General features: G+C 35.3%; 2 protein-coding genes and 2 long non-coding RNA genes across 8 annotated transcripts; 1 reads left to right on the top strand and 3 right to left on the bottom strand.

Annotated features, from left to right (window-relative positions):
• Nucleotides 1-3,509: 3,509 nt before the first annotated feature.
• On the bottom strand, nt 3,510-8,412 carry LOC125682283 (uncharacterized). The gene is made up of 2 exons (XR_007372509.2): nt 7,075-8,412; nt 3,510-4,321 (listed from the first exon to the last, which is right to left on the bottom strand). It is a non-coding gene; the product is annotated as an uncharacterized LOC125682283 (long non-coding RNA).
• Nucleotides 8,413-8,445: 33 nt separating this feature from the next.
• LOC130053271 (uncharacterized) lies at nt 8,446-19,250 on the bottom strand. Its single transcript, XR_008801799.1, has 3 exons — nt 17,199-19,250; nt 14,779-14,936; nt 8,446-9,690 (listed from the first exon to the last, which is right to left on the bottom strand). It is a non-coding gene; the product is annotated as an uncharacterized LOC130053271 (long non-coding RNA).
• Nucleotides 19,251-23,818: 4,568 nt separating this feature from the next.
• Nucleotides 23,819-40,669, bottom strand: LOC125682169 (uncharacterized). 2 transcript variants are annotated; one of them, XM_048922577.2, is made up of 11 exons: nt 40,035-40,669; nt 38,768-39,280; nt 37,979-38,077; nt 35,177-35,397; nt 32,127-32,319; nt 30,835-30,908; nt 29,142-29,559; nt 27,557-27,655; nt 27,165-27,394; nt 26,836-27,058; nt 23,819-24,478 (listed from the first exon to the last, which is right to left on the bottom strand). In XM_048922577.2, the coding sequence occupies exons 2-11, from the start codon at nt 39,234-39,236 to the stop codon at nt 24,384-24,386; spliced, it is 2,121 nt and encodes a 706-aa protein (XP_048778534.2). In that variant the 5' UTR covers nt 39,237-39,280; nt 40,035-40,669; the 3' UTR covers nt 23,819-24,383. The 2 variants fall into 2 exon arrangements, with proteins under 2 accessions (XP_048778534.2, XP_048778523.2); XM_048922566.2 differs by having other exon boundaries at nt 40,443-40,668.
• Nucleotides 40,670-41,664: 995 nt separating this feature from the next.
• On the top strand, nt 41,665-58,600 carry LOC125682122 (uncharacterized). 4 transcript variants are annotated; one of them, XM_048922544.2, is made up of 11 exons: nt 41,689-41,970; nt 43,979-43,995; nt 49,122-49,229; nt 49,784-49,820; nt 52,176-52,226; nt 52,314-52,477; nt 52,680-52,739; nt 53,041-53,085; nt 53,917-53,958; nt 54,941-55,432; nt 56,183-58,600. In XM_048922544.2, exons 1-11 carry the CDS (start codon nt 41,825-41,827, stop codon nt 57,376-57,378), a joined length of 2,358 nt encoding a protein of 785 aa, XP_048778501.2. In that variant the 5' UTR covers nt 41,689-41,824; the 3' UTR covers nt 57,379-58,600. The 4 variants fall into 4 exon arrangements, with proteins under 4 accessions (XP_048778499.2, XP_048778500.2, XP_048778501.2 ...); XM_048922542.2 differs by lacking the exon at nt 43,979-43,995 and having other exon boundaries at nt 41,665-41,970; XM_056160184.1 differs by lacking the exons at nt 41,689-41,970; nt 43,979-43,995 and adding an exon at nt 44,058-44,236.
• Nucleotides 58,601-72,089: the final 13,489 nt, after the last annotated feature.

Here is a 72,089-nt window from a genome sequence, read left to right as displayed (position 1 = left end):
ATCAATATATGGACAGTTTAAATGATAAACTTTCTAGAGATGTGTTAAAGGGGCATGGCCACGAAAAAATTACGTCGATCTTTGATCCTTATTATAATGGTATTTGATACATAAAATATTTGGCTATATTTAGCTCTAAAACTTCATAGTTATTTCGGATTTCAAACATTTCGGTTGAGCATCACTGAAGAGACATTATTTGTCGAAATGCGCATCTGGTGCATCAAAATTGGTACTGTATAAGTTTTACATATAAACATAGCAGCAAACCTAGGTTTTAAAACTGATGTAAAATCTTAACTTTTCATATTCAAACAATGCACGACCCATGCCTATGTTTACATGTTACGGGACTCTGCTATGAACATGGCACCAAAGTTGACTGCCTCAGTGAAAAAAAGCATTTACAACGAAACTTTCTAGTTCTTTCTCTTTTTTGCTTGTTCCCTATATGAATTTATTATTAACCTAAGCTGAAATATTGAATGTTTTGACAATATTCTTCGACATTTTGGTGTTTTCACCTCCACACCTGGGATCCCGGTGACGGAGATCTACTGACACTGGGGTTTATAGAGTCTGTTGACCAACATTCCTCTTTGAGCACGACTTCTGTTAGACGCGTGGTCAAGTTTGGCCTGACTTGAACAATCGGCTGGTCATGCTGAGCTGATGATATCTTCATGTCATAGTATTGATGTAATGCTCTTATGTAAAACTTATAAGGTACCAATAAGTATATACCCTGTTTTTGCAATTTTTTAATACACAAACATTTCCATGTCGATATGTATACATCAGGCGGTGGCTTTGGATCAATCAAATAGATTTCGTCTGAGCATATATATTCTGTACCCTCTTGATGTCAGTCCTACCGGAAGTCCGTTTGACATGACATCGCCCACGTTGGCACTATGAGGCGAGCGGAGAGGAAGGAAATTCATCTCACTACGACTAAATAAAAAATCCCCGGTGTCTCTCAACAGCTTTGGAGAACTCTCTAAATGATGAACATATTGTTAGTGAGCACTGGCCCGGTTTCTTGAAGGAGAACATTCAGACACGCAAACAAAGCTTTTAGCAAAAAATCTCGCCTTTGTCATACAAATAGAACGAGAAGAAAAATCGGAAACCCGAAATCTGTTAAAAAGTATAATCTAGAGTTCTCCTTATTAGAGTCTTCCTCCCCCAAAAAACCCCACAACAACAACATTCTATTTCCTTGATTACTTTGAAAGACCTAGTTGGTATACCTGTAATTGGTAAAACCCACTCCTATTCTCGTTTTTATTGCTCATAAAGAGGTTAATGAAAATCTCTAGGGGCGTAGAGTCCAGGAAATACTCATTTTCTAGGTCACCTCCATAACCCGGGTGACCTATTGTGATTGGTCTGCATCCGTCATGGTGTGATGAGCTTTAACAATGGAATATCCTTAACTTCTTTATAACCACCAGTTCAGTTCTTTTCAAATTTAGGACAAGGAGGTCATAAATTGTAAATTTCAGGACTCCTACACCTCCAAGGTCATTATTAAAAAAAAAATAAAGGCAAAAAATTGACCAATCTTCAAAACATCTTCTCTATAACCGCACATTAAGAAAATTGAAATGCATATTCATGTATAGGTCTCTATCAAAATGAAAATTCCGTGATTCCAGGGGTAGAGACCAAACTTGATATATAATGTGTATGCATCAAACATTTAAATAGCATCATCTGTAATGCTATTGGTACTAATATGAAACTAAATACATATTTAGAAAAAGCTGATAGCCTTTGGCCAAAATTGTAAATTTCATGACCCCAGGAGTGGGGGTTTTATTTTCAGGTTGGGTCCAAAATTATCATAGTCTTAAAATTATTGTCTTTATTACTAGCATTTGAAGTATTTCTTTCATTTTGCTGATATTGAATAAAAATGAATGCATATTCAAGAAAGGTAAAACGGGATGTACCAAAACTGTTGATTTTGTAATCCAAGGGTTCCGACTCTAGACCCGGTCCAGAAAAGTCATAGTGTTAGTATAACATATGATTATTATGTAACGTCTTTCATCGTCATGGACAATTTCGGGGGCATTTTTACTTTAAGAACATAACTTGTTTTTAATTAGAATATAGCTTATGCAGATCAGGTGAATTATTGTATATTTCACAGCTAGTGATATTTCTAACTAAAACACAGGTGATCGATAAGTCTATGGGTCCCTTGTAACTAGAATAAAGTGAGTGTATGTACGGACATCAATGCTATGTAATCATTCACATAGTTTGCCAAATCATTTCTACCTCCAAGATGAATTGGCACATGCATAAATTATTTTGAGACAATTGTCATTTCTTTTATCTTGCTTCTGCCTTATATCTAGGATTTGTAAATGAGTCAAAAGGACTTATGTATTTACTCCCCATACACGTGACAGTAAAACTAAATGCTAATCCAGACTGTCATACTATTTTGATGACTGTGTGGATTTTCAAACTTAGATTTTGATCTGCATCTCTGTGACATTTTGTATCGTTCGTCATCTGGTTTCAGTACTTTCAGTACGTTGATTGTCTGTTTATTCGGAGGGAGAAGTCAGCTCACTTGTTTGCTGGGAATTAAGTTTTGTTTTTATATGACTCCGAGCATGTTTTCTCAATATCGGTGAAAAAGCATTATCAGACATAGCAGTGACAAACTCACTCACAATATTGTGGCAAACTATTTACAATGCACATGATGGATTGGGTATCAGAAAAGTAATCGTGAGTCAGCGATTTCGTTGCCAGCATTCAGTCACACCACCGGGTTTTAATGACAAAGTGGTTAAAATTAACAACCTCTCTAAATTGAGGAGTCGAGAATATGGACGGGATTTATTTCTTGCGACTTGTGAGAATATTTGAAGACTTCTGATTTCCTCAGCGCTGATAATGTGTATCTGCAATCCCATCATAACTGTATTGCTGTGAAATCTGCGATGCACAAGTATTGACTGATCATTACATGTGCAATATACTGCATCACTGTACATATTTCAGGCCAGTATAATTTTCATTAGCCAAGCTTGATCTATCACTACGAATTCATTTAATCTCACTGGACGTATTTTCTTTCCCAAAACATTTGAAAATTTGGCCTTTAATTTTTCTAACAATGTCTTTGCATTTGAATATAAACTTTGTTGACTGATTTATGTCGGGGAAACTAAGGGGTCACTAATTAAAAGAATAGAGATTACTATCGATGATGGGGATAATCAACTTATGTATAAAAAAATTCAGTTCCATCAATCATTCCATCTTGTACGTCCAACAGGATCAGAATTCTAGATTTTTTTTACCATCATTCAAACAACCCAACTTTAAGTACGTCTTTTCGTAGAAAACGAGAGGACCACTGTATCAAACCTCTGGACACTGCAAATCCATATAAGTACAACGACAACGTGTACACTGAAGGAAAGAACGTGAATATAACGAGACTTTTTCCAAGTACAGAAAGACGTAAACAACCATTATAGACATCGTTTATGTAAAAGACTCAATATACAAGGCGCCACTCTTGATACTAGTACACTTACGTCAACAGACAGTTATGTCCACATCATATAGGTACACAGCTACGTCATATAGGTACACAGCTGTTCCAGTGAAAATTTTGAATACGCTATTTGAAGAAGCCAAAGCTAGTCCATACTTGGATTTTTCAACATTAGAATACAGACTGAGTTTTATAATTATGGATGTTGCCCTTCACATACTCTTTAAACTACCGTGGGTTATGGATAATAATCCTTCCGAATCATGCCGCCAGTTACTAAACTTATTTTTACTAACAAGGGAAAAAATCCTGTCAACATAAGCTCAAAGTTCAGTATTGTATTTCAGCAAATTTCAAGTTCAAGTCTACACCCTGTATATCCTGCAAATGCACTTTTACTATTGCATCCAAACCTTTGAATTACAACCTCTACAATGCCTATATATAGGTCATCTTAAACATAGTCCCCATACATGTTCTTGTTCTTCTTTCAACTATATTCCACATGGACATGCCTTTATTAGTGATGTTGATATAGGTGAAAATGAGGACCTTAAATAACTTTTTAAAAAAGTTCCTAAATTCAAAGAACCTCGGTCTTTCCATTAGGGACATAACTTTGTCTCCATTATCCATTCTGTAGACGGTTATGTACTTTGTCTCCATTATCCATTCTGTAGACGGTTATTATTAATTCTGTAGACGGTTATTATCCATTCTGTAGACGGTTATTATCCATTCTGTAGACGGTTATGCCAGAACGTAGGCTAAATATGAAGAACTTTACACCTGATTGAAATGGATAAAAAGAATAAAAGGAATATTAAAATCCTGTATTAGACACAAGAAAACAAAAGTGCGTACCATGTATCCTTCTGTGTTTACTAAACCGGACGTGGTAAAAGAATTACCTAGGTTACACGAGGATTATGTTTTAGTTGCAGCTGACAGAGCTTGCACTTACACGACCATTCCCTACGAATAATAAAGACAGGGCTTTTTGACATCATAGACAGCTGCTTCTTCGATAAAAATGGGAAAAGGAAATACTCATATGTTGTGATCAGTCATCTAAAACTTCGTTAGACACCAATTTGATTTATGCACAAACACTAGTACTATGGAGTTAATATAAAACGATGCTGTTGTTAACATCATCATTGTCTTTGATGATCTTCCAACAGTCTGTTGGGCACCAATTCTACTTCTTTATTACCTGATCTGTTTTTATTTTCTTACGAGGCGAAATTTATTTGAAAGCTTCTACATGGGAAGAAAAATAGCTTGCTGTGGACTTCAACTCAACATTTAGATATATCGACGATTTATTTCTTGAAAATATTATTTTCATTCATATGTCGATTCGATATTTCCCAGCGAATTCGAAATATAGGACACCACAGTCTTCCACAACTGCTTCGTATTTGAATATATTATTGAACGTAGATGTTGACGACAAACTAACAACATTATTTATGAAAAACTTGATCTTCTCAATCGTTAACGTTTGATTTTTTTTGTCGGACAGTGCTGTGACGTCATTTATTATGCGTCATACAATGCAATGACTACGATCTCCAAGTCCCGTTTCAAAAACGATAGAAAACATTATAGTATCTGTCAATTATGCTAAAACATAACTTCAAGCATAACCAGTTGATGTCGTATTTCAGAAAAGAAAACTCATCAAGATAAAACGCAAATATCGAACAAAATGCATAAATTGCATTAGAATGGGCTTAAGAAATGAAACTTATGATTCACTTTAAACGTTATTAAATGATATAGCTATCTTTTCATAATTTAGTTTGGACTGTTAATTCTGATTTAGCGGTCACAAATGTCTGTTTTATCGACTGCATTAACATGTCGCTGGTAAGATCCAGCTTGCAATCATTACATCAGCATTAACGGTCGCAATTAATAAATGAGAAGACAGGAATTCCCTAATTGTATAAGGTTTGTGCTACCCAGTTTAACGGATTGTCTCGACCTCCACTCAGTGAAGATAATATATAGAAACTGTGTATTTTATGTTTAGGGAAAATAATATGAATAGAAACATCGGGATATGAAGGCCGACAGCACTGCAGAAAAAATTGAATAATGCGGATTAAACATTCTTTCTGCAAGGTTTTGCGACTTTCATCTTTCGTTTCACAAACCAAAGAAAACTTTTCACTATGTAAATGACGCAAAAACATTTCATGTCGTATTTCATAAGACAAAACTAAACAAGATAAAAGGTAAACATCATGCAAATTGCATTAGTTATTTTCTCCTGATGCCTTTTGGAATTAAAAATCAATTCATTCTTACAGACATTTTCGTTAACCATTTAGCTGGCCGATATATATCCGTAGAACAGATCATTACTAACCTTAAAAGAAAGCGGATTCGACTAAAATCCTGGTTTTTTTTTAATTTGAACAATATTTCATTCATGTATGTTTAAAAATACATTCATAACAAGAGGCCCAAATGGCCACATCGCTCATCTGAGTCACCTTGGCCCATATCTGAAGACTTTCCATATATATTTGCATGTAAAACCTTAGTCCCTATTATGGACCCAACCTATCCCTAGAGGCCATGATTTTTACAAATTTGAATCTACACTATGTCAGAAAGCTTTCATGTAAATGTCAACTTCTTTGGCCCAATAGTTCTTGAGAAGAAGATTTTTCAAGATTTTCCCTATATTTGTATGTAAAACTTTGATCCCCTATTGTGGCCCCATCCTACCCCCGTGGGCCATGATTTGAACAAACTTGAATCTGCATTATGTTTGGAAGCTTTCATGTAAATATCAGCTTTTCTGGCTCAGTGGTTCTTGAGAAGATTTTTAAAGATGTATCCTATATATTATTATGTAAAATTTTGATTCCCTATTGTGGCCCCACCCGACCCGACCCCCGGGTTCCATGATTTGAACAAACTTGAATCTGCACTATGTCAGGAAGCTTTCATGCAAATTGCAGCTTTTCTGGCCCAGTGGTTTTTGAGAAGATTTTTAAATGATCCCACCCTATTTTTGCATTTTTGTGATTATATCCCCTTTGAAAGGGACATGACCCTTCATTTGAACAAACTTGAAAGCCCTTTTCTCAAGGTTGCTTTGTGGCAAGTTTGGTTGAAATTGGCCAATCGGTTCTTGAGAAGTCGAAAATGTGAAAAGTTTACGACACCGACGAGAACAGACAACGGACAAGTTTTGATCAGAAAACCTCACTTGAGCCTTTGGCTCAGGTGAGCTAAAAAGGAATAAGCAGCAGGCAGAATGCCTATATAAACCCTGTGTTGACATAAACCGTACATGATCCTAGCCATTTTATCAAGTTTACAATGGATTGAACATTCAGGATTTTTTTAATGAAATACTAGCCTTAAATGTGAATTCAAAAATTAGAATATGGCAATTATGGTTACATGAAACCCGCTCCGACCGAATATACACATATATGAATTCCTGACAGTTGAACTATGTCAAACATCCAAACGGTCTTGGCACACTGATTTTGACTACGAATAACTCCGTTTACCTGATCAGGATATAGGGCTCACGGCGGGTGTGACCGGTCGACAGGGGATGCTTACTCCTCCTAGGCACCTGATCCCACCTCTGGTGTGTCCAGGGGTCCATGTTTGCCCAACTATCTATTTTGTGTTGCTTATAGGAGTTATGAGATTGATCTTCACCTTTCATTCAAGGAAGAAAAAAACAAGAGGTACTGTGAGCAATGCTCACTAAGAATACCCCCCGCTTACCCCAATCTCCCAAAGGGTGTTGGTAATAGGTATAAACTACCTCTTTTCTGAGTGTAAAAAACAAATGGCATGACAAACCGAACCATATTGCTACTTCGATGTCCAGTGCGCGTGACCTTTGACCTTTTGACCCCAAAATCAACAGGGAATATCTTCATCCCATGGGTAGTCCATATGTATGATATGGTGACTGTAGGTGGAAAGGATAACGCTTTAGAGCCCGGAAACCATATTGCTACTTCGAGATGTCCAGTGCGCTTGACCTTTGACCCCAAAATCGATAGGGAACATCTTCATTCCATGGGTAGTCCATTAGCTGCAATAATGTAGCCCAATCCAATTTTTTTTTATTCTGACGTTTTCGGGATAGGGCTACAATTCCATAGGATCTCCGTAATGGTGCAAAATAATTTTATGAATAACCGATAATAAACTCTGTGTATTAGTCCCAAATGTTGTTTACACCAAAAGGAGTACCAACTTTGTGCTCGGGCATGTCTAATAAAGGTGTTTTTCATTAAATATAATGTACAGCATGCAAAACTCTCGTCTGCTCCGCCATGCTTGTTATCGCGAGATCTCGTAGGTGGATCTAATGAAAAGCCTAAACATTGACAATCAGCGCGAAAATGTAGTTATTCGAGCCACTTCGACAAAGGAAGGAAAATCATATTGTTGCAGAAAGAATTTACACTCTGCTGTTCGGTTTTTAACTTGATATTAAATTCAAACCTTCTCAATACCGACGAAATAGCTTTCGCCTCCATACTTGTCCATTGATGTAAATACCACCTTATATGGCATATGCAAATGACTTGACAACCGGAAGTTGAAACTTCAGTACATCAAACATGGCGCACAAATATGAATCGAGAAACTGGGATTTATCGAAATTGTTGAAAACGGTAGAATAGAGCCTCACAAATCTAAAGTTGTAGGTTGTAAATTTATATATTGACTAAGAAACATAGAATATCATTTTATTTACGTAAAGAAAGTCAGGAAATGTTTAGAATGAGCGCAAATGTTGCGGGAGTGAATCACTCCCGCATTTGCACCATTACGGAGATCCTAAGGAGTTGTAGCCCTCTCCCTAAAAAAAAAAAAAAAAAAAAAAAAAAAAAAAAAAAAAAAAAAAAAACAAAAAAAAAAAACAGAGAGGGCTACATTATTGCAGCTAGTAGTCCATATGTATGATATGGTGACTGTAGGTGGAAAGGATAACGCTTTAGAGCCCGGAAACCATATTGCTACTTCGAGATGTCCAGTGCGCTTGACCTTTGACCTTTTGACCCCAAAATCGATAGGGAACATCTTCATCCCATGGGTAGTCCATATGTATGATATGGTGACTGTAGGTGGAAAGGATAACGCTTTAGAGGCCGGAAACCATATTGCTACTTCGAGATGTCCAGTGCGCTTGACCTTTGACCTTTTGACCCCAAAATCGATAGGGAACATCTTCATCCCATGGGTAGTCCATATATATGATATGGTGACGGTAGGTGGAAAGGATAATGCTTTAGAGTCCGGAAACCATTGCGTCTACAGACGGACGGACGGACAGACAGACGGACAACCCGATTCCAGTATACCCCCCCCCCACAACTTGTTGCGGGGGGTATAATAATACCCTTATATGACAAAGATTTTGGTTCAATATCACTATTTTTATTATATATACAAATTGGCAATGAGCCCAATTGTATGGCAGTGCCACACCCAATTAAACCCGTCTCACCGGAACGAAGAGGTATTCAATATTAAAAATGTGTTACCCCGAACTCTATTCGAACACCCAGTGAACTGTGTGAAGGGCGGCGTCAGAATGAAGAGCGGGCACATATAGTGAGTGAGTTATAAATAAGCCGACAAACCGGTTTTAATATTCCAAGTAATCAAACATAATTTATAAATTTCTTAATTACCTGGACTATAGTTAAAATTATAAAATACTAATATTAAATTGTATCTGAAACTTAAATACATTATTTTACATATTTTTCAATCTCAAAGAAAATGATTCGCAAGGACAGAACTCTATAAATAACTCTCAATCAATTATGGCGCGCAGTTCGCGATAAAATTCCGCATTACGATTTATGCGTCACATTTATATACCTCAGTAATCCCGCTGGTTTTCTATTAATTTAATATTGATCTACCTTTCTAAGTCCATGATGAATCAGTGAAATAAATAAGGACAGAAAGTTGAAAAGTTTAGCATACTAGTATAACGATTGATAACAATACTGATAAAATGTTGTTTGAAATGAAAGTGGCAATTCAACAATTCTAATGCTCTCTTGCCATTTTTTTTGCAATGTTTGTTGAATCTCTCACATCTCGAAATTCTCTCATTAGAACGTCAATGAGAATTTCCTCTTTGTCTGCAATATAAATTGAATACTATAGTATATTATGTTAAAACATTCCCATCATAAAAGTAGATTGTAAAGAAAATATTTACATTCACCGTGTGCATTCTGCATAATTGTTTATTGCTCGTCATTTGCAATAGTAAAGGCACACTTTGTTTCACGTTTGTCCGCGTGTGGATATACATGTACACATTCCAAAATTCCGCGACTTATTTCATGGCATCAATTCAGAGTTTGTCCTTCTTGAACTATTTCCCTTTACCATGGTTCGGATAAGAAAATCATTACCAAATATGGAGACGAGTCAACGTTAGTTGATTTTCAGCTGTTACAACATACACGTGAATAATATCTATATTTTTGGTACTGGAGAAAAGATAAAGAACACGAACTGTGATCAATCTTTAACTCCTATAAGGAATACAATTTTAAGAATTGGGCAAACACGGACCCCTAGACACATCAGAGGGGGGATCAGGTGCTTAAAAGGTGAAAGCATTCCCTGCCGATCGGTCATACCCGCCGAGAGTTCTATATCTTGATCATGTAAACGGAGTAATCAATGTGTAAAACACTTTAACAAGTAGTATGAAACAGTATTTGACCCAATGACAGCTTGTATTGGTAAACTACAGACCCTGAATAGTACTACTACACAATTTGAACCGTCCAAACTGTGACCTCCAAGTAGCTAGATCACAGGAGCACACCACCACTCCAATATAGAACCGCTCCGTTCCCACATCAAACCGTTCAGCGTTCCACTTTCCGCCCAAAGCGTTCCGTTATCGGACTAAAGCGTGCCGTTCTCATCTAAAACAGTCCATTCCCTCAAACATCTTGTTCCCGCAGTCATTCGGAACTCACGCGTCAGTAAGTCATTGTAGGTCAACACGGCGCTTGGTTGAGGTGGAATAAGACTAGCGATTGTTCTTGATTTGATACACTGTTTTGAAGTTTCACAATGCTTGACCGTCCATAGTTCAAATCCGTAAAAGTTTACAGACTTACCAACTCGCAGCGAGACAGCAGAGCATGGCTTTATTTTTGGGAAAGGGGAAAATAGCTTTCATCAAAGATTGTGAACTGATATCAGCTCACTGAAGAAGAAAATATCTAAAAATATGTAAAAAAAAAAAAAAAAAAAAGCATGCTGAAATAAAAAATATAAACAGATAAATGAATAATGATAACTTTATCTGTTGATGAAAAGAATTCCGTACAGTGTGTGTGTGTGTGTGTGTGTGTGTTTTAAAAGTTTGGATAGGGGATTGTGAAACAAACAAAATGTCAAACTACCGTATAAGAACTATTTTAAGTACTTTTTCTTGACGAGGAAAACAGAAACACACTGAAAAAAATCTTTGCATGACATGAATTTGCTGAAATTATTTCTTGACGAAATTCAAAATGAAAAGCGGCCAATCAAATGTATTCCTCCCCCTGAACTAAGCAATATGCTGTGTTTTCTCTCCGATTTCGCAAATCAGATGGCTCGAATCACAAACCAAATACGCTTAAAGCAATCATTAGTGGCATTCACAGGCATTTACGAAGAATAAAGTATGGTTTTCAAGAAATTTCAACCTTGGACTTTGCAAAAGAGGTGCAGAAAGCGAGGGGAAATGGAAGTCAAACAGAAAGACTGACGCATTTACAGATGAGGAAATAAATAAATTATGCGAGAATGAACTGTTGGGTGAAAGGTGAAGATAATGAGCAGTGATAAATCTCATAACTCCAATAAGCAATACAGTAAAGAATCCTAAATGTATTATCAACTCTTTACGACGTTTCACTACTTTCTATTTTGGTCTCAGGGGGTCCGATAAGCACAGATCAATGCCATAGATGATGTCTGTTTACAGACGGACAGTACCGACTCTGAATTACAAGTATTTTGTATTCCTTGTGGGATTTATGAGATTGATCATTGTTTGTTATCTTCGCTTTTCATTCAAAGAAAGGTAATCAAAGATCCGACAAGGAGTTAATCATCGGGATGTTCGTGTTGTGAAACCTATAATGTGGGTAAATTTGGAATGTCTAGATCGGTGTTCCGTAAAGATGTATAAGTTCTATGCCGAAAAAAACTCTCCGACTTCTGCAACGCTGATGGGACCTTTATTTGACAACCCATATAAAACAATGCGCAATGGCGCACGAAGACCAGTGGTTAAAAAGACATAAGATTGCAAAAATCACAGTGCTCGCAAACACTTAGTTAAAAAAATATGGGAAAATAACAAATATGCCTCCCAAATTATGCAGATAATTGGCCACAAAATTATTCAATCAATCAATAACTACAGCAGTTTGGATGAAATCCAATATAGAAGTATTTCGACAATTCTTTTTAATTCAACAGCTTTACAACAATCCGGATCCACCACTCAGTCTCAATTTAATCAAAATAATGCTGGCTTTCGAAACACATTACGTAACAGTGGAGCCACAAACTCACCAAAAAATGTCACAAGAGGAGTACGAAACCTTGTGAATGGTAACATTTCTGGTGGAAAATAATTGTAAACATCCAAAAGGATTCAAATTTGTTATCCAAAAAAGACCACGTTTGATCCAGGACACACTTGATACAGAGCTGTGATAAGATAGTACAATTGAAGAGTTTATGTTAATATTGTGAAAATCGTATTCTGATTCTAACTTCATTCAACAATTGAAAAGAAATCTTTTCAAACATGATTTGTTACTGTGCTGTTATAGGCACTTTTTCTGTATGCGTAATATTGACGTGGCTAGAGAATGCTATGCGGCTTTGAAGGCCGAACAGTAAAATTGTAAATGAATAACTGGGAGGGGGTAATATGTGATAAACACAGTTTCTAATGGTTTGTGGCACGGGGATTGAATACTGGAAACACGTATCTCGTTGGATATAATCATATCAAACTGATCTTGTGAGGATCCGGAATCGAATAGGTCCTTAGCACGCTTTGCTTGTTGTAAGAGGCGACTTCATGGGGCGGTCCTTTGGATGGGACCGCAAAAACGGAGGCCCCGTGTCACAGCAGGTGTGGCACGAGAAAAATCCCTCTCTGCTCAAAGGCCGTAGGCGCCGAGCATAGGCCTTAATTTTGCAGCCATTGACGACGTCTCCATATCAGTGAAAAATTCTCGAGAGAGGTGTTAAACATTATACAATTAATCATCAACATATCAAACCACAAATCATGGGATATCCCAGATATAAACCATCATGTAATATAAGTAAGCATTATTTATTAATCTACATCGAAATAAAATGTAAAACAAACTACACCTGAAAACATTTTTTCCAACAATTTCAAGAATGCCGCGAAATAAATCACAAAGTTCGTGGATTGTGCATATTCATATGCGGAAAGACGGCACTAAAACAGGATATAACTATACTGAAACAAGGTGTGTCTTCTTAGTTGCAAATGACAAGCAGTGGATTTCAATAGAAATTAAACAGAATAAACACAGTGAATGTAAATATTTAAGAAATAAATTTCATTTATGAAAATACACGAGGATATTAACTGCGACGCTATATATCGTTAGCACTTCATGAAAACTATGCAGTCGTGAAGCGATGCTGTTCATACCCTCGTGTATTTTTAAAACTGAAATTTACATTTAGGTGGAAGCGCCTATAGCAAATGCAATCATGACCTTCTACGTCACAGAGGTCATTAGCCCTTTTCTGTGGTACTCAAATCGGACTACAATTAAACAAGAGGCATGTAACTCGCTAATTAAATCTGGTTCCCCAATTCGGGAACTAGAATGATGAGCAAATACACATACACAGTTGCATTGTGTTCGAGATCGCCGTTCTTTGCACGAATACAAATTCCTACCGATCCTGAACGCCAAGTACGCATCACTAGAACGGGTTTAGTTGCAAGAACTTACACCATCGCTTTTGGTTGTGTGGTCGAAGAACAAGAACACGAACACGTTCGTATGCCCATGTTCTCGTCATTTGCTAATCTAAGAACGGAGCACAAGAACAACGGGTACGGCAGTGTCTTGTGTGCTATGGCATCCTCTAATTTTCTGATATCGTGCTTCGATTTAGTTGACATACATCTTGTTATTTACCTGATTCATATCAAATCTACAAATGTATACGCAAAAATATTATGATTCCCCCTATATAAAATAAGGGAGATTGTTTTAGACCAAAATCTTGGTTTCGTCTATAGACCAAGCGTTGTCTGCATAATATTCAAAGAAATCCTTGCTTGATAATTAGCCTATATACCATTGGCACAGTATTGGTCCTTAAAAAACGATGACCTATATTGATTATCGGGTCAAAGGTCAAACTGCTCTAATATCGAAAGCATAGTCTGCTCAATATCTGGATAAGCATTTGACAGTAAGTAAACTTGAGACAGTGGTTGATCCTTCTTGATTATCGGGGTACTAACAAACATGCTTCCTCCTATATTTACATGTTATTTTCATTTCTGTGGGAATATTTCCAGTCGTTAGAATAGTCATTCTACATTTATCAAGATGTTCAAATTCATGGGGATATGGCTATCATTTCTATTGGTAAAGGTATCAAAAGTAAAAACATTGGAAATGTACAAGAACAACAATATACACACTGACATGCAAGATTCTGTATGAGATGTTAATGCTGGGTCGTTCATTTACAATGTTTAACGATAAAAACTACATTGATTCTAAATCCAACAAGAGGTACTGTGAGCAATGCTCACTAAGAATAGCCCCCGATTACCCCAATCTCCCAAAGGGTGTTGTTAATAGGTATAAATTACCTCTTTCCCGAGTGTAAAAAAGAAAGTGCATGACAAAACCTGGGGTATTCTCTTCTCTAGGGAGAAATGTATAAGAAATGAAACCATATTGCTACTTCGACAACTTCGTCCCATGGGTAGTCCATATGTATGATATGGTGACTGTAGGCAGAAAGGATAATGCTTTAGAGCCTGGAAACCATTGCGTCCACAGACGGACGGACAACCCGATTCCAGTATACCCCCAACTTTGTTGTGGGGGTGTAATTATTCTAATAGAGCATTCTGTTTGCTCTCAATCAATATATCACTTTAGATCAACAGAATGACCGCTCACCATCATACATAATGACCTCTACTTTGCCGTTCACTTTGTCATTCAGCTGCAGGTGATTCAAGATTTCCGGTAGTTTGTAATAAAACCTTTCCCGAACACCTTTCCAATTGTTCCAAATGCACTTGGAATTTCAGCACAACAATAGTACCGCTGAAATGCTAAAGAGAAGTTTGAAGGAAACACAATAAATTCTTTCGTCGAAATATTGATGCAATCAAGCAAGAAAATAAAATCAATGTTCGATAGGATTAATCAAAATTAATTGTAATGAATTATTGGATCTCAATCTCCCTTTGGTGATGTATAAAACATTTACTTTGTTACATGTATTATTTTGATATCCATCCTACAAATATGTGAGAATAAGTCATAAAATCTAATACGAAGCTAATTCTTCCGATGTTGTATTGATTTTTAATGAGTCTCATCCCTGTAACTTTTATTTTTCTAATGTAATCTTACATTTAAAAAAAGACCGGACTGTTCAGATAGAAAAGACTTTCATTTTATGCTAGCAAACATACAGCAGTCAGTTTGGAAACACACGTAATTTACATCCGTATATGCATTGAATTATACGTGAAAAATTTACAAATGCATTAATATTACCGGTAGACGAAACCTTTACAGAGATGCAGTTTACATACAATTGCGTAGTGGACGAATATCGACCTTAGAAGTTTACAAACAGAAAAATAGCGGATGAAATTCGACCAAAACCACCTTAATTACTTCGAGAATTAACATTACCCAAACGGCCAAACATTTGTTATATGATAAATGTAGTACCGAGAATAGTGTACAATCGAAAAATTTCGAGTTACTACCAGAACACCGTTTTTACCCGAATTTTTCACACACCTTTACGACATGCTAGTCCTGTGAATATCTGGTTTCTTGCGAGGTTTTTCCTCAGTAGAAGAAAATTAAAATTATGACAGTTTTTACGTTGTAAATGTACCAGAACGCAAACAAAATTTCCAGAAATGGATTTTACATGTATCTCGGTTCGCAAGTTAGAACTGCTTTTATGTTGTGAACTTGCAACGGAAAACTGTTTCTCGATGCGATACCAGCGAACGACCGGTGGGTGGGTTGGAGCACATCTAGTCTACACATTGCAGAAAATACTATTTTTTGTATCAAAACAGGAATAGTACTTCAAAAGAAAGTGTAAAACACTACAGACGTAATGTCTAATTCAAGTTTGATGAGTTTGCCCTGTGGTGTCCCTGTGGGTCGTGCGATCATGAGCAAAAGCTGCCAAAATTCGCGTGGGTTTGGAGTCCCTTTTCTGTATTAGGTAAGGTTATAAACTTAATGTATGTCATATAACCATACTTCCCAGCAGCTTGGTTGTATTTAACATTAGGGGGAGCAGCACAGAATTTTTTCCCCCGGAAACCAGATGCCACAATATAAAATATAACAATGTTGGATCAATGTGGTTTAATCAACATGTCATGCATGCAATTGTAAACTAGCAAAGGTGTGTATGTAGGATAGGTAATGGAGTAATGTATTGTGTCAACAAATATAGTTTGGTATCATTTGAAATATTTATAGTACATAACTGACTGTAGCATTGACAGAGGTGCAGGGGTTTCAACAGTCTCGCTTGAAGTCAGCATTTCACAAATTCTCTTGTCGTTATAAGGATCTAGTTTACCAATACAATCTACGTGTATGATTGAGTCAAATTCTGTCTGGTGTGTTTCATACCGATTGTTAGGCCGTTCATGGCACACTGATTTTGAGTACATATAACTCCGTTTATTGTAAATTGTTCTTAACATTGTAACCTATTAAAATATCAAACATAAATCTTTGGAGCAGACCTGCTTTGAAGGACATCAAAGCTGAGAATTCATGTCAAAATTGTTGCTTACATGGAGAAAATGCAGTTTAGGCCCGCTAATTGCAACATTGTAGATGTTTCATATGTTCGAATTGAAAATATGAACAATTCATAGAAATAACAAAAAACTTATCACCACACACTACAAATATATTATCAATGAGGAACTCCAGCATATTTTTTATTTCAACTTCAGAGTACCTGTGCGTGGAATCAGAGTGGTGTTTAACAAAGTAATTTTTGGATCACTGATCACTGTATATGAATATTTCTGTTTTCCATTTTTTGTTGAAGCAACAGTCAAGGATGTCAAAAAGTATAGTCTTTAATTTATCGTGAGGAATGGTAGTTTAAAGTGTTGAAAAGTTATACATTTTGATGTTGATTTGAGGAAAGCTTTGCGATTTCAAGTTTACTAAACGTTCGTTAGAAGTTTTTAGAATCCCCATTTGATTTACACCACCTCTGACATATGTAGTGGAACAGTATGTTCGAAGATTCTCCTTCACAGCTCTTAATATTTTTGTGAGGAGCAAAGATAGAGGAGTTGTAGAACACTTACTGAATCCTGCAATGTATCTTTGTAAAGGTTTTTATGAAGTTTAGGAATCCAGTATAGTTACGGTATCTCATATTCATCCGACCAATTGACTGGGATATTAAATGTGTCTAAAACGGAAACATGGTTTTGAAGCATTTTATCATTTGAAATGGGAGTTGGAGTATAAGTATACGGTTATTAAAAGTGTAATTAATGCCAAGTTGGTTTAAAATGCAGCTGTAATAATGAGCCTTAAAACCAAAGACAATGTTGTTACAAGCCTTGTCAGCTGGAATGAAAACACATTCCTTATGCAACCTACTAGTATCTACTTCTTTTATCACGTCTGGTTTACTAAACACAGAAATATAGATGGTACGTACTTTTGTTTTGATGTGTCTAATCCTGGATTTTGTTATTCCTCTTATATTTTATATCAAAATTGGTACCGTATAAGTTTTACATTATGACCCCTGGGTCGAGGCCTCTGCTGGTGGACTGTTAGTCCCCGAGGGTCTCTACAGCCCAGTAGCTAAGTACTTCGTTACTAGCTTGAAAATACGGATGTATATTTAATTGCTGTTATAAAATTTAGAAATTCATTTCAAAATTAAGGATTATCTCCCTCATGCATAGCTCTAATCCTTGGACGAATTTGGCTCCACTTGTTTGGCACGCTGTTTTTGGCTATATTTAGATCTAAAACTTCATAGTTATTTCGGATTTCAAACATTTCGGTTGAGCATCACTGAAGAGACATTATTTGTCGAAATGCGCATCTGGTGCATCAAAATTGGTACCGTATAAGTTTTACATTTACATTTGCAACCGTTTTCTCCTACATAACACTATTACGAGCAATACGTATTTATCCCAGGATAAATCTACTACAGGGTCAACAGAGGTCACGGCTGTGCGTATGAACATTTGTTAAAAGTAGGTAACAGGTACTACTTTTACTAAGGCAATACACATCTACCAATCGCTCTCACTTACTACAGAAATCTTTCAATAGATGAAATGAACATCACAAAATGTATTTACGGTTTTATTTGTATTCCAAGCAGTGGACTTTCATCAATAATTGATAAAAGCATTTCTGTAAACAATGTCTTTAGTTACTAGCCTACTAAGCCTAATGTATGTCTAAAATCTCGTCTGCTACAACTTCACCCTGGTCATCGGTGATGCGGAATTGTACCTACTGCTAGACGATGACATTAGGCTTTAGCAAAAAGGTCATTCACAGGATGTATGACCGATAAGTCGTCAAAGTGCATTAAGACCTACACACCACACTGCTTCCGTGCCACAGCAGTCATAGGTGCTTGATGTCGGTTTCCAAGTTTATGTCGGGACATCGAAGCGAGGTGTCGTTAAAAACCTATTACAAAAAATTATCGAGTCAAAAGAAGCGTTCAGTGAGCTCATGTTTATTAACAATTACATATCCAAATCCAAACCGTCCCTTACCTTCGTGCAGTTCCACGTTCGTGCGATGTTCAGTTCTTTCCGGAGATTCATCTGAGCGTCTCTGTCCTGTCTATAAATGATTTGCCTACACCTGACGACTGCCGCCCAGTTCTTCATGTTCCTCCATCTCAGTCTTCTGTTAACTCCGTAATATCCACAGAATATCTTTCAAAGTCGGTCTTCAACGTCAAAGCGCATCACAACTCTAATTGTAACACTGCGCATCCCCGTTTAAATCATAATTCCCCCACCCCCTAAAATTAGACATATGGAAGAATTTTCCATTATATACTCCCGAGTTAATGTATAAGTATATGTTGATATACTTGCTTTCTAGCGTCTAGCTTTCTAGCGTCTTAATAATTAAAACAGTTCTTCATTTTATAGAACTTTGTTTTGTGTTGTCGTCATTTTGAACATCTATGACGCTTCGTTGTGGACGTCAACAATTTGAAATGTATGGAAACGTGTTGTTAACACAATTCAGCAATGTTACCGACCAAAAATGTAAATATAAGTAATAAGGTATCATTTAAAAATATTTATCGGGATATAAATACGGGTTGGTACATTATCAAATTTTCCATAAAGCCCGAAGGGCTTTATGGAATTTGATCACGTGACCAACCCGTATTTATATCCCGATAAATATTTTTAAATGATACATTATTTCTTAAATACTTTTAATCCATTCTGACAATGTATCAAGTTCATATTTTTCATATTTAACCAATTGTCTGGCATAATCTTCGACAGAATTTATGATAGAGATGAAGTTATGTCGCCAGTTGAAATACCGAGGTTCTCTGTATTGAGGACCTTTTAAAATAAGTGATATGAGGTTCTCATTTTCAACTCTAACAACATCATCAGTAATGACATTTACAGCTGGACTATAGTTGAAAGAAGACGAAGAACAAGAACACGTAGGTGGATTTAGTATAAAATGATCTATATCTAGGCACTACAAAGTTTCTTTATAATTAAAGTTTGGATGCAATGTTGAAGTATATTTATAGGAAATGCAAGATGTAGGCTTGAACTTAAAATATGTTGAACTCTTTTATGACAAAGGATGTTGCTTATGTTGACGACATCTATGTAAATTTGAACTTAAGGAGCAATATGATAGAAAACAATTAGTAGATTAAAAATGCTAGTGAGAATAGCTTTAACAAATGAGAAATTACACATTTGAAATATTTTTTGGAAAAACGGTGAAGCTCAATCTCATCACTATTGTATTCCTTAATGGAGTTATGAGATTGATTATCTTTTTTCCTATCGGGGGTAGTATATAATTGCGACATTATTTTGCCCTTGAAAGGCGAAGATATCTGACATTGATCAATCTCATAACTCCTATAAGCAATACAAAATAGAGAGCTGGGCAAACACGGACCCCTGGATATACCAGAAGTGGGGTCAATTGCCTAGGAGGAGTAAGTACATTATCTGACCTGTAATAAGAAAAGTACCACCTAAACCCCCTCTGAGTTGAATATTTATCTTTTTTATTGACACGACAAGCTAGAATCATATGAAAAGTACCACCTAAACCCCCTCTGAGTTGAATATTTATCTTTTTTATTGACACGACAAGCTAGAATCATATGAAAAGTACCACCTAAACCCCCTCTGAGTTGAATATTTATCTTTTTTATTGACACGACAAGCTAGAATCATATGAAAAGTACCACCTAAACCCCCTCTGAGTTGAATATTTATCTTTTTTATTGACACGACAAGCTAGAATCATATGAATATTTTGTTTATTTCCACTTAGCTACTCTATGGCTCTTCTTCTAAACATTTGTCTTCTATAATTACATCTAAAATAATGTATTCCGTGAGGTATGTTTAGTTATGGATCACGATCACATTACGGACTGACTACAAACAACGCTAAGTTTGATAACGCAAACCACTTTCTTTTTATTCTATTTTCCAAACAAGAGGTCCATTTTGTCAAAGCATGAAGAAATAATAATCGTATTCAAAAATCTTTCCTCCAGATTCCCTTTACTTTAAAGCATTAATAATATATTGTTTGTACACCTTTCTCTGCAAGTACAAAATGGAGATTTGACAAACTTACGTTTTAATTGGTAGAAGTAGCAGTAACTATACAATTTCATCATCTATCTTTCTGATGGTCATTTTAGTTATCCTATTTCCATTTGAAAAAAAGGAGAAAATCCTTCATTAATCTATTGCCTCTATTTTATTTCATACTATTCTATGCAAGGTGAAGATAACGAACAGTGATCAATCTCATAACTCCTACAAGCAATACAAAATAGATAGTTGGGCAAACACGGACCCCTGGACACACCAGAAGTAGGATCAGGTGCCTAGGAGGAGTAAGCATCCCCTTTCGACCTGTCACACCCGCCATGAACCCTATATCCTTATCGGGTAAACGGAGTTATCCGTAGTCAAAATTAGTGTGCAAAGAACGACCTAACAATCGGTATGAAACACATCAGACAGCATTCGACCTAATGATAGGTTGTATTGACAAACTAGATCGTTATAACGACCATATACTTTCCGAAATGCTGACTTTAATCGATACTGTATAGAAACCCCTGCACCATCAACTTGTTTGTCAGTAGCGTGTCTCGATTTAAAAACTGACCATACGCAGAACAAGCTCTTTCGTATCGAATCAGTTTAGATATAAACAACATATGTAGGTGATTATGGAATATTACTGAATAAATATGGGAAGTTGACGACGGAGAAGCTGAAATCATCCCGTTTGTCATAAAGTTTCTGTTATTTTCCCGTTAATATCTATTTTCAATAAAATATCTAAGTATGAAGCAAAAGTGGACGATTCTTTGGTGTCTTTCATTTCGAGTTCACAGGGGATATATCGAATCGATATATGATTGAATATTGTTTTACGTCCCTCTCGAGAATATTTCACTCATATGGAGACGTCACCACTTCCGGTGAAGGGCTGCAAAATTTAGGCCTATGCTCGACGCTTATGGCCATTGAGCAGGGAGGGATTTTTATCGTGCCACACCTGCTGTGACACGGATCTCGGTTTTTGCGGTCTCATCCGAAGGACCGCCCCATTTAGTCGCCTCTTACGATAGGCAAAGGGGTACTGAGGACATTCTAACCTGGATTCCCACGGGACAATCGATATATGAATGAAAATGATTATTGTTCATAGATAAAACGTCGTCCATGTTTCTAATGTCGCATTGAAGGCCACAGATCGTTTAAGATCAGTATTTCGCAAATTATACAGTCGTCATAACGATTTAATTTGCCAATACAACCTGTCATTGCGTTTAATGCTGTATTTCATACCAATTGTTCGACCGTTCTTTACACACTGAATTTGGCTACGGATTATTCTGATTTATCGCTCTTGGTGGGTGTGACCGGTCGACAGGGGATAATTGCTCCTCTTAGGCATCTGATCCCACTTGTAATATGGCCAAGGGGTCCGTATTGGCCCTACTCTTAATTTTGCAATTTTTACAGGAATAATGGGATTGATCACTGTTCGTTATCTTTTTCAGTTCTTCTATTTCAACTCATTTCATAAGGAAATCCCTATCTTAGATATTAGTATCGCATGCATTTATAATTGCTTAGAAATCTTCAAACATTTTATTCTTCCCATGACTTGTCATTAAAAAAAATATGTTCATATGCTAACAGTACCATTATAACTCGTATATACATGCAGCATCACTACAAACCAAGCTCAGTACTTTGATTTTTCTTACGAATAATCATTATATACACAAATATTCTTGTGAAAATATTACACACAAAATCAACGCAAAGTATAATTTAACGAAGCAAGAATCGTACTTCCTTTGAGATTTATTACTGTTTAGTAAGAATGTTTCAAATTTTATGTTGAAATAGATATTCACTTGTATATTTTTTTTCTGTTTGTTCAGTTATAATTGTAAATGATAAAAATATTAATGTATACAGCCTTGAACACAATTAAACTGTTTACAGATCTGTACCATAGTGACATTATTCAATGTTTTACTTATTAAGTGGATTGAGAGATGATGCAGGCATATTATCATGAATTATTACTGAAACATGAAAACATGACATTCCACAATGAAGAAAAACTCTACCTCCTTAAAGGCTGCGTTTATTCCACCCTGGTTTATGACATCGATGTACTAAATCTGTGACGGCAAGAAAGGAACTGTCTCTATCAGTAGTATTTTTACAAAAATGTAAACCTTGTACATGTATGTCTTTGTACTTTCGTTTTGTTCACGTATCTATTTAGTTGTTGAACTTTGCATTCCAAACGCCCCTCCCCGTTATAATAGTATACATAGTACACCACCTCTGGTGTGTCCAGGGGTCCATGTTTGCCCAACTATCAATTTTGTATTGCTTATAGGAGTTATGAGATTGATCACTGTTCGTTATATTCACCTTTCATGATCAAAAATCGGTAAAGTGGAGTCGACATGATAAGTAAAACTCCAGTAACTACACGTTTTAATTGTTTAAAAGACTCAAGTTTCTATACCTATGATATAGTTTAAATTGAAGAACCAACCCGTTTTTGGACATATTGCTTGGGCTTTGGTACATTTAAAGTATAAAAATTTGTTTTGTTTTTAAATTTTCTTTCACTTACAATGACCTTGCAAGAAATCGGAAACTCATAGGGCTATATATTGTATAGGCGTGTATAAAATTCGGAGAACGTTTTGGCAATAACTCGAACATTTGCTGTTTGAAATATCATTAAAATACAAAAGAATGTTACAAAATTATGAAGTTCAAATGAATTTCTTAGCGTTCTTAAACTGTGATGAACCGAAAAAGATTGAAGAAAGTGGTCGAACATACTCTATCAGCTTTGTTCTATCTTTACTTTATTTCTTCCTCGGGACAAACGAAAAGGTTTTACTAATGAATACATTGTATATAAATGAATGTGTGAGCGAACACGGACCTCTGGACGTACCAGAGGCGGGAGCAGGTGCCTATATGTATTTTCTTCCATTTACATTATCAATTTGGCAATCATTTCCTTTAAATGAATATACATGTAGATTAAATACTTTTCGCGACGAAAAACAAATATTCTAAAAATCATTGAAAACACATAGCCCATCTATCAAAACTTTACAAAATTAATAGAATAAAACATATTCCTTGAATGAAATGTAAAATTTATTACAAATATTTTGCAATTTTAGAAATGTCTTCCTCGATCATGAGGGAGAGGGCTCATACATGTAGGGGCTAAACCTTCTGCCTAATCCCATTAATTTATTGAATAAATACATGATTAGAACAACAGTAATGCAAGTTCACACTTAAGACCTTGAATTAGCTGCATCGTAAGTCACGTATTTGTGAATTCTAGTAGGTTAATTCAACCAATTTCAATCAACTTGTAAATATCCAAAGGTTCATACTATCAAACCTGTTCATTTTGATTTATAGGGTTTTCAGACAATTTTTCATTACATGTATAAAATCGAAAGGAAAAGAATTATCACTACCACTCGGTATTCAATGCTGACTCTTTTCGTATCAGTTCTACATAATATCCACACGAGTACATAGTCAGGTACTGCCATTATAAATCATTCCTGTCAAGACGAGGTCAGTAAAATAAGATAAAACTTCTGACAATTCGGAACCATGGTCGGATAACAAAATTTGAAAATGATATTTCAAATGAAAGTCGCAATTTAACACAATATGTATTTACTGCTTTCTTCCCAATCTTCCTGCAACTTTTGCTGAATTTCTCACTTTTGGAATTTTTCTCATTAAAACATCGATGAGATTTTCTTCTTTGTCTGCAATATGGAAAATAAATACTATAGTATACTATGTTAAAATATTCCAATCATTGCAAAGAAAAATAATTACATTTGCTGTATGTATTCTGTCATTGCTTGTCAACACTTTATTTCATTTGAGATAGATCCGGTTTTTAGTACCGTCTTTCCGTGTGTGAATATGCATACTCTACGAACAGTTTAGCGATCTATTTTACGGCATTCTTGAAAGTGTTGGAAAATATGCTTTCTGGTTTATTTCTTACTTACAACGCTTACACCTATATTCTATGAAGTTTAATTTTATGAGTTTATGGTTTATCCTTCTTGGACTATTTCCTTTTACCATCCTTCAAAGATGGAAATCATTTTCAAATATGGAGACGAGTCACAGTCAGGTGATTTTACGCTGTTGCGTTGACATGACTTGGGAGAGGGCCTACATGGGCTATGCCTGTTGCCCAATCCTGTTGAGTTTCTCAATAAAATATTTTTAAATTTTAACTTATAGGTCAATATGTATATTTTTCGTACTTGACAAAGAATTCATATTTTAAAAAAAGAATACATAAATATAAATGATAAAATGTTTTTCTTTGGTTTGTCAGACAGGAAATGAAGGTCGCAAAGAAGCTAATTTTCAATCTGCAATGTTTGCAAAAGATTATGTCGCGGTCGTTTTTCAATTTTCTAAGGGTCTATGAAATTGACGATATCAAGGAAATGAGCAATGAATATAAAAGGTGAATACAGAAGAATTAAGATTAAGAAGTTTAAGGCTCAAATCCTCAGTATATTTTTATTTTCAACGCCATAAGCATGAGCAATTTTCTTGAAAGATTTACATAAGCCTATCCATTTTAGATACTGTAGTAGTGCGCTGTTTACTATTTCTTTGTTTAACATCCCTTCGAGAATGTTTTACTCATGTTGAAATATCACCAGTTGTTGGTGAATACATATGTAACGTAAGTTTAGACATATGCTTAGCGCTCAGGGCCATGGTAGCGAAAAGTACCTACACCTGTCGCGACATGGGGCCTCCGTGTTTAACGTCATATCCGAAATACCCGTTATTCTCACTTCTAAATGACAAGCGTTTCGTGAAGAAGCAATCACTATCTAGGTTTCACGTGGCGATGGTACGAACAGGGCCCGAATTCACGACCTCCTGGTTACAAAGCGAACACTCTACTACTGAGCAACAATGCGTTGTTAAAGAAATTAATTTCATTTTTGAAAATATGTGACGGTACATGTATGAGCTGCTACTCTTCACAACGGCAGACTTCACGAAGCTCGTTAACTAGCGCTACATGAAAAGTATGTCCGTTTAAAGTGTCACAGTGCATACCCACATGTATTTTCAAAAAATGAAATTTATTTCTTTTATCTACATTCCACTTTCATGTCTGTCGAGACTCTCAGTTGTTGAAATAGAACTATTATATTTATCAATGTTCATAACAAATTACTTGAAACTACAGTGAGTTCTTGAGGAAAGGGCTTAATTACAATTTTTAAATACATCAAAGGCCAAACAATTGGAAATGTAATTATTTGTAAACGGCTGATTGATTGATTATTAGTTAACGTCCCTGGCGAGAATTTTCACTCATATGGAGACGTCACCATTGCCGGTTAAGGACCGCAAAAGTTAGGCATATGCTCGGCGCTTACGGCCTTAAATCAGGGAGGGTTCTTTATCGTTTCACACCTGCTGTGTCACGGAACTTCGGTTTTTGCGGTCTCATCCGAAGGACCGACCAATTTAGTAACCTCTTACGACAAGCTGGGGGTACCGAGGACCTATTATGACCCTAATTCCCACGAGATTATTTGTAAACGTAAACCTAAACCACACACTTTCTAGATACACGTATAGTATAAAAATATCACAACTTACACACTGTAACATTATATCTTGAAAATGTTTTGTTTCACTCAAAATGAGTCATCACCAAATTTAGGTAAAATGTCACAATCTGTTTACTATGCATGACCACAACAGTGAGATTACTTTATCGTCTACCCCGACATGACGCCTCCGTAAGACCCGTAACTTTTTCTTTAAGTATGGGATACCTGTTGAAGGAACGGTCACTGCCTATGCTAAAATATATTGCGTTTGACGCCGGGAACGAGAATCAAACTCGGGACCTTCCGTTTGAAAAGTCAGCGGTCTAAACACTAGACTAACGATATCAACTAAAATATCATTTACTGAGAAAGGATTTATCATTACTTGTGAGGTAATCAGGAAAACTTTCTTATTTTTTTTTTTAATTTAAAAGACGTTCGATTTGAATTTCATTAGATTTGTTACCGAATATAAATAGAATTTACATCTTAGTACAGATATACTAAATACAAACCATCATAAAGAATAGGCACGCAGGCATCTCTAATATCAGACAGACTGCTGTTTGTGGCCTCTCGCAATATACCATCAAGATCCTCTTTAAACTGCCTGATTTGCTCCGTGAACTGTTGGTTGTTTAAACCAGCAATGAATGATTCATGCATTTGTCTCAGAGTACGCAGGGGTGCCGCATATTCTCCGATAAAATATTCTATACAAACATTTGGACCTGCTTTCTGAAATTGACCATAAAATGGAACATATATAATTTACTTGAACTGCATTGCAAAATAACAATAGGTTTGATGCAAATTTTTCATGCGGGGAATTTCTAAAACCTACCTTATATATACCGTACATATTCACATTAAATTGTCTGCGAACACCCTCCACCTGCCCTTGAACAGGAGAGACAGATCCAAATTTTTCAATACCATATTTATCAGTCTCAATTTGATCAAGACTTTGAAGCGTCTTTCCAGACAACGGAATGAACTCAAAGACCTTGCAAACGCATTTCGTCGGATCCGCGCTGATCTGCCTCAGTTTTTCTTTACATCTTCTAGGTATTTCTGAAGTGAATTTTTACTTAATCTAATGATGTACATTTTACCGTGATATATATACATGAAATTATGTCAAATAGAATTTGAAAAAAAAAATGTAAATCATGACATCTTATCAAATCAATGCAAATAATATTTGAAAGATAATATTGTAATAAGATAATAAACCTGTGAGGGCATACTGCAGGTAATTCATAAAGAAGGCCATTGCCAATCCGTATGCTACATTACCAACGGGTGACATCGACTTCATAGAAATTGGTTTGCCTACGAGAACAATAGAAGAGAAACAGTCAATTTGATGAATGTACACATCTAATTTGATAAGAGACGCATGCTCAATCCCATTCATTCGGAGCTGTATCACAAAAAGGATTCGTTCAAGTTCAAATATGATTATCAGGTAAGATAAGGCTATTGGCCCAAAGCAAACTGCACAATATGTATAATTCACATACCAACAATAACGATTGAGCTCGATTTAAGTTAACAAAGGGAGAAAACCGCGGTGGTTCAGTGGTTTGAGTGTTTGTCTCGTGACCGAAGGGTCGTGAGTTCAAGCCAGGACAAAGCTTAGACGTAAAGATGCATTGTGACTACTCAGCAAGTAATAAATCTGACAAGCCGAACTTCGGTTCATACTCGAGTACGAACTCCGGTTAGCCGAATTGGAATCGCTCTTAAATGACGTATAACATTTGAACTCTACCTAAGTAACGCTGTTTCATGAGGGTCAGTGTGGTGGCAATATTTCTGCCTTGAAGGGATAGTGCGCATGTATAAGTTTTCAAACGATGAGTGTGATTGATTGGAGTATCTTACATGAACGTAAGGAAAACATTAGAATCCCTTATACATATAACTCGGGTATGAGCAGAAGTCCCTCATAATCAATCCTGATCTCTTAATTCGCTTCAATCTTTTCAGTAAGATGAAAAGAACAGTTATCAATCTCAAAACTCCTGTGAAATATACAAATATAAGAGTTGAGTAAACACGGAACCCTAGATATACCAGAGATGGGATCAGATGCCCAGGAGGAGTAAGAATCCTCTGTCAACCGGTCACACCCACCGTAAGCCCTATATCTTGATCAGGTAAACGTAGTAATCCGTACAATCAAATTCAGCTTAGCAAAGAATGGCTCAACAATTGATATGAAACACGTTAGACAGCATTTGATCCAATGACAAGTTGTAGTGGCATACTATTTAGTTATAACGACCATAGACCATATAATTTGCAAAATGCTGACTATGTACGAGACTTCTCATTTGATTTGTTATCTACATGTAGGATGTCACTGTTCTCGGTGTAAATTTGAATTTGTCTCAACCAATCAATATGAATTTTTCTCAAATAAACGATCCCTAGCGCAAACATTCGTACATCAAAGGACCCCACTGAAAATAAGCTTTCGGGCTTTCATGGGTTATCCTTGGTATTTATGTATGTATGTTTGTATGTATGTATATAAACATTTTTTTTATTTCAATCAATCAATGAACATGATACATTCCTCAGAACGCTTTGAATAATACCATGTTTTTAACTGTGACATTTTGATGACTTATTCTACAAGCGCTGTGGGAACGAATTCCAATCATTAATTTGGCAGACTGATATATCTCTATGGAAAATGAAAAATGATATTATACAGTGTAATAAATTCATAAAGAGACTGGATTTAAAATTTGCTATCTACTACGCCTATAATAAGACAAACAAAAACCTTGTGCATGGAAACATTTACCATTGATGATATCCAATATCCTCTCCTGATAGCCAGTCTCCTGAATACTTATATATGTCACCCAACGGATGAAGTCGGGAATACTTCTGGGGTCTGAATCTATCAACACTGGAATGACACGTAATTCGTTTTCTTCTAAACTTGAACTAAGAATATTTGCCATCCATAGAGGCATGCACTCGGACTTGGACATCGACATTGCATTTTCAGACATGAATAAAACGACCCACGCAGCTGATGTCAGTCGTTGTTCTGTCTCATGCAAGTTCTGATCCGGTAGTTGTACTTTAACAACTTTCTTTCCTTTGTCTTGAAGAGCAGCTCTAACTTTTGTGGCATGATTAGAATCACAATTTGCATATAGTAGGCAAACGTCATTTTCGAATTTCCGTTTACTATCAGATGTATTGGGAGGTTGCTATCAAAGGACAATATAATATGTATTTAACTTCGTTGCAACAGTTAAAATTGTGAAACATATAGAAAAAATGTCAACTAATGGTATAGATATACAGCTCCATGTACTTTATAACCTAACATGGTTTTGTGAACAAATAAAATGCACATTTTTATATTCTCTCATCCTCTGATAACAGTGGGGTTGTCACGAATAGGTACACGTTTTTGAACATTTACAAAAAGTATAAGAAATATTGAACTGTGAAGGACTTGCAGAGTAAAAGAAGAAAGAGCAAAATGACAACACGACATGGCAGAATGGTGAAGAGTATGACTTTAGAAGAACTTTAGGAATTAAGAAGGAAACTTTACGATGAAACAAAAGTGTCTTATCTACCTCGGCAATAAGGAAACGTCTTAGGAGTTTTGGCATAAAACTATATCCCAGAAAAGAAGACTTAACTAACAAAACCTCAAAAACAAAATCAATTGCAATGAGCTTTTGAGCATGGGAAGTGGACAGAAAAAGACTGGGGAAATGTTTTATTTTCTGATGAAAGCATCTTTAAAGCATATAATTATCGGAAAGTTAGTCGTGTTTGAAGACGAAATATATGAAACTTCACATCCGAAATGTATCCAATTTACATTGAAACTTCCTACATCAGTGTCGTGTTAAGGTTTATTTGGCGTGGTGTTTGGATATTACATTTATTCCATGGAACCCGAAATACAGATCGATATCAGGAGATACTCAGAAATATTAAAACCATGTTTTAAAAAAAAAGAGATTCATTTTTCAAAAAGACTTAGTACCGTACCATAACTCCAAAAGTATAAGAGATTTTTTATGCACAAAAACACTCCTTCACTTCCTTGACCTGGAAATAGCCCTGATTTAAATCCGATTGAAAACATTTGGGGTCGAGTAAAGAAACACATTGGTCTAAACAAGCCTACTGATAAAAGAGATATGTGGAAAGCGCTGTTGCGAAAATTATATGCAATTCCGAAATCTTTCAAACCTAATCAACAGCATGTCTAGACGAATTAAGACAAAATGTGGCGGAAATCGTGAATCAGTGCCTTTAAGACTGTTACTACCGCAAAAGGCAACAAAGTATTAGAATGATGTATGAGTTGAATAATATATTATTCACACACACACACACACACACACACACACACACACACACACACACACACACACACAGAGAGAGAGAGAGAGAGAGAGAGAGAGAGAGAGAGATTTTTCCTGTGAACATTCACTGTGTTATTAACTTGGATACTCTACCTCATCCGTAGCTCCTCTTTCGTAACGCCTTATAAGCTGATGTGAAGGTGTACCGCTTGCATCTTTTTGTTCGTCTGATGAAATAAAACATTTAGAGAATCACGCATACTGAACTCATCTGTGAATTCATTTGAATGATAAAATGCTTTCTTTGGTTTGTTAAACGGGAGATAAAGATTTGTTCTGAAATGTTTGCAACCTTCTTCCGTTTAACAAATTAATTAAAGGAATGTTTACTACTTATATTCTGCATTTTATGCAATATACACGTAAATACTTTCAAGCAAGTAAAATAGAGATATTATTTACCTGTCAATTATTTAATCGTACCACTGAAATTCATCTGACCTTGGCTCCGTATTTGGTAATGATTTCCATATTTGAACGATGGTAAAGGAACAAAGTCCAAGAAAGACAAACTTTAAACTCATACTTAAAAATAAACTATCACATCTCTCAACTGATTCGATACGCAAGAGCTTGTTCTGAGTATGATCAGTTTTTAAATCGAGGCAGGCTACCGATAAACAAATTTATATTACAGGGATTTCAACTGTCTCGTTTAAAGTTACCATTTTGCAAATTCCATGGTGGTTATAATGATCTAGTTTGCCAATACAACCTATCATTGGGCAAATTCTGACTTGCGTGTTTCATACCGATTGTTAGGTTGTTCTTGGCACACTGATTTTGACTACGGATTACTCCGTCTATCTGATCGAGATGTGTGACCGGTCAACAGGGGATTCTAACTTCTCCTAGATATCTGATCCCACCTTTGTTATATTCAGGGGTCCGTTTTTGCCCAACTTTTCATTTTATATTCTTCATAGGAGTTGAGATTGATAACTGTTCGATATCTTCACTTTTCATCATATAGATAAGCGTTATTTATTGATCTAAATTCAAATAAAATGTAAAATAGAAATCCCCAGAAAACTTTCAACAAGCCATGAAATAGCTCGCGAAGTATATGTTTTATATTTACATTTTACTTTCATGTCCGTGGGTATATTCTCATTCGTTAAAATAGTCGTACTATATTTATCATGACTCATACGCATATTGTTTACATTCATGAGGAAATGACTTTCATCTTAAATGGTAAAAACATTGGAAATGTACATACATAAAAATCAAACAACAATATACACACTGGTATGCAAGGTACTGTATGAAATGTTAATGATGGGTCAATTAAGACCACATTGATTCTAAATAAATTGATACTATAACTTCATTCTATTTGCACTCAATAGATGGTACACTTTAGATCAACAGTGCTTACTCACCATCATACATAATGACCTCTACTTTGCCGTTTACTTTGTCATTCAGCTGGTGATTCAAGATTTCCTGTAGTTTGTAATAAAACCTTTCCACCTCAGTCACTCTTTGTTGGGCGGTAATGTGTTCTAAAATGTCTTGGAACACCTTTCCAATTGTTCCAAATGCACTTGGAATTTCCGCACAACAATAGTACCGCTAAAATGTTGAAAAGGCTAATAAAGAATTTTGAAAGGAAACACAGTAATTTCTTTCGTCTACATATTGATGCAATCAAGTGAAAGAAAAATGTTCAAGATGGAGTGGAAACAGCTGCGTGAAGAACACGTTGGCTTTAGATTAGGAAGAAGTACAACAGAACAACTATTTACACTCCGAAATATAATAGAACATTGCATTGAATGGAATTCAACATTGTTTGTAAACTACGTTGATTTCGGGAAGACATTTGATTCCATTCATAGAGTTGTGAAGTTATATGGCATCCCAGATAAATTGGTCAGAATGATGAAACGTCTTCATGAGTCATTCCAGTGTGCAATCCTAGAAAATGGTGAAGAATTCGACTGGTTCCGGGTAACAACAGGAGTGAAACGGTTGCACAATGTCTGGATTCCTGTTTCTGTTGGTTGTTGACTACGTAATGAAAAGAACTACAGGAATAGAACTAACAGGAATAAGATAGAACTTTGAAGATCTAAATTTCGCAGATGATCTTTTAATCTCCTCAAAATCTCAAGATATCCAATAAAAGACACAAGACTGCATGAAAATGGAAGTCGAGTTTGCCCCATAATAAAACAAAGAAAACCAAAGTAATGAGACTCAATTCTGACATAAGAGAACCAGTGAAGATCGATGGGCAAGACCTAGAAGACATAGAAACATTTACTTTACCTTGGAGGTATGCTAACATCAAAGGGGGGATCTGACGATGACATCATCATCAGACTGGGAAAAGCTACATCTCAATTCTGAAGGCTCAATAGAATCTAAAGCTCATCAATTTTTTTCATCCAAACAAAAGTTAACTTATTCAACAGCTTGGTCATGTCAGTTTTCATGTATGGAAGTGAGACATGGAAAACAACGGAACGAGACAAAAAGAAGATTGACACCTTCCAGAATAGATGCTTGAGAAAATTAATGAGAATAAGAGAAAATATCAAACGAAGAAATCATCGCACAAAAACAAGAAGAGCAAGCGAAAGAATAACTTTCAGGAAGTGGAATTGGAGTGGCCATGTACTAAGGATGGAGAACAACAGGATTTGAACAACCGCACTGACATGGCACCCAGAGAAAAAGAAGAAAGTAGGCCGGTCAAAAACAACGTGGAGAAGAACTACTGAACAGGAAAGATTAAAGCTGGATTAGAATAGCTGGGCGTCAGCAAGGGCAGTGCCCAGAGCCAGAGGCAGGTGGAGGTAGTGTATTGGGGCCTTATGTGCCAGCAGGCACGAAGAGGATAGGTGAGGTGAGGTGACACAGGCAGGTGGTACTAAAACCGGATCGAACTAGTTTGCAACAAACATGCATTCATTGTCGCAGATGAAGGCAATGCCAATTTCAAAAGAAATATAAGAGAAAAGATTCAAGGAATGTAAATATTCCATGTTATCAAACGTACCACAGTCAACTAGAAAACACATAATACAATCACATGTATACAGTAATGAATACTATTTGAACATTTTACAAATAGATTGTTAGACGAAGTGTTTACAGACATGCGGTCGACAGACAAAAAGATTACATACAGAAACATAGTGGACGAATTTCGACCATAGAAGTTTACAAACAGAATGGTGACAAACGAAAGTTGATCAAAATCACCCTAATTACTTCAAGATTAACATTATACATGTGCTACCTCAGCAACCAAACATCTGACACGTCATAATCATAGTACCGATAATAGTTTGTAAAGAGAAAGTTTCGAGTTACTGTCGGAACACCAATTTTACCCGAATTCTGTAGACGCCAACGCGATTTCTTGACCCAATGTATATCCGGTTTATTGCATAGTCATTCCGAGCAGAAGAAAAGCAAAATCATGACAAATTTTAAATGTACCAGATATCAAACAAAATTTCCAGAAACGAATGTTACATGTACCGCAGTTCGCAAGGTAGAACTTATTATATTAAGTGAACTTGCAACGGAAAACAATACAAGCGTACAACCGGGGTGGTGGTGGTGGTCGACAAATTGTGAACACACCTAGTCTACACATTGCAGAAAATATTATTCTCTATATTGAGACAGAAATATTTCAAAAGGAAGTGGGAGAAACAACAGACCATTTGTGAAAGTCAACTTTGGTGAGAGTTTGCCCTGTGGTGTCCCGGTGGGTCGTGCGATCATGAGCAAAGGCTGCCAATCTTGCGTAGTTTTTAGTCCCTTTTCGGAGTTGGAAATGGGGAAAACTTGATATATTTGCTAGCTTCGGGTGGTATTTAACATTAGGGGGAGTTACAACATCTTAATAGTTTTGTCAGATACCTGATGTCACAATATGAAATAAATCTAATTTTAATGTACAATGTGTCCTATGTTAATTTTGCTATATTTAATTACAATTGCATGTCAAGTTCGATAAAACACATTTGTTTTATCGAACTTGACATGCAATTGTAATTAAATATAGCAAAATTAACATAGGACACATTGTTGTATTTTAATTTGGTAGATCATTAGTTCAAATATTTAAACACTACATCTTGATATTTCATAAGCTTTCGCCACTCCATTGCCCACAGATTGCCATTGCATTCGCTGCTCTGATGAACACAGATTGGCGTCACAAATTTCATCAATTTATCATCCCTCTCTCTGTAAAATTATCTGGACGATGGTCATCGTACCTTTTCCAACGCCCATGCCTTCACTTTTATCTTGTATCGGCATTGCAACAGTCAACACAATATTTCGCGTTTGAGTACCTGTACTATAATCACTTGAACAGGTATCGTTTACACCTGAAGTATCGAGGGATAACAAAACGATGTTACGACTGTAACTCGAATCTCTCCCACAATTACATAAAACATACCTGGTTATCATTCGCAGACACACAATAAACTGCGGGTTTGTATTCACGAGGAGATCCATCTACTGTTGCTTTCAATGACAATTTACCAACTTCAGTAATCCTTGGATCATTGGTCAGTGGAATGGTTCTTCCTGAACTTGGGAGCAAAATGAATAGCTTTTCGATGAATCTTCCTGGATTTTCTCTATACCATGTGCTTTCTCGAATCAGAGTTGCAATTTCTGTACAAATACCGAAATCCATGAAGAAATAATTGCTAGTACTATTTACATGTAGTCATCACATTAATATTGATCGACTGATTCGATACGCAAGAGCTTGTTCTGTGTATTATAAATTTTTAAATCGAGATAGGCTACTGATTAACACGTTGATGGTACAGGAGTTTCAACAGTCTTGTTTAAAGTCAGCATTTTGCAAATTCTATGGTCGTTATAACGATATAATTTACCAATACAACCTGTCATTGCGTCAAATACTATCTGAGGTTTTTCATACCAAATGTTATACCATTCTTTCCATACTGTTTTTACTACGGATTACTCTGCTTACTTGATCAAGATATAGCGTTCAATGTAAATTATATGGTCGTTATAATGATCAAGTTTGCCCTTACAGCATATCATTTGGTCAAATGCTGTCTGACGTGTTGCATACAAATTGTTAGGCCGTAGTTGGCATACGGATTACTCTGTTAACCTGATCAACATATATAGGGCTCACGGCGTGTATGATCTGTCGACAGGGGATTCTTACTCCTCTTATGCACCCGATCCCACTTCTGTATACCCAGGGGTCCGTGTTTGCTTAACTCTCTATTTCATATTCTTCCCCTAGGGATCCGGGCTAGAACAGGTCCTCAGTACCCCTTTCTTGTCGTAAGAGGCGACTAAATGGGGCGGTCCTTCTGATGAGACCGCAAAAACCGAGGCCATGTGTCACAGCAGGTGTGGCACGATAAAGATCCCGCCCTGCTCAAAGGCCATAAACGCCGAGCATAGGCCTAAATTGTGCAGCCCTTCACCGGCAATGGTGACGTATCTATAGGAGTGAAATATTCTCCAACGGGATGTTAAACAATGTAATATCAATAAATCAATACTTCAAAAGATATTTCTTTTAGGTTTTCTTAACAGTAGATCAAACGTCGAGGTCACAATGGTATAAATTATGGTACCAAAAGATAGGTCTTGTAACAAGAAATATACATGTAAAATATGACAGGCCTACCACTCAAAATTCAAAAGTTATAACTAAGGTTAAAATGTCAGACAGATAGGACAAAAACAATATCCCCCCTCAACTTTAGTCACTTAGGAACGTTTGAATTATGATATGATCTAGCTAAATCCTGAAAAGAATTTTCTTTAATTGATTTCAAGTATATTCCAATATCAATACTATCAATTACTATTCTATTATGGTCCCACCCCTACATCTGGGTCCCCTGAATTTGTATTAACTGGAAATGCGTGTATGTTAATATGAGTAGTCATGTTCCTAATATTCCTGAGATTTTTAAAGATTCATCCTATATATTCCCAGGTAAAACTTTGATCCCCTATTGTGGATCCACCCTACTCCCACGGACTACAATTTAAACAAACTTCAATTTGCAATACCTGGAATGCTAGCATATTGAGATGAATATTCATATGCCTCTGATGATATTGAAAAGATTTGTTAAGATTTATATTATATACAATGTACTTTAAGTAGTATCCTCATGTAAAACTTTGATCCCTACTTTGGCCCCATCCTACCCCCCGGGTGCCATGATTTGATCAAACTTAAATTTGCATTATCTGGGGATGCTTGCATATCAGTATGAGTATCCATGGCCCTCCTGGTATTTTAAAAGAAGAATATGTCCCCACATAGTAGTTGGATCCCCTATTGTGGCCCCATTGTACATGCACCCCAGGGGGGATGGTTTGAACAAACGTTTATCTATTCTATGTTAGGAACCTTTCATATAAATTTCAACTTTTCCGACCCAGTGATTCTTGAAAAGATTTTTAAATGATCCCACTCTATTGTTGTCTTTTTCCTCAGAGGGAACATGGCCCTTCATTTGAACAAACTTGAATCCCCTTTATCCAAGGATGACTTTTGCCAGATTTCACTGAAATTGGCCCCGTGTTCTGGAGAAGATTGATTGATTGATTATTGATTTACGCCCCTCTCGAGAATATTTCACTCATATGGAGACGTCACCATTGCCAAGTCTGCAAAATTCGAAATGCTCAGCGCTTATGGCCATTGAACAGGGAGGGATCTTTATCGTACCACACCTACTGTGACACGGGACCTCGGTTTTTACGGTCTCATCCGAAGGACCGCCCCATGATTAATTTAACGCAATTTTATGTAACTTGATATCTCATATTTAAGTTTTCTGTAAATTCTGGAGAATTACAGAACCCCGTTAATATTTAGTGCACTCTCAATTCAAATACGATTTTAATGGAAATGCATTTTACACTTTATTATTATGATTTAAATGTTCCTTTCCATTTGGAATATATACTCATGTAGTACGCATTATAGAAATTATCATTGCACTTTATTAATTTTGAAAGTGTTGGAAAATTCGAAATGTTAAACTGAGGAATGTTCTTATCCTTAACTGGTTTATTTTAAAGGACAAAGTGGTAAATAAAATGAAATATCATTCATTAGACCTCAAAATACTAGCAAAGCATGAAGACCATTTCCTTCCCTTTATCACAAAATATTTACATGTACGTGACTATCCTAAAACTAAAATAAACGCAATGTTCAGGAACATCTCGAAGTTACCAGGAAGGATGATCTTCAGATATCCAGTGAAGTGGCTCCAAGCTAATCCTGTTGCAAAATTTCCTGCTGGGATCAATTCATTCATACAACTGTCATCATCTGAAAAAGACAGATATTCATGACCAGATCGACACGGCACACTGAAGGGTCAGGGCGATTTATTACTCCTGGAGCACCCCCAGTTTCATTCTTATAGCGATTTCAATAAAAAAAATTAATGTTGGTAAAATGTTTGAATTTCTAAAATACTTTACAATTCATGTAAGTATGCAATGTTTCATGCGTCAAAGTAACAGTCACTTCACATATCATTTGAGAGCGCTGTTACTTCTGTTGTCACAAACAGTTCATTTTTAGATGTCATCGTTTATATCTTTACACCATGCGCTAATGCATAACAGCAATGCAACTTAACTGGGTTCTTAGCATTCAGTTTGCAAACTCTTAAACTGTTGGCTCCGAGGCCATGGGACGACGGTTTGGTCGTCGGGTCTGAACAAACGATAATCTGTCTTTATTGATGTTCGAATCATGATATTAACACTTACCTTTAATATGTCTTATTACAGCCTCTAAGCATATGATATTAACACCTTTAATATGTCGTATTACAGCCTCTAAGCATATGCTATTAACACTTACCTTTAATATGTCGTATTACAGCCTCTAAGCATATGATATTAATATTTACTTTTAATATGTCGTATTACAGCCTCTAAGCATATGATATTAACACTTAACTTTAATATGTCGTATTACAGCCTCTAAGCATATGATATTAACACTTACCTTTAATATGTCGTATTACAGCCTCTAAGCATATTTCTTGCCGGTTGTAGTCTAGTTCTACTATCGTTGCATTATGGAGCATTGGAATGCTGGCAATGTTTTTGCGTTCGAACCCACGGAGAGTCAGAATTGTGAGACACAACTTGTTATTTTTCAAACATTTTTCTAGAGCAAGAAATGTCTCAAGAGAAAAATTGGCATTGTTACTGTTTTCAGAGAGAATAAGCAGCACCTTCTTAGCATTTTGTATGGCTTTGCTTGTTGATGGCATAACATTGCCTCCTGGATAATCGATCTGAGGAAGGGCGTAGCTCAGCCCATGCGAATTGAAATAATCCAGCACAGTTTTAAAGACTTCATACTCATCATCTTCGTTGTACACAATGAGAGCATCCCTTTCGCGCACTCTCTGTAACCAAGACTCTACCTCATCTTCATCATCATAATTGGAAGGTCTTGAGTAAGCCATTTGACCCTACACAATTCGCTTCGACTGAGAGTTCATATGTTCAGCTACAAAGAAATTGATATAGGATAGGTAATGGAGTCAGGATAGGTAATGGAGTCATGTATTGTGTCAACAAGTATAGGTTGGTATCATCTATAAAAAATAAATAAATTATAGTACATTTTTACGGTGTATTACATGTACGTTGAGTTTAATAATTTTCATTTTCAAATTGAAGATTTTAAATATATCGTACATGTTCGTTATGCTATGGTGAAATATTTTAATACATTTAACTTTTCTTCATCCTCTGACAGAAGGAAATCTTGTTTGAAAAATGGAATAACCAGAAAAGCTGTTCGCAGTTAATCAATTTAATTCAAAATGGTCGATAATTTAACATATGTCATGGAAAAGATTATTTTAGATAGAATTATGGAAGGCAAATGTTTACTATGCCTTAATTTGGATATACAAAGTATAAAATAGAAATATCGCAAGATTTACCTCCACCCCACCCCCTCCCATCAAAAAACGTTTCCACAATTTTGACAATCATTTCGTGCTTTGACTGTCCTATTCAAAATGAGCGTACAAGTACCTACTTTCGTTTTATTACCTTGACTTCAATTTAGTGTTCAATGTCATGTACAATTGTAAACAAGAAAGACAAACATATTACACACCATAATCCCTATTTCAAAAAGCTGAAAGGAGAAAAATGCACATTTGGTGCAAATCAAAAGTTTATCGAAATTCTGAAATCCATAATTCATAGTATTGAAGTGTCTCGTTTAAAGTGCTCAAATACTGTCTTACCTTTACCAAAAATGGTCCTAACTTCACAGAATTTTTACTTTATGTATATACGAGTTCTCTTATCACAATATTGTACACAAAATTAAAGCGATGTATTATTGAAAGACACAACGATAGTACTTCCTTGGGGTCTGTTCCTGTGTGATAAGAATTTTTCAAAGTTTATGTTGAAAGATATAATCAATTTTGTAGTTTATATTTTGTTTGTTGAGTTATATATTTGCGAATAATTGAAATATTAAGGTATACAGCCCTCAACACAATTAAACTGTTCACGGATCAGTACCACATTTGGCTTTACTTAATAAAACGAAAGTGGATTGGGAGATAATAGAATCATATTATTAATCATTATTGAAACATGAAACAAGACAGAATGACATTCAACATGGAATGAGAAATTCCTACCTCCTTAAAGTCTGCGTTTATTCGACCCTGGTTTATGAGATCGATCTACAAAATCTCTGACAGCGAGAAATGAACTGTCTCTATAAATAGCAATTAAAAATTGTTAGCATGTTGTCTCTCTTTGTACTTTCGTTTTGTTCGTATACCGTATATAACACGCATAATAAAATTCACTGATATCTAATATATGTCCTTTAACTCCGTTAGAAGAGAACTCTATTTCAATATTGTTGTTATTAGGTGAGAGATCCACTCCCCATGGAGAAAAAACAACAACAACAAAAAACGATCCCCGGAACTGACTTGTTGAGTTGAGTTGGTGTTGAACTTTGCTCTCTCTCTCTCTCTCTCTCTCTCTCTCTCTCTCTCTGTGGTACATAGAATTACTGAAATACCCGTGATTTACCGAAATACCCTCAGAAAACACCGAAATACCCCAAACTAACGAAATACCCAATCTTTTTCATTTCATATTATTGTAATTTAAAAGATATATATAGTAAAATTGCACAAAATGTCCATGGTATAGGTAATAAGTAGAAAAAATGTATCCAACGATGACTAAGTACACATGATCCACATTTAATTAATTATATATATATATATATATATATATATATATATATATATATATATATATATATATATACCTTAGCTTTGTAGTACAATTACAATAATATGAAATGAAAAAATCGGGTATTTCGGTCATTCTAGTTACCCCCCCCCCCCCCCCACACTCTCTCTCTCACTTTCTCATTTATTGTGACCGTTTCCTTTATTTACTCTGAGGGGACACCCTATCTAATCCTTGATCCGCACACGGAGTGTAACTTTAGCGAGCAGATCAAGCGTTTAATTAACATAGAAATCCCCCAAACACTACTTCCGCCTTATAAGACAAGACTGGGTTAAATTAGGTATATATACCTACAATTGCATTTAAAATAAATTTCCGCTCAAGTTACAGTTTCCTTGATTTTCCTAGCAGAAATCAACTGAAGGTCCAATTTCCCACATCCCCCGTATATCTCCCCTCCTGTGCATGATCGACGAAAATAGGTGAAGTGGCTTAATTATAATTACGTAAAACATGGACCTAATTAATAATATGATAAAATTTAGGATCCCGTCACATGCAACTTTCATGAAATAAACATTGATTCCGTGTTAATTTTACGTATTATATTACATGTACGATTTTCTTGACCCGCAAAAATTTATGTAAAGGTAAAACTACAGCGTCTTGGCACACATTCAAATTCCCGAGGGTTTGACCGACTTTGTTTACGTTTAATTCTGTCCATGATGGTAGCAGTAGTAGTGATCTTTTTCTTCCTCGTCTTCGCCTCACAAGCAGCCCAGGATTATAAGTATGTGTCAACATGTCCATCAACATCTTCAGAATGGCAACAAGAGGCCACGAGGAAAAACTGTCGAGAGCCAACGCCCGACTATCTGTGTGCCGCGGAGCAAAATTCGCCGGGACGATACGGAGAAATTTGCACCAAATATGGCTTGTTCCCCGCAGGTACTTCATTATGTATACGTTTTGAAACTATTGGATCTTAAGATTATACTATATATTAATTTACTATGCCATATGTGATATATTATTAACGTATCAAATATTTACAATTTTTGACATTAGTAATGATTAGAGCATACCACCGGTAATATGATAAATACACCTGTGTCGTAAGCGTTCCTAAGGAAGACCGTTCGCGACAGTAAATATTTCATGAAAAATACATAAAATCAATCTCTCCCTACACGTTTCAAAGTTTCAAAAAGTTATGCTTAATGTATCTTAGTAACAAATAGAAATGAGGAGATAAGTATGTTGCGGTATTAATATATATATATTTTTTATCAATTAGCACACATATACCAGCTATCAACGTCGGAAAATTGCAAGTTTTCTTAATCATTGTTATAAAAATTTCATAAAAACTGGTCATGACGATATAAGAAAATTCATAACAATTCCATGAAACTGTTTCTTCGCAAAAATATACAAAATGTCTTTTAAAAATGAAGGAAATCTATCGCATAACAGACTTGATAAAGAAATCAATAAAAACACAGTTATTGACCTTGGATTCAATATTTTGAAACATCATAATTGGTTATTCATACTTAGACTGTATGAACCTTCTCTCTAATGGTGGAACAGGACATGTATAAAATTACATAACATTTGTAATTAATTTGAAATACAGCTGAATACTATCAACACACAGTATATTATAGACTAGTGTACTATGACAGTATAAATATACATGTAGTACTGATGATATCGGTTGCATGCATACTTAGGAATATGTAATATAGGTATTGGGCGGAAGAATTGGAACACCCGTATCTGAAACAGAATAAGTATCTAATAGAATTTATTAATTCCAAAAACTATCAAATGACCATAAATGGAAAACCAGCATGTACGGCTACTCTACTTTTCACAATAAATCCATGGATCAGATTAATCTCAAGTGTCTGTTAAGGACTTCATTCCGTATTAAACGCCTTTCTGTTGTGGGGCATGGTTTAGGTATATTTTGTCTTTCATCCACCAATACTAGAAACCTTATAATTAACACATACGTGTATTATCACAGCAATTACAAATGACATTGCGGTCGGTTATATGATATGCAAGTTTTAAGAGGCTATGCGTTTGTGTGGGATTAATATATTATCATATGCATATTTTCAAAAATAGAAACATATTCTATGATAAGAATTTTTGATAATACTAATGATTCTTGATAAAAATGTATTTTTGCTAACTTTGGTTTTGACAATGGAAACAAGGTTTAAACCGTTGTTTCAGACAATTCTTATCAATTAGATTCGTTTCGATGTTCGTCCGGGATTACATTGTACCGAAAGTGTTCAGCATAATCTAAAACAAGGACTGATTCAAATAAATTCATATACAATGTCTGTAATTTCATCAATCTAATTAGAATTAGATATCTACTATCGCTACACATCTATGTGTAGCGATAGATGAGCGGATCATAGGATCTAATTCTAATTAGATTGGTAATTTCATAGATATTTAATTAAAATTTTCATGAAATCATGTACATGTTTACCCTTTCTTAGGTAAATGTTTAAGGAAAACGTGTTTGATGCAATTTTCATGAGACTTAGAATAGTACAAGACAGTGCTTTCAGCAAACATGTAGAAGTCGCGTTTTACATTTCCGCTAAGAGATATATCAGATCTTCACCAGATAGCAATGGTCATATTGATTTGCAAGCATCCTCATATAGTATAGATTCAAGTTGTATCCCATCATCATCAGGTGGTGCAGATTCCAATTTATTCAAATCATGGCCCTGGGTAAAATGAGACTACAATAAAGGATCCAATTTTTACGTGATGATATATGATGAAATTAATCTGCATCTTTGATACTTGTTCTCATGGAAAATCAACAATTTTTATGGTCAGTAAAAGGAAAAAAATTATTTGCGGCTGTTCTTTGAAGCTTGTGTCAAAATGTGTGTTGTAAATACATGTATTCCAGCAAAAGATACACAATGGGTGAGTACGAGTGGTTTTATGTGTGATTTTATTTACACGCATGCGCTTACAGTCAGGGATTTTAATGAGCTGCACTTCTACATGTCGAAAGGCATCCGCATTCTACTGTGTATATAACTTTGCTTAACACAAGTCCATGTGACATATTGATCATTCTTTAGACACCCATGCAAGCAGTAGGACACGTTTACTCCCGTGGGTCTTTTTACGATATTTTGACCAATCTCCGTATTTAGAAAAGGTAATTTTCATTACTTGATACATGTATAATCGAGGTGACTGAATCTTGGTGGATCCTTTCAGGGTTAGGTGACCGATATCTTTTATACCTTCTTGGTATCGTATTTACGATTCTGGATGAGATGCTGGGTGGTACTGATACTGCATTCATTATTTGGTGGGAAATGGATTGTTTTCAACATGTGGGTGTTTTCGAGGTGGCAAGCTACATGTGCATTTTCCGTTTGGCCATAGCTTTGTTTTTCCCCTTTACTTACTGTCTTTAATGTTTGTTACATTGTATATACTAGTAATAATTCTCGGGTGTGTTTGTAGTTTGATATTGGAGCATATAGTTTTAATTTACATGTACTATGTGAGTTTTAGGGTTGTATTACTCAAGTGGTGTTATTCCGCTTTCTCTGTGTAACATCACATTTCTAATTTTAGCACGTTGGATGAGTTCTTTGGTCTTACAGTCCGAGTCCGAGAGAAACTGATGCCCTAGTGATTTATCACGTGGATTGCGGGCAGAGTGATTCTTTTTTTTAGTGTGATTGGTGCTAGTTGGTCTTACAGTCCGAGTCCGAGGGAAACTGATGCCCTAGTGATTTATCACGTGGATTGCGGGCAGAGTGATTCTTTTTTTTAGTGTGATTGGTGCTAGTTGCATTGCAGTTTTTATTACATTAATGAACTTAATTTTACAGATTGGCGGAGTGTAATCTAAATGAGACTAATTGTTATCTATACCCTATGAATGTAAAAAATTAGGGAACAGCCTGCACGTATATACTTCAAGGGAGATTCCCTTCCCCTTGTACCAAATATATCAAAATACATTACTATTTTGAGTATTTGGAGAAGGTTGTGATATGTTTCAATTTATTGAGTGAATATAAGAGAGCGACTGATGATCTGTGGAATTTTTAATGTCCCAAATTCAACATGATCTGAATGCTTGAGCTATTAATCACTGAGGATAGGGTGTCTCATTGGTTAATATCCTAGCGGAAGTACATGTGACGTATTAGTCATTCTTTAGACATCCATGCTCGGTTGCAAACAACCTGCCTCATGGGGTGATGATAATGCTACTGCTGATGAGGATGTGGTGATCGGTGGTTTTTCTTTATAACCACCCTTTGTGCCAGTGTTATTTTTTGGTTTTAGACAAACAGGCCAGTCAGTAATGCATACAGAGTACTGCATAGTGGTGATTTGTGAAGTTCCTGGTACCATAAACTACCGTTCAGTACAGTGATTGGTATCGTCCTGCATTCAGATTTCCATCTGTGGAGTCTTTTATGCCCAAAACTTAGCATTATCTGAATGCTTGAGAATATTAACTGAGGATAGGATAAAAGTGGCTTTTATTCAGCAACATAAACATATACGACTGTCCTTTACGAGTTGCATTCAAATTTTAACTGATACAGAATTTTAATAATCTTTATTTATTGCAAATATAATATATGAACATTCAGCTGGTTTAATTTTTTTGTGTGAATGAATACTGTATACAGGGTATTTTCACCCCATGTTTTATTTTCGCCCCTTGCAAACTGTTTTATCCCGTTCGAAATTCGCCTCGACATAGTCGTATTAAAGGAGAGATAAGATAAAATTTGTTTCGACCAGTCTTAAATTCACCCACTGACAAAAGGACGAAAATAAAAATGAGGCTAATATTTCACTAGATACAATATCAAAAGAGATTGTAGATTTACACATACAATTGTCTTGGATAACTATGCACAGATTGTTTTGTAACAGAAATGCAGTTACTTACTAATGCAATTAACATTTTCATTGTTTTTTTTTCGTAGTAATTGTTTTCCAGTACTAACATCTATAAGTAAAATCCTTGCCCTTGGTTAGGATACAATGGATACACTATTTAATGCAGTTGCGTCCGCTGTAGCCATTTTGAAATCAATCTTGTCCACACGTTTTTAGGTCACCTGAGTTTACCTATTGCAATTGGTTTTCGTCCGTCGTCGTCCGTCGTGCGTTAACAATTGAACATTTTTAACTTCTTCTTAATAACTACCAGTCAAATTCTATTCAAATTTTATATTAAGCATCATTGGGACAAGGGGGACATAAATTGTAAATTTCAGGACTCCAGCACCCCTGGGGCCCTAGGGGTGGGGCAAAAAATGCTTAGATTTGACCAATATTAAAAAATCTTCTCAAGAACCACACACATGTAAGAAAAACTAAATGCATAGTGATGTAGTGCAGGAAGGCCTCTACAAAAATTGTAAATTTCATGATCCCCGGGGTAGGGGTTCTGACCCCCAGAGCGGGGCCAAACTTGTTATATAGTGTTTATGTGTAAAACACTTACATAACATCTTCTTTAGTGCTATTGATACTAAATTGAAAGTAAATAGATATTTAGAAAGAACAGGTAGTCCTTTACCAAAATTGTGAATTTTATGATTCCAGGGGTAGAAGTTTTGGTATCAGGGTGGGGCCAAAATGGTCAGTTATTAAATGCGTTAATAATAGACATTCTTAACTTCTTGATAACTATAACTCCAATTCTTTTCAAATTTGGTATGCAACATATTTAGAACAAGGAGAACATAACTTGTAAATTTCAGGATTCCTGCACCCATGGGGCCTTAGGGGCAGGACAAAAACTGCCCAAAAATGACCAATTTTCAAAAATCTTCTTCTCAAGAACCACACATATGTAAGAAAAACTAAATGCATAGTGATGTAGAGCAGGAAGGCCTCTACCAAAATTGTAAATTTCATAATCCTCGGGGTAGGGAATCTGACCCCAGGGCGGGGTCAAACTTGTTATGTAGTGTTCATGTATAAAACACTTAAATAACATTTTCATTAGTGCTTTTGATACTGAATTGAAACTAAATGGATAGAGCAGGTAGTCTTTTACCAAAATTGTAAATTTGATTTTCCCCAGAGTAAGGCTTTTGACCCCCAGGGTGGGGCCAAACTCAGTATATAGTATTTATGTGTAAGTTTGCTGATACTGTATAAAATCTAAATGCATACTTTGGAATAGCAGAAAAGGATGTACAAAAAATGGTGAATTTCACAACCCAGGGTTATGACTTAAGGATGAGTCCAAATTAGTCATACATTTTGATGTGTATTGTTAATACACCTATTATTTAAAGCTTTCATCAGTGTATGCACTTTTGAGGGCAGTGAAGTTTTAAGTACACATCTTGTTTTATACTGTTGCTGAACATTAGAATTTAGCTTAGATATTCAGAACAGGAATTTTTTCTAGATTTCATAGCCCATGGAAGTAGTGATACTTTTTTCACTAGTATCCAGGTGACCGATAAGGCCTGTGAGCCTCTTGTTCTTAATACTGAGAAGAAATGCCGAGATATAAAAGGAAGTTTTACGCATTGATATCAGATATAATGAAACAGACAGACTTGAGTTCAAGGGGAGGGAGTAAAATTATTAACATCTGATGATGATGATTTTTCCAGTTTCGGTCTTCCTCTGTCTGAATTCGAATTAAACGATTTCATCTTTATTTTAAAAATGAGAACGAAAATGGAGATGAATTCTCGCCTTGTCGTACTCCAACATCACATGGGAAAAAATCAGTTGGCAAACCATTCATAGCATTCCTTAATTTGATCCCTATATACATGTTTCGTACATGTTTCAGATATCAGTAAAACATTTCCCTTAGGCCATCATTAAAAATATTTTTGTTTGATGTACTCCTACCCACATTTTTCAAGATGGGTTGGTAGGCGTTTTTTTTTTAACGTTATGAAATTTTCTAATATTTTCCTTTAAAATAAGGAGAATTTTCTATTTTTCAAGGGAACCAAAAAAAAAAAAAAAAAAAAAAAATGAAGAAAATGAAATCTTAAATTGCTGAAAAGATTGGTCAGGTAGGAGCAAAATTGATGGGTCGGTCGAAGTACATCAAACAAATCAAGTTTTATTTTTGGCCTTAATACCATTTACAATTGACTTGTTCTACAGACTGTTTCTCAACACACTGTCAAAAGACTGCTTCGAATTTATAAATGCACCAAAATAAATTCTTCTTTCTGTTCATTTAAGTGTGTGACAACTATTGTTAAATCAGGGCAAGATCTGATTTTGAATTTTTTTTTTAACCCAGCTTGGTTTTTATAAATTAAAACTAACATTTTCAAGCCCACTCTTTAAAATACATGTAAAAATTGCCAAGACAGCTTAAGAATATAGTTCTTGCTGATATTAGAACACCCGAAAAACCCTAAGTGCATGTTCTAGCGCTCAATAGGAGTAGTCAGAGTGTAAATTGTTTTTCAAGACAGCTAATGAATGTAATTATATATATATATATAAAGCACAAACAAACAATTATAACACCCAACCTTACGTTTACCCCTAGGATCTAAACGATACATGTGAAAATCAATTAATTAATATATAAAGCACTAAATAATCACAACTAGGTACTGAAAATTTTCGCCCCAGCCCGGGGTCGAACCAGCGACGTACGGCACCCACCGCCTAGCAAGATTGTCAAACCAGTGCGTAAGTCCACTCGGTCACAACGACTTCCCTGGAAAGGAAGCTTTGTTATGCTCCTAAAGCGCTACTTATACACACTGATGCAATCCCACACAGTCGCTGTGTCATTCAGTGTTTAAGATATTCTATAAGGAGAGTGGATCTCTCTCTCGATATATATATATATAAAGCTTATTTTTGGATGCGTAGTTTTGATTTTATTTCACTCATTTAATCTCCGTATTTTTTTTTTTATAAGTGCGGTTGGTAATTGTTAAGTGTTTCATTGTGATATCAACGTGGTTGTAATCTTGACATTCTGATGTCACATACTGATGTTATTGCCCTACAAAACATTAATTAGTTATATCAAATTAAAAATTTACTTTATGTAGGTACATGTGCTGTACTTAATCAGCAGACACACAACATGGACGCGATACCATGTAAGGCCCCGGTGGGATGTCCAGACGAGCCATACTCCCCGAGGAATCTTTACAACTGTATGTATCCTCCCAATAGTCGTGTAATATACAAGTCAACAAATCTGTGATTGCTGTAAACATGTTACATTTGATTGATGCAATTATGAAAAAAACTAATGTTTAATTCATAAGTGTTTTAGTCAAGTGTTTTAGTCAATTATTGTATCAGGACTCAATAAATGTTTAAAGTCTAAATCTGATGCCAGACTAGATGTATATGTAACTTTTGCAAAGAAAATTACTCCTTCTATATTCATTCAGAACCCATCGAAAGCCTTCTGACCTTCATAAAAACGTCACTCATACAGCAGTCCAACACCTGCATATATAGCTACTTGTAATTAGCTATAAGTGATTTAATCAAATGCAACTGTCTACACATTCGAAGAGTTAGTTCTGTTATACTTCCGTTATGATTAACATTATTGCAGAAAATGGCTCCGAAATTGAAGAATTATTGTGAAATCTGAAACCGTTGTATCACTCAAACATAACACCATCAGAAATCTACCATTTTGGATGCGTAGTTTTGATTTTATTTCACTCATTCTATCTGCGTTGTTGTTTTTCAGGGTTAATTTGTTTCGGCGATTTTTACGGACCTGACAGGCAAGTACATACACCTATATAAGAATTATTACCCAAGTGTTTGTTGATTATTCATAGAATGTACATGTAGTTCGTATTGCACATTTCACACTATTGGTAAAATTGATTATGTCCTTTTTTTTAAGGCTTTTACATGCAATCTATAAAGTGAAATCTACAATAGGACTCAATGTACAGTACCGTATATTGTAGATTGGGAAATTAAAACGGAGGTTTTAATTACGATCCCCGGAAATCGGGGGAGCCTATAGTAACCGTCGTGTCTGTCCGAGTTGATATTGCCTAATCCTTTTCATCAGAAATTGACCATATTCCTTGGGACAGGGGCTCTTGGACCAAGGTCAGTTTGGAAAGACCAAGGTCACTCAGAACATATATTTTATATAAAGAAAAAGTCCCTTATTTCAAAAGTTTTTTTTTAACAAGTGTTGACAATATATCACCCAAATAAGTATCAAGCAAATGTCTTTCAGACAAAGGTCACTCAAGGTCATTTTGTAAAGGTCAACGTCACTCAATATATACCTTATATTTGATAAAAAAAAAAGTATACCACAGAGTCTTCCATATCTGCTTCCTACCTGGATATTATAATATACGAGATGTTAACGGCCAACTCACACTGAACATTATGACAGCTTCTCCATCGTCAAATTTCCTTATCTATGTAGCAGTACACCATTATCACCTGCATATAGCATTTCTGTCTCTCAACTAATTCGATACGGAAGAGCGTGTTCTGCATATGAGCAATTTTTAAACCAAGCATGATTTTGACAAATAAGTTTATGTTATAGGGGTTTCAACAGTCTCGTTAGCTCACTTCTTCTCAAAAACCACAGGTCAATTTCGAACAAACTTAGCACAAATCATCGTTAGGTAAAGGAGATTTAAGTCTATTCAAATGAAGGGTCGTACCCTCCTTAAAGAGGGATAATCACGAAAATGCAAAAATAGGGTTGGGTAATTTAAAATATCTCTCAAATATCACTAGGCCAGAAAATTTGAAACTTAAGTACAAGCTTCCAAACATAGTGTAGACGTGTTTGCTCATATCATGTCCCCCGGGGGTTGGAGTAGGGGGGCACAATATGGGATCAAAGATTTACATGTAAATATATAGTATAAATATTTAAACTTCTTCTCAAGAACAATAGGGTCATGCTTACTCAATATGCTAGCATTCCCAGGTAGTGCAGATTCAAGTTTGTTCATATTGTGGTCCCCGGGGGTTGAGTGAGGCTACACTAGGGGCACAAAGTTTAACCTGGAATTATATTGGGAAAAAATACAAAATCCTCTGAATAAGAGCAGGGCCATGCATTTCCCAGGTAGAGTAGATTGAAGTTTGTTCAAATCATGACCCCGGTGGTAGAATGGGGCCACAATAGGGTTATCAAAATTTTATATGGGAATATATATGGAGCATCTTTAAAAAAAAACTTAAGAACAACAGGGCAATGCTTAGTTCCACAATAGCTTTACAACAGGAGGACGTACCAAGGTGACTCATGTGAGCGATGCGGCATATTAGATCGAATGCTCTCCCGTGAGGATCCGGGTTAGAATAGGTCCTCAGAAGCTCTTTCTTGTCGTAAGAGGCGACTAAATGGTGCAGTCCTTCGGATGAGACCGCAAAAACAGGTCCCGTGTCACAGCAGGTGTGGCACGATAAAAATCCGTTCCTGCTCAATGACCATAAGCGCCGAGCATAGGCCTAAATTTTGCAGCCCTCCACCGGCAGTGGTGACGTCTCCATATGAGTGAAATCTTCTCGAGAGGGACGTTAAACAATATTCAATCAATCACTGACACATTTCATCCTATTTGTTCGGCTGTTCTTTACATATTGATTTTGACTAAGGATTACTCCGCTTACCTGAACAATATGTAAGGCTCATGACAATGTGACCGGTCAAAAGGAGGTACTTACTCATCAGAGGCACCTGATACCACCTTTGATATGTCCAGGGGTATGTGTTTTCCCTGTTCTTAATTTTGTAATTTTTTATAGGAATGATGAGGTTAATCACTGTTCTTTCATAAGAATATACACATATACTCGTATTTTATCATTATTCGGAATATTGCAACATTGGACATAACTAATGAATTTTCGAGTTTCTCATCTAAGATTTTTTATACTTCTCAACAAAACCTCCCATTTTGTGGTCTTATCCAAAAGACCGTTCCATTTAGTCGCCTCTTACAAATGTACGTTAAGAAAGGGGGTATTGAGGAACTATTCTAACCCGGATTCCCACGGGACCCGACTGTTTATCAGTTCCCTAATTCAGTTTACGAGGAGTCTCCCATTTATTTACTTAAAATGTTTTATTTAATTTCATAAATTAGGACTGAGTCAACCACAGCGACCACAATACCTCAAAACACAACTATTAAAACGTGAGTATTAATGACGTCAGCATTGTATATCGAGAGTAATGGTTGTTAGAATCTTCATTGACTGTAACATTATCCTTTACATGACAGGTCTATAACTACACACAAACCAGAAAAGGATCCTGGATCCGGTTGGATTGCGGGCGTCATTATAGTGTTATTGCTTGTTCTGGTCGGCTTGCTAGTTATACTGTACATTCTAGATAAGAAAAAAAAATGGGGTTTGTGGAAAGCCTTTAGAACGCGAGTAACAGGTAGGTAATGAATCACAATATTACTCTCCTTCACTACAAAAAACAAAAACAACAACAACAAACAAACAAACAAAAACAAGTGCTCATTCCACGAAGTCAAGCATACATGTGATTATACTGCATTCACATATCAACATCGCCATTTTACCACTAGCAATATGATTAACATCTGACATAGTATGGATTTATCTACACATTTTAGATATCATTCCTCGGTTTCATGGACGAAGAGAACAAAACGTGGTCAGTGGAGAAAATCAAGGTAATCCTCGTGATTTTTTTATTCACCCGTACTTTGAAGTCGTCAATTTGAAAGTACGTTTTTGCCGCAGAGCTTGTTTTCTTTCAAAAATGACCCCCCCCCCTCCCCCAAAAAAGTATTCTATGGCTTGCATGATAAATATGCATAACATATCATTGATAAAAAAACCCTTTAAAAATGGATATATAAAATGCATTGAATCCAGTGAGTATTGTCTATAAACAAATACATTTTTCTAATATGATTTAAGTGTTATTTCTAATGATGTCCTTCTGTTTGATTAATTCTTTACATTTTACAGACGAAGAAAGAGCTGAAAAACTGCTGACAACTCCTTTGGTTTCAGGTTGAAAGCTGCCATTCTTTCTTTTGATTACATATCATGTTGGGTCGTTCTTGGCACACTGATTTTGAATATGGATTATTCTTTTTGCCTGATCAAGATGTAGGGCACATGGCGAGTGTGACCGGTCGACAGGGGATGCTTACTCCTCCTAGTTTCGGGTCAGTATCCCTTGCTTATCGTGGAAGGCGACTAAATGGGGCGGTCCTTCGGAAGAGACCGCAAAAACCGAGGTTCTGTGTCACAGCAGGTGTGGTACGATAATGATCTATCCCTGCTCAAAGGCCATAAGCGCCAAGCACAGGCCTAAATTTTGCAGCCCTTCACCGGCAACGTCACGTCTCCACATGAGTGAAATATCCTTGAGAGGGAAGTTAAACAATAATCAATCAGTCAATCGTTATAACGATCTAGTTCGTCAATACACCCTAGCAATGGGTCAAATGCTGTCTGACGTGTTTCATACCGATTGTTAAGTCGTTCTTGGCACACTGGTTTTGACTACGGATAACTCCGTTACCTGATCAGAATATAGGTCTCATGGCGGGTGTGACCGGTAGACAGTGTGCTTGCTCCTGCTGGGCGCCAGATCTCACCTCTGGTGTGTCGAGGGGTCCGTGTTTGTCCTACTATGTATGTTGTATTGCTTATAGGAGTTATGAGATTGATCACTGTTCGTTATCTTCACCTTTCATTATTTAAAACATGCTAAATATGCTTTCCTTCAATATAAAAATATCTGTCTAATAATGTTTCATATGCATTAATTCGGTTTCCATCATGTAACCTATAATTGTACATATTCTAAAATGAGATTTTTGTTTTATATTTCAGGGACGTATTTAGAACCTTCATCAATATCAAAACCTGTTAACGGTAAAAAAAATAATCAGGAATTCATTTATATGTAACAAGCAATGTCAGTAAAATGAATAGATGTGAAGTAAGAGTTAAGAATTCAGAAATTCTTTTCAGTAATAGTATCTTTACAGTCATTGCTTACCTTTAAAAGGGTTATAACTAGGGAAACGAAAACTTGATCAAGTATATGTAATTATTCACTGTTAGTTCATGCATCTCCTATCAAGTTGAATAATACCTACACAATGGTACAACTGCAAATACCTCTCTACTGATTTATTTGACAGAACAGACCACGGTCACGTAAATGAGGGAGGCGTGGTATTAATTTGTGCCCAATAGTGCATTACTGGCATTGTAAAACTGCGATTCTAGAATCCATACGTTCGTCCGTTTTCCATTAAGCCCATCGTATAGAGCGAAATTTAAATCATAATCACATTTATAAAAAGATTCTATCAACATTTAAAGCGATAATGATTATAAAGTAATACTAGCTGTCATTTTGGTGTGGAAAAGTTTTGTTGCAAAATTGTGATTTACTATTTCAACGACAGAAACTTATAAACTTTGGATATTAATATTTGTGTTAGAAAACCTATTTAGAGTCTCTGAATGAAGCAAATCTCATAATTCCCCCCCCCCCCCCCCATAAAAATTAATTTCTAGATAATGTTATATATTCAATATATCCAAAATCTTCATTTTGAAAAAAATCTTAAACTTAGTTTTAATGTAAGGTGAAGATAACGAACAGTGATCAATCTCATAACTCCTATAAGCAATACAAAATAGATAGTTGGGTAAACACGGACCCCTGTACACACCAGAGGTGGGATCAGGTGCCTAGGAGGAGTAAGCATCCCCTGTTATCAATGACTGTGGTTAAAGTTACATACAAAACTATCATAATAGCATATTTTACAGCAAAATAAATTTTTCAGATTTAGAGCTAATATCACTTTAATAACTTTGAAATTTTAATATTGTCTGACAGGGAGCGCTGCGTCCATTGATGGAGAAGATGCTTTCTGGAAATTGACAGCCCTTCACCGCTACCTCGTTGTTTCTTTAAAGCACTACATTGGGATCGAAGAATTAAAAGACAAACTCATTCTGTTCAAAAGCTCTCTCATCGAAAACTTTAACGAGTTCATGCTGGAACCATTGCATAATTTACAGTCTTGGGATGACTACGAAGAATTGGATTCACTACTGGTATACAATCTCCTCCGTAATATTTGTAATCATATACATCCCCCAAAGCGAGGATGGGACTATGAACCCGATATAGAGGACGATGGTTTAGGAGCCGATATTGAAAGGGTGCGTTTAATGTGGAATAAATATTGCGACGGGGAGACTGTATTTGATCAAATCAACGTAGTTTATGCCAGAATGCAGGAAAGATATGGAAACATTTCGCAGCAGATTGATGAAATACAAGATGGTGAAACTTGCTCGCTACCAAAAGAAAAGATATCACCAAGTAAGTGTATGCAATAAAAGAAATGTTTAAAATATCAAAGCAGTACTTTAAAAGATATATAATATATGTACATGTAGATACACTATATTACCGTAATACTCACTTGATGTGCATGAAAAGAGTGAAGATAACGAACAGTGATCAATTTAATAAACTATCTGAAGAATTCAAAATGGAGAGGATGGCAAACACTTACTACTCTGAAAACATCAGGGGTGGAATAAGATGTCTAGAGGAGTAAGCATCCTATGTTGACCGGTCAAACCCACCGTTCTTGCCACACTGATTTTAACAACGGATGACTCCGTCTATCTGATCAAGATATAGGGCTCTCGGTGGGTGTGACGGGTCGGCAGGGAATGCTTACTCCTCCTAGGTACCTGATCCCACCTCTGGTATATCCAGGGGTCCGTGTTTGCTCAACTCTATTTTGTATTGCTTATAGGAGTAACGAGATTGATCACTGTTCGTTATCGTCGCCTTTCATGAAACACGTCAGAGAGCATTCGACCTAAAGACAGGTTGTATCTGTAAATTATATAATAATAACGAACATATGATTTGCACAATGACTACTTTAAAGGAGACGGTTAAAACCCCTGTATAATGAATTTGTCGGTAGCTTGCCTCAGTTTATAAAATGATCATGTACTTGAACATCCTCTTGAATATTGAATCATTTAAGACACATAGACAATATACATTTATGGAGGTAACAATGAAATATTATAATTTCATCTGTGTTAATAGGTGTGGAATTGAAACCCGAATGTGAGGTTGATGATGGAATCGTCATTAGAAAAGGAATAAAATCAGTTATAGAAATTCTAGGAGAAAATAAAATGGTAATCTGTAAAGGCGCCATAGGATGTGGGAAAACTACTTGTCTAAAACACATAGAGAAAATCTACAAGGGGATGGGCTGGCATGTGAAGTGGAAAGAAGGAACTTTATCGACCCATGGTATTTCAGAAAATAAAACTCTGTTATGTTGTGATAACATGTTTGGAACATATAACCGAGGCGAATTTGTTAGAACCTCAGATGTTGTTGAATTTTTGGAAACTCACGAAGGAGATAGCGATATGCATGTGAAGATCGTCCTAGCTATTCATGATCATGTGTTTGATGAGCTACAGAAAAATAATTTGATAAGAACTTTGCAAAACAAACGTTTAGTAGTTGACATGAATGAATTATCAGATGCAGAAACAATGCTAATTTTCAAAGATCAAAGAAGAAAGGGACATTGTACCATGGATCCCAATTGCTGGTTTCGTAAAGTTGATTTCGAATCTCTCAAACGTACACTGCAAAGGAATACGGGTTTTATTGGTGATCCAGTCCTGACCTTGTTGTATTCTAATCACCATGATATCTTTGCCACGGAAGAGGCTACACGTAATCCTTTTCAAAAACTTTGTTCTAAAGTGCATAACATGTCAACGACAAAGCCAGAATTGTTCAATGTATTGGTTTATATGATGTTCGTTGGGAGTCACCGCTTGGATTTGGATGTACAGAGATGGGCAACAGAGAAACCCTTTCATCTTACAACTGAAAAAATACAGCAAAATATCCGACATCTTCACGCCTATATTGATGGAACTGTTGATGGAAGAACAATTAGAATGAAACATGAACTGTTAAGCCTTGCTTTATTCCACGTTTGCGCAATGGATGGAAGATATTTACCTGCTCTTCTGACCCACTGTCGGATTCAAATGATAGAAGAGCTACTACGACCAGCGTCCACTGTGACCTGGAATAACTTTTGCTTCATTTTGGATGAAAGCAATTTTCAAGCTCTTATTTTGAGAATTGTAGGGGAAAAGTTGTTAATGAATTTGAAAAATCATCCACTCATGGAAAATGTTCAATTTCATCGAAAACTTAAAGACAATTGTTCGCGGGAAGTTTGGAGGAAAATTTTTCCAATAGATTAAAATTGCAGTCAAACTCTACTGGTATTTTCATGACAAAAATATTTTCACAGACAACTACCGGTATCATACAAGTTAATTATATTAAGACTAATTAAATATTGTTTAACATCCCTCTTGAGAATATTTCATTCATATGGAGACATCACCATTGCCGGTGAACGGCTGCAAAACTTAGGCCTATGTTCGGCGCCCATTGCCTTTGAGCAGGGAGGGATCTTTATCGTGCCACACCAGCTGTAACACGGGACCTTGATTTTTGCGGTCTTATCCAAAGGACTGCCCCATTTAGTCGCCTTTTACGACAAACAATGGGTACTGAGGACTTATTCTAACCCGGATCCTCACGGGAAAATTATCATAAGTGATCGACGTATTATGTCTTGTACTCGATATAATAATCCCGTGCACTCCAGATATTATATCACATTCTTCGTTAACAATCTAATATTTAAGTGTAATGGTTACCGTTATTTTTTATTTAATGATTGGATTATCATTGCACAAGTACTACATTTGTTTGTTTGTGAAATTAAAACAATAGACCGTGTAGATGTTTGTGAACGTAATGGTTATATTTTTATATTATGGGTCAAAATAAACCCAGACCAGCAGAAATCAATTACAAACAATTCAGAGATTTGACAGTTTATATACAATTATTTAGAGAAAAATATGGCAATAAAAATTACTACACTTTAACTTACAGTACGCCTGATCACATTTTACAAAGTGTCCAATATTTGTTTACCGTCGAGCTGAATTCAGACCCGAGAATGAAGTTGTCAGAAATCAGCCTTTAATTAATTCCAATCCAGTTCCCAGTAGAGTGATTATTACCACAACATTTACAGTCTGCTGATACTAAAACAAACGTATTCTAGAAAACTTCATCTCTGGAAAGTATAACACCAATAAACAGGCATTACTACTGAACTCTAACAAACATCGTTCTAAAACTAGAACATATGGAATAGAACATCAATCAAGAACAATGTATTGCACAACACCTCGTCCCAGTTGGAGTTACATTGAGAACTTAAAATTCTCCAAACTTCAAGACCTGAATGCATATGTACATCAAACCAAAGCAAGAAAAATAAAACTGATACAATGTGTTCATGATATTCTTGACAAGACATCTGTAATGTCATTGTCTTTGCCTTCAATACATTTATATCAATATCATACTCTTGTAATAATAAACTCCATCTTATGAGTCTGATTCTTGTTTGACATTTTATATGAAAAATTAAGGTGGTTGTGATCCTTTAAAACAAGTAACCTCTAAATATATATCAGAATGTTGTATATCCAACAATAAAGACATTGTTTCTCAATGGTAGAATAATTTTCTTTACCTTTGAAAAGCGAGAAACTATTTATATTGTCACTATGCTTCTGAAACAAAGCATCCCGACACCTACATGTGTGCATCACTAGTAATACATGATTCGGGATGTTGTTCCTAGGTGTCGCTGTGCGTGATAACATCATCAATGTAGGCTTCGCATCCTTGAAGGTCAGGACAGCGGAGGGTGTCCTTGTCCTGGTCTAACTGTGAACTGGGACCGTCATCGTCACTAATTCTCAGCAGAGAATCACTATTATGTGGATGTTTGTTTTTACATGAACTGCTGTCAAGGTCAAACAGGAAAGTGTCACTATGGTGAAATGCATGCGGTGAACCAGCCATGTTAAGGGGTTAAACATGGTCAGCCTCTATTCCTTGTTTTCTTATCATCGCTCTGGTAACTGCACAGGCTTAATAAAAGTCGTCGAAATAACCTGTTGACTCTACCCAGTTCAACATATATGGATACGTTGTTAATATTCTTTTTTTACACCAAGCATGTGTAAAAAAAAAAAATCAGTCATGAGATTTTCGACATGATTAATGCTCCAACAAAACAATCAAACAGTAATGATACTGTTACACTATTTAGTGACAGTGATAATATTGTTACACTATTTAGTGACAGTGATAATATTGTTACACTATTTAGTGACTGTGATAATACTGTTACACTATTTAGTGACAGTGATAATACTGTTACACTATTTAGTGACAGTGATAATATTGTTACACTATTTAGTGACAGTGATAATACTGCTACACTAAGTAGTGACAATGATAATACTGTTACACTATTTAGTGACAGTGATAATACTGTTACACTATTTAGTGACAGTGATACATAAATGTAATACTGTTACACTATTTAGTGACAGTGATAATACTGTTACACTATTTAGTGACAGTGAAAATACTGTTACACTATTTAGTGACAGTGATAATACTGTTACACTACTTAGTGACAGTGATAATACTGTTACACTATTTAGTGACATTGATAATACTGTTACACTATTTAGTGACAGTGATAATACTGTTACACTATTTAGTGACAGTGATAATATTGTTACACTATTTAGTGACTGTGATAATACTGTTACACTATTTAGTGACAGTGATAATACTGTTACACTATTTAGTGACAGTGAAAATACTGTTACACTATTTAGTGACAGTGATAATACTGTTACACTAAGTAGTGACAGTGATAATACTGTTACACTATTTAGTGACGGTGATAATACTGTTACACTATTTAGTGACAGTGGTAATACTGTTACACTAAGTAGTGACAATGATAATACTGTTACACTATTTAGTAACAGTGATAATACTGTTACACTATTTAGTAACAGTGATAATACTGTTACACTGAGTAGTGACAGTGATAATACTGTTACACTATTTAGTGACAGTGATGATATTGTTACACTAAGTAGTGACAGTGATAATACTGTTACACTATTTAGTGACAGTGATAATACTGTTACACTATTTAGTGACAGTGATAATACTGTAACACTATTTAGTAACAGTGATAATACTGTTACACTATTTAGTGACAGTGAAAATACTGTTACACTATTTAGTTACAGTGATAATACTGTTATACTATTTAGTGACAGTGATAATACTGTTACACTATTTAATGACAGTGATAATACTGTTACACTATTTAGTGACAGTGATAATACTGTTACACTATTTAGTGACAGTGATAATACTGTTACACTATTTAGTGACAGTGATAATACTGTTACACTATTTAGTGACGGTGATAATACTGTTACACTATTTAGTGACAGTTGTAATACTGTTACACTATTTAGTGACAGTGATAATACTGTTACACTATTTAGTGACAGTGATAATATTGTTACACTATTTAGTAATAGTGATGATACTGTTACACTATTTAGTGACAGTGATAATACTGTTACACTATTTAGTGACAGTGATAATATTGTTACACTATTTAGTAATAGTGATGATACTGTTACACTATTTAGTGACAGTGATAATACTGTTACACTATTTAGTGACAGTGATAATATTGTTACACTATTTAGTAACAGTGATAAAACTGTTATACTATTTAGTGACGGTGATAATACTGTTACATTATTTAGTGATAGTGATAATACTGTTACACTACTTAGTGACAGTGATAATACTGTTACACTATTTAGTGACAGTGATATTATTGTTACACTATTTAGTGACAGTGATAATACTGTTACACTATTTAGTGACAGTGATAATATTGTTACACTATTTAGTGACAGTGATAATACTGTTACACTAAGTAGTGACAATGATAATGCTGTTACACTATTTAGTGACAGTGATAATACTGTTACACTATTTAGTGACGGTGATAATACTGTTACACTATTTAGTGACGGTGATAATACTGTTACACTATTTAGTGACGGTGATAATACTGTTACACTATTTAGTGACGGTGATAATACTGTTACACTATTTAGTGACAGTGATAATACTGTTACACTATTTAGTGACAGTGATAATACTGTTACACTATTTAGTGACAGTGATAATACTGTTACACTATTTAGTTACAGTGATAATACTGTTACACGATTTAGTGACAGTGATAATACTGTTACACTATTTAGTGACAGTGATGATATTGTTACACTATTTAGTGACAGTGATAATACTGTTACACTATTTAGTGACAGTGATAATACTGTTACACTATTTAGTGACAGTGATAATACTGTTACACTATTTAGTGACGGTGATAATACTGTTACACTATTTAGTGACAGTGATAATACTGTTACACTAAGTAGTGACAGTGATAATACTGTTACACTATTTAGTAACAGTGATAATACTGTTACACTATTTAGTAACAGTGATAATACTGTTACACTAAGTAGTGACAGTGATAATACTGTTACACTATTTAGTGACAGTGATGATATTGTTACACTAAGTAGTGACAGTGATAATACTGTTACACTATTTAGTGACAGTGATAATACTGTTACACTATTTAGTGACAGTGATAATACTGTTACACTATTTAGTGACGGTGATAATACTGTTACACTATTTAGTGACAGTGATAATACTGTTACACTATTTAGTGACAGTGATAATACTGTTACACTATTTAGTAACAGTGATAATACTGTTACACTATTTAGTGACAGTGATAATACTGTTACACTATTTAGTAACAGTGATAATACTGTTACATTATTTAGTGACAGTGATAATACTGTTACACTATTTAGTAATAGTGATGATACTGTTACACTATTTAGTGACAGTGATAATACTGTTACACTATTTAGTGACAATGATAATATTGTTACACTATTTAGTAACAGTGATAAAACTGTTATACTATTTAGTGACGGTGATAATACTGTTACATTATTTAGTGATAGTGATAATACTGTTACACTACTTAGTGACAGTGATAATACTGTTACACTATTTAGTGACAGTGATAATACTGTTACACTAAGTAGTGACAATGATAATATTGTTACACTATTTAGTAACAGTGATAAAACTGTTATACTATTTAGTGACGGTGATAATACTGTTACATTATTTAGTGATAGTGATAATACTGTTACACTACTTAGTGACAGTGATAATACTGTTACACTATTTAGTGACAGTGATAATACTGTTACACTATTTAGTGACAGTGATAATACTGTTACACTATTTAGTGACAGTGATAATACTGTTACACTATTTAGTGACAGTGATAATACTGTTACACTATTTAGTTACAGTGATAATACTGTTACACTATTTAGTGACAGTGATAATACTGTTACACTATTTAGTGACGGTGATAATACTGTTACACTATTTAGTGACAGTTGTAATACTGTTACACTATTTAGTGACAGTGATAATACTGTTACACTATTTAGTGACAGTGATAATATTGTTACACTATTTAGTAATAGTGATGATACTGTTACACTATTTAGTGACAGTGATAATACTGTTACACTATTTAGTGACAGTGATAATACTGTTACACTATTTAGTGACGGTGATAATACTGTTACACTATTTAGTGACGGTGATAATACTGTTACACTATTTAGTGACGGTGATAATACTGTTACACTATTTAGTGACAGTGATAATACTGTTACACTATTTAGTGACAGTAATAATACTGTTACACTATTTAGTGACGGTGATAATACTGTTACACTATTTAGTGACAGTGATAATACTGTTACACTATTTAGTGACAGTGATAATACTGTTACACTATTTAGTGACGGTGATAATACTGTTACACTATTTAGTGACAGTGATAATTCTGTTACACTAGTTAGTGACAGTGATAATACTATCACACTATTTAGTGACATACCTCGTATACTAGTATTTTACTAGTGCCAATAATATTTCTCTGTCCTGATCTGAAAATTGTTTTAACATTTTTTTTAAATTTATCATTAAAGTTTAAAATACTGTAATTTCTAAATATGTAATTGTTTCATATTATCTAAAACTACTAATCTCCAATATATTATTGTTCAAGATTTCTAATCTTGCCGTTGTTTCTAAAAACTGCAATTCTATACTTGTCTACATTAACACACACTTCCCATTCATCTAAAAAATATTCAGCCCCTCGACAGTCTCAGAGAAAAGTATCACATCATCTGTATACACAAGTACATGTAAAAATAAATTCAGCAAAGTTAATTTTTATGGTACACACACGGGCCCACAAAATCATTTACATATAAATTGAATAAAATAGAACTTCTCCCTCCATCTGACCACATTATTACAAAAATAATCGCTCAGGTGTCCATCTACGCCACTACCACGATTTCACGAAATTATGCAAGGCTTTGAAAACATTTAGTAATTCCCCTTGAATACCAACCATTGCTAGCTTGAGCCACAACATTGATCTATCTATCGATTCAGAATATTATGATTTCTAAAGTCAATAAAAGCACAGTACAATATTTTTCTATTGCAGAAAGGAATTACTTGTATGATATAATGCAAGGCACAAAGTGCGTCAAAAGTACCATGATATGGTTTGAAATCAAGCTGCATCTGTGATAACGTGTATCATTCTGTCCATTCTAATAACCTATTGTTTAAAATTGAAGTAAATAATTTCACAGGCTATTTACAAGGCTTATTCCTCTACAATTGTTTGGGTTTGTACTTTCACTTTTATTTTGAAGACAGGAATAAATGATTGAAGATGACCAAATGCTGGGAAAAACTGTATCTAAACTACAATTCAAAACTTTGAATAATATGGGAAGTAAATAATCTTGAAATTCAATCAAACATTCGTTTAGAAAGTCATCTTCATCATAGGATTTTCCACATTTTAGGTTACATTTATAGATAATGGAATGAGTATCTCGACATGAATATGGGATGGATGGATGTACATTGTATATTGTTTAACGCCCCGCTTTAGAAATTTTCACTCTAATATGGGAAGGTTCATGACAATGAATACAATATGTTCAAGTTGAATTATAAAACATGTACATGAATTTTCAAGCAATATCACGATAATCAATTATCTATGCATCTACAAAATATCATTCTTTCCAAACCCTTTCAAAATTTTAACTGATATCATTTTTTCCCCAGCTGGATGAATATACATATAGTAATATATAGACTAATGAAATAAGAATATAAACAGTACTTACACGGTTACAGCATTCTGTACAGTTGTGCTCAAAAGTTGAAGACCTAATTCAACTTCCTTAAAAAGTTACACGTTTCTCAATTATCATATATAGTCTCGTTTGGACCAGGGTTAGAATACATGTAGGTCCTCATTACTCCTTGCTTGTCGTAAGTGGCGACTAAATGGATCGGTCCTTCGGATGAGACCGCAAAAACCAAGGTCCCGTGTCACAGCAGGTGTGGCACGATAAAGATCCTCACCTGCGCAAAAGCCGTACGCGCCGAGCATGGGTCTAAATTTTTGCAGCCTTTCACAGGAAATGGTGACGCATACATACTAATACAATGGAAGTACAGCAGGATTGATCAGTAGATAGTCAGACGTGCAGACTCATCACATCAGAAAAAAATCAATTAAATTTTCTAGAAAGAAACTTATAAAGATTGATGCATTCGTCTCAGGTGAGCTAATGATGTGTTTTACCATCTATAGCCTTAACGAAGTGCAAACCACTGTCTTAAAACATTCTTATACAAAACATCAAGAAGTCGCAGAAAGGGTTAGGGAAATGGCTAGCGATTGGTATCCGAATACTCCTGATCATTTTATACAGACTGCAGCAGTTGATGCCTTTTTAATGGGTAGTTCAAACAAACAGGCAGCTTTAACTGCACTGGATAAAAATCCAACAACCCTAGATGAAGCCATGCAATTCCCCAAAAGCGCAATAACCAATCAGAGACTCGTATTAGGAAGTAAAAGAAATGAATTAAACGAGTAACTTTCGAAAATTTGGCAAATGATGACGAAAAACCAGAAATTAGAACACTTTACAGCGCACAAGCTCCAAAACAAAACTGTCAATGGCAAGTTTAGAATTAAGAATTAAAAGAATAGAAGAAGAAAGCAACAGACCAAATCAGCAATTCAGGAAATGCTGAGTGTCATTAGGCCAACACCATTTCAAAAATCAAGGTCAAACAGTAACGAGTCATCCCCTAATCGTGCAACTCGAACGAATAGTACATCTCTCACTAGAAGTCCAACGAGGTCAAATATATGCTACAATTGTGGTCAAGAGAGTCATTTCGCTCGAGAATGTCCAAGGTCAACAAACAGGTCACCATCACCCAAAAGTAGGTCAACCGGAAATTCAAACTTCCATAGGTTGGGGAAGTAGGGCATTCGTCAACCTATACAGTAGAAACACCCCTCCTTAGGTGAAATTCAAGGCCAATGACATTTATTTAAAATTCCCAATCCGTAAAAGTTAAGGTCAAAAAACGCGATCTGTACAAAGAACCAAACCATAGAAAAGCAAAATATATTCCTATAAGGACTGAAAATGTTAAAATCTATACAGTAACAGACACTGCTGCATAAATTATGGTGATTTACAACAAACTTAAACATCAACCAAAGTTGACAGAATGCATTGAATTGAAAGGTGCAGGAAAGCGTCTGTTTGGTGGTAGAATGGCTGACAAAGTGAGATTACAAGTTGGTTATTTCAGTCATAAACAAGACTTGGTAGTTTGTGACATATCTGATGATCTGCATGGTCTATCCTTTTTGGAAGATCTTGATGCACTCAGTTATTGGCCTTAAATCATGCATTGTTTCATTTGACACTAGAGAGATACATGTACCAATAACACAAATGAAGGGTACGGAATTTAAACAAGCCAATATATGTAAGGTATCAGTACAAAAACTACATATATCATACCTCCAGATACAATGGAGTTTGTACAACTGAAAACACATTCCTTGTCTAGAAATATTAGCGATACCACTCGACATAGACCATCAACTACTTTGTCCACATTCAGTCATTTCTCCAAACAATCCTTACATGGCAGTTAGAAATTCAGATTCTCAGTCTGCAGTTGGTCCGGACCCCCCCCCCCCCCCCCCCCCCCCCTATTTGTTGCGGAACAAAAAGTTTAAGAGTTATTCAATTTTAACGAGACTTTGGGTCAAAAAGATATGAAAGGTGAATACTTACATGTAAATGCATCATTCAGATTATCAACACCAGTATATCATTTAATTTTAGGATAAAATAGACGAAACACTGATATATATTTACAATATTTTCGTCAGATACAAGTATCACTTAAGAATTCTGAAAAAGCATATGCAACAAAAAAGTTTTGTTTAAGAAGTAGACAATTTAAAAGTGAAAAAGAAGTGCCAGGAAATGCTCAGAATGCAGAATTTTGCACCATGTACCCCAGAGCTTTTGGGGACTAAGCAGCCCCCATACCCCCCCCCCCCCCCCCGAGCCTATTGGGAGTAACTTTTACATCAGCTCATTTTTTAAAATTTTCTTTGCGAAATCAGATCTGAGTGGGGCGATAAAGATTACTAGAACTTTGGAAACAAGTAGTAAATTAATTAAGCATTTTTAAGTATAAAAAAACAGTCTCAATATTTCCCTAACATGTTATGTACACAAGCAAATGGGTAGGAGTGGAAGTTATGAATAATACCTAAAAGATCAAGTGCCAGATCCCCCTTTCACAAATTCCTGGATCCACCTACCTTTTGTACATATAACTGTCTTTAGTTAAAATAGGTCGTAATTAATTCTTATTATTTAATCAAAGCATCGTTTAAGTAAATTTCATCGTCGTAAACCATGGCCAATATGTACGATCCTCTCTCATCTGAAAGAGCTATAGAATATAGAATAAAATATTAGAAACCAATTTGGGTCCCCAGAGGAGCATAATGATGCACATTGACAAAGTCCAAAATCACAGAAGCATACTATATTGTACATGTATGTATGTTGTTTTCTTGTATTGAAATTTACAATTAAATATTGGCATAATAAAACAGCAAACTCAGGATCTTCATTTGGCATAATCCATGTAAACAGATCAGTATTGTTAAGCAGTACTAAGTTTGGAAAGGTTTTAAATATCTTATTAAAAAATTCTCCTCTAGGATTATTATATAGCGGACATTGAGTAGAAAATGTAATTCGATCCTCTGTTGAACTTGAGATACAGCGTTGACAGACTCTTTCACATTTACATGTAGAAAGGGTTTCATATTTACCATAGTTATCAATGTGTCTTTCATATCTGCCCGTTTCTATCCGTAAACAATGATTACTAATTCTGAATTTAGTGAGAATTATCCGATTGTTTTGAGTTTTTGAATTCAGGTATTTTTCAAAATTGAACTACCTTTTGTACTGAAAGTATGTACTTAATTTTCCAAATCATTGCATATAACCACAGGGGCTCGTCACGAAATATTTGTCTTATTAGAATTTGACATCGTCTATTCTATATTTACAAAATATAGAATAGAGAGGGTCAATTCGTGACGAGCCCCTGTGATATAACTGGTACGGATATTTTCCCAAAAGTTTGAGAAATTGTTACGCAGTTGCTTTTTTATGTACAATTTAGATTTATTTTCACATAAGTTTTTGCAGTGGGACAAATTGATATTTAGTTTTTCACTGTAGAATAATATACTAGAATACCAGTCACAGTTAATGGTGTTAGAGTTGCACTCACTGAAAAACCAGCCTGTAATTGGTTTGCTTTAGCATATCAATATATAATGGATACCTACCCAGTTCAGAATAGATGATAAGATCCCTATATTTGTACAAGTTTTAGACACCCCCAATAATATATTTACAGAATTTCATATTTAGCTTTTCCACATCCCACTCTTTGAATATATTAAAAAGTGAGAGGTTTCTTCTTTTTGGGGCAACATTGATAATGCTCCAGTTCTCACAACCATATAACACTGAGTTCAATACAATATAATATGTAAAAAGTTTTTATAGAGAGATTAGCAGTTTTTAACATCCCTGTAAAATTTGTAGCATGCATGTCTTTAAGCTTTTTTGCTATAACTGTTTCTTTGGTTCAATAAACTTTCCATTGTTTTTAAGAGTTAAACCCAAATATTTGTATTGTTTTACACATTCTATAGTATCATTACCAAGACAAAATGTTTCCTTCAGTAGCCTACCTGAGTTGTTGAAAATTAGATCTATTCCTTTGGTGTTTTTTTTTTAATGTTTACTTCTCGACTTTGTGAACGAAGTTATCGATCAAGCACACGCCAAACCTAAAACTATGTGGGAACGTATAAAGGATTTCTACCCTCGAAGCGAACTCAGTCCTCAACACCACACTTAGAAGTCGACGGAGAGACAATCACGTGCCCTCACGAAATTGCAAATAAATTTAATGGCTTTTTCACTAATATCGGGCACAAATATTCCGCTAAATTTCACAATATTTTATCCAGTGTTAATCAACAGATGCCGAAAGGTTCATTTTCTCATACCTCTCATTAGAGAGCATTTTGTTATTTCTGAGGTTTTGTCTATGTCTAACTCAAAATCTACTGGTTTAGACGATGTCTCTGTTAAACTTCTTAAAATTAGCATTCATGTAATAGGAGATATTTTAACACATATCATGAATTGTTCAGTTAAGTCGAATGTGTTTACTGATGAGTGGAAAAATGCACGGGTTACCCCACTGTATAAAACTGGTGAAATGTTTTTGGTCAATAACTACCGTCCAGTGTCTGTTCTGCCTATTCTCAGCAAAATTATTGAAAGGCATGTTCACAATTATTTTTACGAATACCTAATACATTACGATCTTATCAATGAAAAACAGTCTGGTTTTAGACCCAAGCATTCATGCGAAACAGCTCTTCATAGTATAATTGAAAAATGGTTACCAAACATTGACAATGGAAAACTTACAGGTGTCTTATTTGTAGATCTAAGTAAAGCTTTTGACACGGTAAATCATGACGTATTACTTCCCAAACTACATTTTGGAATATGTGAAAATTCATACAATTGGTTTAAATCTTATTTGACAAATAGATCACGATGTGTTAGATGGAATGGAATTCAGTCCGACAAACTAGATATTACAATAGGAGTACCTCAAGGATCAATACTTGGTCCTTTGTTTTTAATCATATATGTAAATGACTATCCAGGTTGCTTACAATACTCTGCAGCCCTATGTATGCGGACGATACAACCCAAGATGTCTCGGATAAAAGTATAGAGGGTATAGAAAACAAATTACATATGGATCTTAAGAATACTTTGAAATGGATGGATAAAAACAAACTTACAATCAATCTCAAGAAAACGCAGTGCATGATAATTGGTACAGAAAAAAGATTAAGAAATTGTAGAAAACTTTCGATAAAAGTGGACAATATCGCCATCGAAAATGTATCATGTGCAAAACTACTTGGTGTTTATATTGACAGATGTCTCACGTGGTCTGAACATGTTGAAATTTTAACCAAAAAACTTGCAAGCAAAATAGGTGTGTTATCTAGATTACGTTCATTCTTGTCAACTGAATTATTACTGAAATTTTTTAATACAATTGTTTTTCCTCATTTTAACTACTGTTGTACTGTTTGGGGCAATATGAAAAACAAGGACGGTCTTTACAAATTATGCAAACTTCAAAAGCGAGCTGCTAGAGTCATTTTAAATAGAAATTTTTATACACCTACAACAGAAATGATGCAGCAACTTAGATGGATGCCACTGTCAGACTATTTTGTATATAGAACTATCATTCTTGTCTTCAAAGTTTTACATAGTCTAACCCCCGATTATTTAGATGTTTTTCAGTATGTTCATGAAATTAGCAGTAGATCTACCAGATTAAGTCAAAGTAATTCATTATTTTCCAGAGAGCAAAGACACAATATTTCAGAAGATCTTTTACAATTTACAGTTCACAGTTATGGAATAATATGCCAGAATTTTTAATATATTACCCAACATTGGAAACTTTACGACAGCCGGATAGGCTCATTTTTGAAAAGTAAAAAAATAAAATCTAACTCGCTATAATGAGTTAGTATCTCGTTATAACGAAATAATCATCTCGTTATAACGAGTTAGAATCTCGTTATAACGAGTTAGTTATCTCGTTATAACGAGTTAATTATCTCGTTATAACGAGTTAGTTATCTCGTTATAACGACTTAATTATCTCGTTATAACGAGTTAGTATCTCGTTATAAAGAGTTAGTATCTCGTTATAACGAGTTAGTATCTCGTTATAACGACTTAGTTATCTCGTTATAACGAGTTAGTTATCTCGTTATAACGAGTTAGTTATCTCGTTATAACGACTTAATTATTTCGTTATAACGACTTAATTATTTCGTTATAACGAGTTAATCATCTCATTATAACGAGTTAGTATCTCGTTATAACGATTTAAATATCTCGTTATAACGAGTTAGTATCTCGTTATAACGAGTTAATTATCTCGTTATAACGAGATAATATGTCGTTATAACGAGATAATATGTCGTTATAACGAGATAATTATCTCGTTATAACGAGATAATTAACTCGTTATAACGAGTTAGTATCTCGTTATAACGAGATAATTAACTCGTTATATAGAGATAATGAACTCATTATAACGAGATAATGAACTTGCAATAACAAGATATATTATGGAAACTTTGTAGGTCCTTCTCAAGATTGTTCCTGAAATCTAAAATTAGTTTTTAAACAAGTCGTTGCAATAATACAATTACATGTACTTAAAGAAATAAAAAATAACCATTAAGAGAATCTGAAAATGTGTTCTTAATGTAGATTTTTCAGAGTTAAAAACACATATCAACTTTGTAAATGTTGGTAAAAATGCGTGTATGCTGTAAAAGTAAATCACCGCAGTACCCTACATATATTAATTTACCAATGTTTGTAAGTAAATATAACAGTGCGACATTTAACTCTGGACACGACAAAAGTCCGGACTTTCGCCAACCCTTTTATCAAGGATACAAGTATATCCTTCACAAAAAATGATTGGATTTTCTGCCCTCAAGACATTCACCAAAATTTACACCTGTAATTGTTGTAGTTTTTAAGATATTTTACCTGAAATCATAAAACCCCATGGGATTATTGTGGGATTTTCACTCCTATCAGCTGTCCCATGAAAAATCCCATGGGAGAAATCTTTCTATAGGATTTTTCTTCCCATGTGGGAGAAAATATCCCATGAATGTTTTCAAGTTGGGAGTGTTTCTCCCATTTCCTTCATTTGGGAAAAATTCTCCCACTTGGTGTTCTGTGTGGGATTTCCCCCATATGCTTGTTCTAGATGGGATTTTTTCTCCCATATTTATGTTGTTATTGAGTTTTTTTGGAAATATTCTATCCTATGTATAATGCTTTAGTGCTAACATTTTATTAGACTTTTTTTTATCTAAATAAGATGCACATTAAAAAAACATTTGTAATATTTCACAATCATATATCTAAATGTGTTACTGCACAGGAGTTTGGTCCAGGCTTGTAAGATGAGGCTGGGGAGGGGTAACATTATTTTAGCTGGGACATGGCTAGACCACAGGTTATGAGGTATCTGGATTTTAATTGATAGTGAGGAAATTCTCTCTCTCTCTCTCTCTCTCTCTCGTGTGTATATAGATAGATACAGATAAATATATATTTAAATAGGTAGACTGAGGTCTATACATTCTTTTGATTGAAATTCAGATACCTGTGGCAAGACTGCAACGGCTTTTCAAACTAAATTCTATAAGCCAAAAAACATTCACTTTCGCACCGACACAGAGAATTTGCATATACGAATTCAACAA

Source organism: Ostrea edulis, chromosome 1 (assembly GCF_947568905.1).
Source record: "Ostrea edulis chromosome 1, xbOstEdul1.1, whole genome shotgun sequence".
NCBI lineage: Eukaryota > Metazoa > Mollusca > Bivalvia > Ostreida > Ostreidae > Ostrea > Ostrea edulis.
This window is presented reverse-complemented; position numbering and strand designations above follow the sequence as displayed.

Excerpts from the sequence above, each read along its gene's own strand:
- LOC125682169 (XM_048922577.2), bottom strand. The coding sequence starts at position 39,236 with ATGGCTTACTCAAGACCTTCCAATTATGATGATGAAGATGAGGTAGAG. Across the intron at positions 30,909-32,126 it reads AGAGGTCATTATGTATGATG|ACGAACAAAAAGATGCAAGC; the intron begins GTGAGTAAGCAC and ends TTATTTCATCAG. Across the intron at positions 27,395-27,556 it reads CCTGCAGTATGCCCTCACAG|AAATACCTAGAAGATGTAAA; the intron begins GTTTATTATCTT and ends AATTCACTTCAG.
- LOC125682122 (XM_048922542.2), top strand. The coding sequence starts at position 41,745 with ATGATGGTAGCAGTAGTAGTGATCTTTTTCTTCCTCGTCTTCGCCTCA. Across the intron at positions 52,227-52,313 it reads CAAAACACAACTATTAAAAC|GTCTATAACTACACACAAAC; the intron begins GTGAGTATTAAT and ends TTTACATGACAG. Across the intron at positions 55,433-56,182 it reads AAAAGAAAAGATATCACCAA|GTGTGGAATTGAAACCCGAA; the intron begins GTAAGTGTATGC and ends CTGTGTTAATAG.